The following is a 72,089-nucleotide window of genomic DNA, read 5'->3' as shown; positions in this document are numbered from 1 at the left end:
ATAATTCAATTTATTGTGGGTCAATTTAACCCCAAAACAAATTCCGCGGCCGAACCAAAACAATGCCGAATTACAAGTGCCTAAACACCTAAGAGCTTGCGCAGAAGCTCCACCAAAGCTCCCAAAGTGCATGCGCTACAAATACCAATAAAGCGCATGCGAAACTGGGAGAAAAACAGAGAAGAATACACGCTGACAACAACAGATGCAGCTAAGCATTTTATGATTATTTTAAATGCACTTTTTGGTGGCTGCTTGGTCCAACAAATTATTTATAGTCTATATAAAGTATCCAATTATTAAAAATAGACGCGACATATATTTCGCCAGAGCAATTTCCCATAATGATGGAAAATTAATTTTAAGTAATCAAGTTGCTAAATGCGAAGAAACATATTACGAAGTAGATAATTTTAAGAACGAACTATTCAATAATTATTGTATATTAAGCAAAGAAAAATCATGTTTCACTCGTCTTTTAAACGGTGAAAAACCATTATGTAATAAAATAAGAGAAAAAAATAAAAAGATAGATATAATTCAAGATGGTGCCATATTAATAAAAGGAAATAATATTGTAAATGATTCTTACTTGCAAGGATCATATCTAATTACGTTCAACAGCACCACAATAATTAATAATGTATCATATACAAATATAGAAAATAAGATATTAAATTACATTACAGCCCACAATTATAACTGTTGAATTGTATAAATATAATAATCTAGAGTTACTTATATTTAAGCTAGTGTAAATAAGATATTCCGTATAGTATATAATATTATAATAAGCTATTGTGAAGGAAAAAAAATATATATACTAAAAATAAGAACATCTGCATTAAAGTGAAGCGTGTTTGAAGGCATTTAATTAAATCGATCATCATAGTAAGCAAATACTCACATACATTACAAAGGAACACGTGGATGCGAACAGATTAAAAATTTTGAAACAAAAAACTTGACAAAGACCAAGTGAAGAACTACAACTAAAAGCGAAAGAAATATAAAAGACAATAAAAGAAAACAGAACAGCTTTAAAAGTGCTTTAGGAATTCTACACTGAATTCAAAAAACTGATTTATGCAAGGTGTTGCTATAAAAATTGAAAAAGACATAGACGAAAACAATTCAGAAATTAAAAAGGCAATAACTATGGCTGCTCAAGCAAGAATTGAAGACATCCTTATACCCGTCTTCGATGGAACAAACTTCACAAGTTGGAAACTGAGATTGATGGTTCTGCTGGAATACAAAGAATGCAAACAACAAGCAACAAGCATGAAGACCGATAAGGAAGCTGAAGCGGACTGGACTAAGAGAGACCTAAAAGCGAGGATGATGATTATGAGTACAGTCACTGACAGACAGTTGGAATACATAGGTGAATGCAAATCAGAAAATTGGTAGGGAGGTAGCTTAGAGCCAGGAGCCTTCTCCTATGTCCTTACATAGGATACTTTTTGTCCCGTTCGACAGCGTTCCTCCCTGGCCCATACTTTTTTATTTAGGCAGACAGCTAAGAAGAAAATGTCAAATGTCAAAATGTCAGTTACAAACGAAGTCAAATTCATAGTCAGGCTCTCAAATTTAACAACGAACCAAAAAGATTGTGTTGCGCTGAAATCAATATTAAAACTATTTCTATTAAATAAATAATTAACAAGTGGATTGAAGTGAAGTGAAGTTTAATTAATAATGCCGCGACCAAGACGGTCGAATCTTTCCCGACAAAGCCGTAATGCAAGAAGAATACAAAATATTGCATATGAAAGGACTGAAGAAGAACGAGAAATTGCACGTGAACAGCGCCGCAATAGTATGGCTCGACTTCGTGCTTCTCAAATAGATTTCAATTTGCGACGCAGATATTTAGCTGATTTGAATCGAGCTGCGTTTCGATACGATTGCAGCAATGATTACAGCTTGCATCCTAGCGTTTGCATTGGGCAAATGGACGTTGTTTGCGAGTATTGTGGTGCATTAAAGTTTTCCGGAGAAACGCCTGGATTATGCTGCGTTAATGGTAAAGTGAAATTGCCAGTGTTGACTCCGCCACAAGAGCCATTGTATTCATTGCTTTGCGGCGAAAATACAATAGTTGTTTCCAAATGACGTCATTTGGGGCAGACATTATCGAAGAAGGAGGTTTTAATCCGACATTTAAGGTATTTATTTTTGTACTTACATAGAATGTAGTTAAAGAATCTGGTTTTTATTTTGTAGATACAAGGACAGATTCACCATCGAATTGGATCATTACTACCTTTCGAAGATACACAGAATAAATTTTTACAAATATATTTCATGGGCAACATGGAAGAACAACTTGATCGACGCCTAGGGATCAATGCAGGAATGAAGCGAGCAATTCTTCAAGACTTGCAGTGTCTGCTTCATGAACATCATGCGTTGGTCAGGTTGTTTAAGAGTGCTTTAGAGCGCATGCCAAATGATGACTATAAAGTTGTCATCAAAGCAGAAATTATTCTTTTTTGTTTGACTTATTTTTTATGCGTGCAACAACAATATGCCACAGCGAAACGTGGCAGGGTACTGCTAGTTTTCTATATTTGTATATGATACATTATTAATTATTGTGGTGCTGTTGAACGTAATTAGATATGATCCTTGCAAGTAAGAATCATTTACAATATTATTTCCTTTTATTAATATGGCACCATCTTGAATTATATCTATCTTTTTATTTTTTTCTCTTATTCTATTACATAATGATTTTTCACCGTTTAAAAGACGAGTGAAACATGATTTTTCTTTGCTTAATATACAAGAATTATTGAATAGTTCGTTCTTAAAATTATCTACTTCGTAATATGTTTCTTCGCATTTAGCAACTTGATTACTTAAAATTAATTTTCCATCATTATGGGAAATTGCTCTGGCGAGCAATAATTGGATACTTTATATAGACTATAAATAATTTGTTGGACCAAGCAGCCACCAAAAAGTGCATTTAAAATAATCATAAAATGCTTAGCTGCATCTGTTGTTGTCAGCGTGTATTCTTCTCTGTTTTTCTCCCAGTTTCGCATGCGCTTTATTGGTATTTGTAGCGCATGCACTTTGGGAGCTTTGGTGGAGCTTCTGCGCAAGCTCTTAGGTGTTTAGGCACTTGTAATTCGGCATTGTTTTGGTTCGGCCGCGGAATTTGTTTTGATGTTAAATTGACCCACAATAAATTGAATTATAAAATTGAACCTTGTCTATTAATTCGGCTGCTATCAAAACGCTGATAGCTCAACATTTGGTGACCCCGACGTGATTTCATCCCGGATTATTATTGTGATCAGCATTAAAAGTGCCAAGAAAGTGCCCTTGTTGTTGTCGGTACAAGTTGCATTTTAATTGAAGAATGGAGTCTGGAGCTGAGACTATTGGAGCTGCTGCCGCAACCCGGGAAAGGATGCTGCGGAGAAGAGCAGAGGTGGCCTGCCAGGAAATGGAGGCGCTGCATCATAAGGTGAAGGCTGCGGCGCGGACTGAGGATTCTTCCATTATTGCGCTGGAGTCAGTGGAGAAGCGTTTGCGTGAGCGGTTCACCGCGCTTCAAGAAGAGTTGGAGGAGCTTAATTTTAGCGAGATCGGGAGCGATCTGTATTGGAGATTCTCGCAGCTGGCGACTGATGTGGAAGTGGAAATTCAGGTGGAGGTTTCCAAGCGCTCCATGAGAATCGCTGCCCACTCCACACTTCTCGACGGTGCCAGTGTATCGCCAATGCCATACAAGCCAGCCCCCTCCTTGCCGCCGTTGCCGATGCCAACATTCAGCGGCGGCTATGCCGAGTGGCCGGATTTCTGCGCCCTTTTTAAGACCACGATTGACAGCCATCCCCACCTAACGAAAACGGAAAAGCTCCGGTGGCTCATTTCATGCCTGCGCGAGTCAGCCTTGGATACGGTGAGAGCTCTGGAAATTACTGACGCGAACTACGATGTGGCCCTTGACCTATTGCGCAATCGTTTTAGTAATCGGCGTTTAATATTTCAGTCTCACATTGAGATCCTGCAGCTTCGTGTGGTCGAGCCAGGGTCTGTTGCTACTTTGCGGGAGCTATCGGATCGGTTCAATGGCCATATGCGTGCTCTTATGAGTTCCGGATCAGCTGCCGAGGTCCAAGGATGTTTGCTAATCCAGATTATCCTGCAGAAGTTGGATCCTGCCACAAAGGCCAAGTGGGAAGACACTCTCGCCGGAAGCAACGACAGCCTTCCGTCTTGGGAGTCCATGGCACGATTCTTGGAGCAAAGGTGCCGGACTCTTGAATGCGTCGACTTCTCTTTGGCGGCGTATCCACCAGCTAACCAAGTGGGCCGAGGTAGATCTTCGAATAACCGATCTTCGTGCATGGTTATTAACGCCCGTCCTGCTCTATGCGCCCTGTGTGGTATTTCGGTGCACGAGCTTCCTTCTTGTTTAAAGTTTAGTGCTTTGACAATTGAGGAACGGTACGACGAAGTGCGGCGTCTGGCTCGGTGTTTTGTTTGTCTGGAGGATGGCCATCTCGCTCGCGGATGCTCAGCTTCCCGCTGCTCAACGTGCAATCACCGTCATCATATTTTGTTGCACCCTCGCGGGCAGATTTCACCCGCACGAGTCTCCCGCCCCATCAGTGCCTTTTCTGTTGCGCACTCATCCCGCTCAATCAACCCTGTTATGAACCAGGATCGCAATGCTGAGCTAGTGCTCCTGCCAACAGCCAATGTGCTCGTTCGTGGTCGATCTGGAGCCTTCTTGCCTTGCCGAGTTTTATTGGATTCCGGTTCACGGTGGCCGGTTTCGGCGGCGCTGGGTTTGAAACGGATGAGCATCCGTTAATGTGTGCTTGAAGTCCCGCCTTAGCACGTATTCAGTGAAAATTGAGGCTGTTGTAGCTTCACATATAACGGACTATCAACCTAGCCAGGACATAGATGCTTCGCGCTGGAAGATTCCTGGCAATATGGATCTAGCTGACCCTAACTTCACCAAAACGCAGCGAGTGGACCTGTTGATTGGAGCCAGCTTATTCTTTGACCTATTGTCGGCTGGTCAAATCCAATTAGGTCACGGGCTCCCCATCGCCCAGAATACTCGATTTGGCTGGGTGATTTATCACGGGATGTGTCGTCGCGTGATAGTGTTAACTGGTCCGTACAGCCGCTGTCCAAGATCCACTTTAATTGATAAGCATTTTCGCTTGGGTCCTTGAAGTCACATCCACTTGGTCCATTAGCTGCAGGATGCTGTAACTCCTGTAACGCCCAGGTTGTGATAAAAACCTCTGTTTTGTCCAGTTTGAATAGCAATTTGGCTTGCTTGATTTCCTTGATTGAGATAGCAGTTTTTTTTTTCTGGTGTCCATATTTGCCACAACTGAAACAGACTCCTTTAGCATTTGCGTTGAATGTACTCACGCTTGATCTTTTAGACGTCTCGCTTTTGTTGAAATTTTTCTTTTTTATTTTGCATTTTACATATTCAACTGTTCTTTGTTGCTCTGGTACAATATCTATAAAATCACCAATATAGCTGTAGTTCGGCGGCAATGATTTTATAAGATATCTCATTTTTTCTGCTTCTTGAATTGCTTAATTGCTGAGTTTTATTTCTTCTATATTGACTCTTTGTATGATCTGGAGCGCCGTTGATTTCGTTGTGTAAATACTATCAAACTTTTTCATCATCTCATGGGCTGATTTGCATTCACCTATGTATTCCAACTGTCTGTCAGTGACTGTACTCATAATCATCATCCTCGCTTTTAGGTCTCTCTTAGTCCAGTCCGCTTCAGCTTCCTTATCGGTCTTCATGCTTGTTGCTTGTTGTTTGCATTCTTTGTATTCCAGCAGAACCATCAATCTCAGTTTCCAACTTGTGAAGTTTGTTCCATCGAAGACGGGTATAAGGATGTCTTCAATTCTTGCTTGAGCAGCCATAGTTATTGCCTTTTTAATTTCTGAATTGTTTTCGTCTATGTCTTTTTCAATTTTTATAGCAACACCTTGCATAAATCAGTTTTTTGAATTCAGTGTAGAATTCCTAAAGCACTTTTAAAGCTGTTCTGTTTTCTTTTATTGTCTTTTATATTTCTTTCGCTTTTAGTTGTAGTTCTTCACTTGGTCTTTGTCACGTTTTTTGTTTCAAAATTTTTAATCTGTTCGCACCCACGTGTTCCTTTGTAATGTATGTGAGTATTTGCTTACTATGATGATCGATTTAATTAAATGCCTTCAAACACGCTTCACTTTAATGCAGATGTTCTTATTTTTAGTATATATATTTTTTTTCCTTAAATTTGAATCTTTTCGTTCGTCGTACCACTTTTTCGTAGATTTGTGTGTATGAGTTCGCAAGCTCTTTACTTGGACTAAAACTTTCTTTTAACTGTTTATTTTTATTTTATACCAAAACTATTCACTTTTCCTTTACTTGTTTAATAAACCTTGTTTAATTAACCTTGTTCTGCTACCATGTTGAGATTCGAGTTTTTATTTAGGAAAAATTAATCATATGCTTACAAGCTCTTTTAATGAAGAAGAAGAAGAGCTTAATTACAATCGTTATCGATAAGGTCTAATTCACAAAAGCTTATTATAATATTGTATACTATACGGAATATCTTATTTACACTAGCTTAAATATAAGTAACTCTAGATTATTATATTTATACAATTCAACAGTTATAATTTTGGGCTGTAATGTAATTTAATATCTTATTTTCTATATTTGTATATTGTTAAGTCATAAGCATTTAATATTTAGGTCACAAGAACACGATTTACACATAACAAAGACACAAGTACAATAAATATATAATAAAGAAAATATTAACCTACATAAAACGATGAACATTAAAAAAGACCAAACACTACAGAAACAACAAACTGAAAAGCAGCAAGAACTGCTGACATTACAAGTTCATGCAACCGACAAAATATTGCAGAATTACACTTTTAAAATTGTTAATTTATCATTTTTATATTTTTGCTATATTTCCATTAATTTACCACTTAAGCAATATCTATGTATCGAATTAGCTATAAATATTGAACCTTTATATGAATAAAATCAGTCTCAGACAAATCTACTCTGAACTCAGTAATTTCTCCACGTCCAATTTGTTCAAGTGCAAGTTGCGGCAACAACCCAGCAATCGGTTTATGTACCCTTTGCTTCTATTCAAACATTTCAGATAAACATTTTGGTGACCCCGACGTGATCCTGCAAGCCCAGGATCACTTTTCGAACAAAAGTCAAAAAGGAACGAATAGTGATTTCTATCGTTCCACAATAAAGATATCAGGCAGACTCCTGCTAAGAGAGCAACAGGATCTTCACAGCAGTGTGACGCTGTCCCTTTAATCGGTAGATTAAGGGCCCCACACCTCCCTCAGTTCATAAAAAAGGGTTCAGTTTCTTCGACCACTCTCGGTTGCGAGTTGGAGCGCATCCAGCTACTAATAGCAAATAAATCACTCCCAACGGTCAGAAACGAAGAACGAAAATATGGACAGGGAAAATATTGCCCCCAAAATTATTATAGAGCCAGCCGTTGAAGAGGCGAGCGCTCAAGGCCTCCTAGATGCCCAGCAAGAAATTGGGCAGGAGATCGCAAGATGCATCCGGAATTATAAAAAGGATGGGCCGAATCGAAAACAAAAGGCATCATATTTCCAAACAAAGCTATACATTCTCGAAGAGGCTTGGGAAAGGTTCGGCGAAAATGATGAAAAAATTCAAGGAACGGCCAGGACCGAAAGCTACATCAAGTATGCTGAGGACCTCCGGACCAGTTGCATGAAATATGCGGCAACTTTCGAAAGCAGCCGTGACAAGCTGATGCAAGGCACAAGTCGAAAGGAAGAGGCTCAAGAACAAGTAGAAAATCAAGTTCAAGAGCAATCTCCACTCGTAGTTCCCATGGATAAACGATTAGCCGGATTATGTCGACGCCAAGGAGAACTTTTAGAGTCCGTAAGCGGTGCCTTACGAGAGTTTAAGGCATCCGGGGGAGGCCCAGGAGACTTACTAAAAACTTTATGGGCTCAGGTCCAAGAGATCCACTTGACAGTCTACGAGGAATTCGAAAACCCGATAGACAGTGGATATAACAAGCAGGCATACCTACAACTGCAAGCAGAGGTGCAGAATGCACTTATGGCAAAGGTTATACCTACTACAAATAGCATTGATGTGCAAATGCCCCGGATAAACATTCCAAAATTTGATGGGGATGCAATGAAATGGAAACAATTCCATGATTTATTTTCCTGTATGGTTCATGATACTAACATGCCATCAGTGAAGAAAATGTGGTACCTAAAATCCGCTCTCTCGGGAAATGCGGAGAGATTAATACGCCACATCGAGCTAAATGAGGACAACTACTTACATGCATGGCGCATAATAGTTGGGTCATATGACAATCCTCGGCTCATCGCGAATACAGTTATTCGTCGGCTACTTCATCAGAGCCCGGTCTCTGACAGTGCCAAATCAATACAGGAGCTGTACATAACAACTCTGGAAACCCTTGCGTCATTAAAGGGACTAGGCATCAATGTATCCACATGGGATGCATTTTTGGTGGTGTTGCTGACCGACAAGCTTGACATGACTAATAGAAGTCTATTTGAGCAGACAGTTGGTAATTCAGTAGAGATCCAGCCGCTACAAGTAATGCTGGAATTCTTAGAGCAAAGAATCAGAGTCTTGAGCTCAGGAAAGCCAACGGCAGCATTTAAAAGAGAGCCGAAAAATCTAGCGTGTGCGTCCAGCACGTCAGATAAACAGTCATTATGCTACTATTGCAAGGCTCCAAATCACGCGTTATATAAATGTGAGGAGTTCCGCGCAAAAACAGCATCCGAAAGATTGAATTGGGTACAAAAACAAAAAATGTGTGTCAACTGTTTCAAAACCGACCACAAATCAAAGGAATGTAAAGGAAGAAGTTGTTTCAAGTGCGACAAAAAACACCACACCCTGTTGCACCTGGAAGTCACAAACCTTCATTCCCCAACTGTCGGTGCCGCGGCTTACAAGAATTACAATCTTCTTGCAACAGCAAAGGTAGCGGTCCAGACAGAGAACGGGCAAGTAGCGAAATTTCGTGCCCTGCTAGATTCAGGATCCCAGATTAATTTGATCACTGAACGATTAGCATCAATGTTGTCACTAAAGCGCCACGATACAAAGCTCCGGATCGAAGGCATTGGAGGACAACCAAGAATGAGCAGAGCAAGAGTAACTATTCTCGTTAGCTCGCTTCACGGGGATTTCAGCCAGCGCATAGAAGCGTTTGTGCTTCCCCACATCATTGCTGACCAACCAGCTCAACCACTAACACATTGTGCGTTAAAGATACCCAATGAGTGTCCATTAGCGGATCCCCAGTTTGATAAACCTGGAAGGATAGATCTACTAATCGGCACCGAGCACTATTACTCGCTTCTCCTTCCAAATCAGCAGAAGGTCGGCAGAGATGGTGCCATGCTACAAAACACGAAACTCGGATGGATTGTAGCAGGCAGAGTTAAATCTAAAACTCAATCAGCCATAGCCTGTGGTGTCGGTGTCGGTGAAGAAACTGACGCACTGATTGAAAGGTTTTGGAAGCTAGATAATTTGGAAAACCAGACGAAACATCGATCTCCGTCAGAGGCACATTGTGAGAAACACTTTATAGAAACTCTGAAGAGAGCAGAAGACGGACGATTTATTGTTAAATTGCCGTTCGCCGAGCACCCTTCAGCCCTGGGGGAGTCGAAAGAAATTGCGATCAAAAGGTTTTTAGCACTAGAGCGACGATTAACCGGTGATGTTCGGAAAGGTTATTCTGAGTTCATGAAAGAATATGAAGCCTTGGGACATATGAAGTTTGTTCCAACAACACATGTACCCAACAATCACTACTTCATACCACATCACTGTGTTCTGAAGCCTGACAGCAGCAGCACAAAGCTACGAGTGGTGTTCGATGCTTCATGCAAAACATCAAGTGGGAAATCTTTAAACGACATATTACATACAGGACCCACTGTTCAGAGCGAGCTAATGGCCATACTACTACGCTTCAGAATACACAAGTATGTGTTCACGGCGGACATAGAAAAAATGTACCGGCAAGTATGGATCAATCCAGATAATCAGTTCCATCAGCTTATAGTCTGGAGAAATGATCCATCCGAGGATCTTAAGTACTATAGACTTAAAACCGTCACGTATGGAACCAAAACAGCTCCGTTTTTAGCCACGAAATGCCTAAATCATTTAGCAATCCGGTCACGGGACAACTACCCATTGGGGTCTGCGGCGCTTGAAAATGATTTTTACGTAGACGATTGCTTGACAGGTGCTGACTCAGTGGCAGAAGCAGTTCAAATCCAAAGTGAATTGAATAAAATATTGCTACCACACGGTTTCAAATTACGAAAGTGGTGTTCAAATAATGCAGAACTACTACAAGGAATACCAAAAGAGGATACTGTGAGCGATGTTAAGTTGGGTGAAACCTTGGACCAATACAGTGTTAAAACACTCGGTCTCATATGGATGCCCAATAAAGACAAACTTTGCGGACGAACGCAGCAAAGCGAAGCGCTGGTCATCACAAAGCGAGTGGTGTGCTCTGAGTTGTCACAAATCTTTGACCCATTAGGTTTGTTTGCGCCAGTGGTCGTAAAGGCAAAGATATTCATGCAACACCTCTGGGAATCAAAAATGGCTTGGGATGATGAATTGCCTTTAGAACTTCAGTCAGACTGGAAAACATATCGTTCTGACCTGCAAAGTCTAAATAAATTGCAAATTCCAAGACACATATTTGACGGAAAGGTTCCAGTCACGCAAGAACTACACACTTTTGTGGACGCCTCAGAAAAGGCCTATGGCGCAGCAATATACGTCCGAGCAACGTATAAAAATAAGCAAACCTCGGTGAGACTGCTATGTTCCAAGTCCAGAGTAGCACCCACAGCAAAGCAATCCTTGCCCAGACTAGAGTTGTGCGCAGCAGTCCTAGGCGCAGAACTAACGCACAGAGTCAGACAAGATTTACGCTTGTCGCTAGACACGGTTGCGGGGTTCTTTTGGACTGATTCATCCGTCGTGTTAGGGTGGATCAATGCAACAGCTTCCACTTACCACACGTTTGTGGCAAATCGGATAGCTAAAATTCAAGAAGTGACGGAGCAGTGTCAATGGCGTCACGTATCATCCGCCAACAATGCAGCCGACGTCTTGTCCAGAGGAACAACAGCTAGCAAACTCTCGAGCAACAGTATGTGGTTTTATGGACCCCTGTTCCTATATGGATCAAAGGAAAGCTGGACAAAGATGCCAGCCATTATTTCAACGAACTTAGAACAAAAAACGAAATTCGCCAGCATGGCGGCCGCTAAAGACATATTCAGAAGGGAGATATACAACTGTAGGCACAGTAACTCCTTCTACAAATTACAACGAATTGTTGCGTACATGCTGCGGTTCTGTTATAAGTCTAATAGAGCGCCAACGAAGGCGCTATGTCTGGAGGAGCTAAGCCAGGCACGCATTATTATCCTGCGCACGATTCAGCAAATCGAATTTAACGCAGAGCGTAACCAGCTCAAACGGTACAAAACAGTGGACAAAAAGAGTTCTCTTGTATCATTGGCTCCCATCGTTGGATCTGATGGGTTAATTCGAGTAGGAGGCAGACTCGAACATTCAAACCTATCCGAAGACGCAAAACATCCAGTTCTGCTCCCCTACAATGACACAATTGTAAAAATGATCTTAAGAGAACTACATGAGACCAACATGCATTGCGGTGCCCAAGCCTTGCGCGCCATTGCTAGGCAACAGTATTGGATCATCAATGACAAAACAATGGCAAGAAGCATTGTACATAACTGCGTGCGATGTACCAAAGTCAAGCCCAAATTAATGAGTCAAATCATGGGAAATCTACCGAGCGAGAGAGTCACACAGGCTCGGCCCTTCTTTAACTCTGGAGTAGATTACTGCGGCCTATATCGCAGTGTTCTGTTGCTTCGCCACGAAAGCAATTCATTTGGAGTTGGTAAGCGACCTCACAACAGACGCCTTTTTGGCCGCTCTCCGCCGGTTTCTTGGACGTCGAGGGAAGTGCCAGACGATCCATTGCGATAATGCAACAAATTTTATTGGAGCCAACAATAAATTAAAAGAGCTCGAAACCAGCATCTTCTCAACCAATGCGCAGGACTCCATAGTTCAGCATTGCAACAAAAGAGAAATAAACTTCAAATTCATTCCCCCACGAGCACCATCCTTCGGTGGCCTATGGGAAGCTGCGGTGAAATCCGCAAAACGGCTGCTAGTATCAATTACAGCCACGGCGTCTTTGACGTTTGAAGAACTCAACACTGTGGTCGTTGAAGTTGAAGCGATCCTCAACTCACGGCCGATTACTCCCATGTCATGGGAAACAATGGTCATGTGAGTACCTGCAAGAACTTCAGAATCGACACAAATGGAAGCATGCATCTCCGAATATTAAAGAGGGATTGTTAGTCCTTATAAAAGAGGACAACGTGCCTGTAATGAGCTGGCCTATGGGAAGAGTTCTCAAAACATATCCCGGACCGGACAACCTCGTTCGGGTAGTGGATATCAAAACGTCATCTGGAGTATTCAAGAGACCAGTGACTCGGCTAGCGCCACTGTTCCCAGAAGAAATCAACAACAAGCGCCCATTAGACGACACCCTCAAGGCGGACCAGTCTGATGAGCCGCCTGTACAACGCAAAAAGGAAACACTCTCATCAATGCCTGTGATTCTAGCGCTTATGTTGTTACTTCCACTAGCCATGGCAACGCCAATTAAGGTAACGGAGTTCAGTAATAAGCCAGGAATATTCTACGAACGGTTGGGAACCACGAGAATGGTAGTGTCAGAATGGACGATGATAGTATACTACGACTTGGATCCCTACTGGAATGATATGAAGGTACTTTCAGGTGGAGTAACGGAACTCGCACACAAATGCCAGGAATTGACCAACGTAGCAGCATGCAGTTCCATCCTAGAACATTTTAAACATATAATTGCAGAACTTGAGGCAGGAAATAACCTGATGCATCACTCTCGGCAACGTAGATCACCGTTTAATGTTGTTGGAACTATGGCCAATTCATTATTCGGTGTACTCGATTCCACATACGCAGAAGAGATGGTCAAAACTATCACTAAGGTGAAGGGTAATGAGAACTTCCTCCTACAGCTGCTTCAGAACCAGACGTCCATTGTTGACTCCACCATCAATTTGGTGCGAAAGGGAAGGTTGGCTACCAACAACCGCTTACGATCTTTGGAACAGCAGATGACCCTCATAAATAAGCAACGAGGACAGTACCAAGGCGCACATTTAGAGCAAGCGTTTATGATCCTCACGACACAATTGAATCTACTTGCAAATGGTTTACAGCGAATGCAGAGTGAGATAACTAATGTATTGACTGATGCTCGCCACAAAACAATCAGTCCAATTTTAATATCACCTACACAGTTACGAGACCAGCTCGACCAAATGCGGGATCATTTACCACCCGACCAGATCTTGCCAGTAGCCACAACGGATGTTGTTCAGCTATACAAAATAATGTATGCGCAAGGCAGTACGACTGATACTCACGCCATTTTTCGAATCACAATACCATTGGTGTCGTCAGAATTATTGGATGTCTTCAGCATCGTGCCCATCCCAATATGGGAATCGAAAGGTTGGACGCTGTACAATCTTCAGACACCGATCATAGCTGTCAATGCCCATAGAGATCGCTTTATTGGGTTTAGTGAAGACGAATTCAAAAGATGCACTTCTATAAAAATTGAGCAGCATATTTGTTTCAATCACTTAACGGCATACAATGTTGACAGTCGATGCGAATTCCAGTTATTTAATAACAAGACTGGAACAGAATGTCACAGAAATCCTGTGCACTCTAGCATGGTGTGGTTGAAAACTCACCAATCTAACCAATGGATCTTCGCGACCAAGGACTCCATGGAACTTCAGGCAGTATGCAGTGGAGTTTCATCAACAGTCAACATAAAGGCGACTGGTATACTGAAATTGCCCATTGGTTGCACAGCACGCAATTTCAATATAAGTTTGACCACATTCGGCACTATGACCACTGAAGTACAAACTTCGTTCAGTTGATTCGGAAATATCTCCGAGCCCCTAAAGCCCATAGAGGAACCATCAGAATTCGGGTTAAGGGCCCAATCACCAAGTATAGACGACACAGAATTAGAGATCCTACAACATCGGTTAGCTGATCTACAAAGAAAAGATGCACCGTACCAACTGGACCACCAGACAACTATGTCATACACAGCATTTGCCATTTCCGTCATCATACTGATACTGATAGGCATTCTCATCATGCGACACAGACGGTCGATTTGGACGCCAAAGCTTAGAGGGACTACAAGAAGTTCAATTCCCGAACCTACCCCAAGACAATTTACTATAGAGCTGGACGACGGTTGAACACCTGTTCAACGGCCGGGAGAATGTTAAGTCATAAGCATTTAATATTTAGGTCACAAGAACACGATTTACACATAACAAAGACACAAGTACAATAAATATATAATAAAGAAAATATTAACCTACATAAAACGATGAACATTAAAAAAGACCAAACACTACAGAAACAACAAACTGAAAAGCAGCAAGAACTGCTGACATTACAAGTTCATGCAACCGACAAAATATTGCAGAATTACACTTTTAAAATTGTTAATTTATCATTTTTATATTTTTGCTATATTTCCATTAATTTACCACTTAAGCAATATCTATGTATCGAATTAGCTATAAATATTGAACCTTTATATGAATAAAATCAGTCTCAGACAAATCTACTCTGAACTCAGTAATTTCTCCACGTCCAATTTGTTCAAGTGCAAGTTGCGGCAACAACCCAGCAATCGGTTTATGTACCCTTTGCTTCTATTCAAACATTTCAGATAAACATATATAATACATTATTAATTATTGTGGTGCTGTTGAACGTAATTAGATATGATCCTTGCAAGTAAGAATCATTTACAATATTATTTCCTTTTATTAATATGGCACCATCTTGAATTATATCTATCTTTTTATTTTTTTCTCTTATTCTATTACATAATGATTTTTCACCGTTTAAAAGACGAGTGAAACATGATTTTTCTTTGCTTAATATACAAGAATTATTGAATAGTTCGTTCTTAAAATTATCTACTTCGTAATATGTTTCTTCGCATTTAGCAACTTGATTACTTAAAATTAATTTTCCATCATTATGGGAAATTGCTCTGGCGAAATATATGTCGCATCTATTTTTAATAATTGGATACTTTATATAGACTATAAATAATTTGTTGGACCAAGCAGCCACCAAAAAGTGCATTTAAAATAATCATAAAATGCTTAGCTGCATCTGTTGTTGTCAGCGTGTATTCTTCTCTGTTTTTCTCCCAGTTTCGCATGCGCTTTATTGGTATTTGTAGCGCATGCACTTTGGGAGCTTTGGTGGAGCTTCTGCGCAAGCTCTTAGGTGTTTAGGCACTTGTAATTCGGCATTGTTTTGGTTCGGCCGCGGAATTTGTTTTGGGGTTAAATTGACCCACAATAAATTGAATTATAAAATTGAACCTTGTCTATTAATTCGGCTGCTATCAAAACGCTGATAGCTCAACATTTGGTGACCCCGACGTGATTTCATCCCGGATTATTATTGTGATCAGCATTAAAAGTGCCAAGAAAGTGCCCTTGTTGTTGTCGGTACAAGTTGCATTTTAATTGAAGAATGGAGTCTGGAGCTGAGACTATTGGAGCTGCTGCCGCAACCCGGGAAAGGATGCTGCGGAGAAGAGCAGAGGTGGCCTGCCAGGAAATGGAGGCGCTGCATCATAAGGTGAAGGCTGCGGCGCGGACTGAGGATTCTTCCATTATTGCGCTGGAGTCAGTGGAGAAGCGTTTGCGTGAGCGGTTCACCGCGCTTCAAGAAGAGTTGGAGGAGCTTAATTTTAGCGAGATCGGGAGCGATCTGTATTTGAGATTCTCGCAGCTGGCGACTGATGTGGAAGTGGAAATTCAGGTGGAGGTTTCCAAGCGCTCCATGAGAATCGCTGCCCACTCCACACTTCTCGACGGTGCCAGTGTATCGCCAATGCCATACAAGCCAGCCCCCTCCTTGCCGCCGTTGCCGATGCCAACATTCAGCGGCGGCTATGCCGAGTGGCCGGATTTCTGCGCCCTTTTTAAGACCACGATTGACAGCCATCCCCACCTAACGAAAACGGAAAAGCTCCTTTCATGCCTGCGCGAGTCAGCCTTGGATACGGTGAGAGCTCTGGAAATTACTGACGCGAACTACGATGTGGCCCTTGACCTATTGCGCAATCGTTTTAGTAATCGGCGTTTAATATTTCAGTCTCACATTGAGATCCTGCAGCTTCGTGTGGTCGAGCCAGGGTCTGTTGCTACTTTGCGGGAGCTATCGGATCGGTTCAATGGCCATATGCGTGCTCTTATGAGTTCCGGATCAGCTGCCGAGGTCCAAGGATGTTTGCTAATCCAGATTATCCTGCAGAAGTTGGATCCTGCCACAAAGGCCAAGTGGGAAGACACTCTCGCCGGAAGCAACGACAGCCTTCCGTCTTGGGAGTCCATGGCACGATTCTTGGAGCAAAGGTGCCGGACTCTTGAATGCGTCGACTTCTCTTTGGCGGCGTATCCACCAGCTAACCAAGTGGGCCGAGGTAGATCTTCGAATAACCGATCTTCGTGCATGGTTATTAACGCCCGTCCTGCTCTATGCGCCCTGTGTGGTATTTCGGTGCACGAGCTTCCTTCTTGTTTAAAGTTTAGTGCTTTGACAATTGAGGAACGGTACGACGAAGTGCGGCGTCTGGCTCGGTGTTTTGTTTGTCTGGAGGATGGCCATCTCGCTCGCGGATGCTCAGCTTCCCGCTGCTCAACGTGCAATCACCGTCATCATATTTTGTTGCACCCTCGCGGGCAGATTTCACCCGCACGAGTCTCCCGCCCCATCAGTGCCTTTTCTGTTGCGCACTCATCCCGCTCAATCAACCCTGTTATGAACCAGGATCGCAATGCTGAGCTAGTGCTCCTGCCAACAGCCAATGTGCTCGTTCGTGGTCGATCTGGAGCCTTCTTGCCTTGCCGAGTTTTATTGGATTCCGGTTCACAAGTGTACCTCATCTCGTCTCGGCTGGCGAATGAACTTCAGCTTGGCCGTTCCAAATGCTCCACAACGGTGGCCGGTTTCGGCGGCGCTGGGTTTGAAACGGATGAGCATCCGTTAATGTGTGCTTGAAGTCCCGCCTTAGCACGTATTCAGTGAAAATTGAGGCTGTTGTAGCTTCACATATAACGGACTATCAACCTAGCCAGGACATAGATGCTTCGCGCTGGAAGATTCCTGGCAATATGGATCTAGCTGACCCTAACTTCACCAAAACGCAGCGAGTGGACCTGTTGATTGGAGCCAGCTTATTCTTTGACCTATTGTCGGCTGGTCAAATCCAATTAGGTCACGGGCTCCCCATCGCCCAGAATACTCGATTTGGCTGGGTGATTTATCACGGGATGTGTCGTCGCGTGATAGTGTTAACTGGTCCGTACAGCCGCTGTCCAAGATCCACTTTAATTGATAAGCATTTTCGCTTGGGTCCTTGAAGTCACATCCACTTGGTCCATTAGCTGCAGGATGCTGTAACTCCTGTAACGCCCAGGTTGTGATAAAAACCTCTGTTTTGTCCAGTTTGAATAGCAATTTGGCTTGCTTGATTTCCTTGATTGAGATAGCAGTTTTTTTTTTCTGGTGTCCATATTTGCCACAACTGAAACAGACTCCTTTAGCATTTGCGTTGAATGTACTCACGCTTGATCTTTTAGACGTCTCGCTTTTGTTGAAATTTTTCTTTTTTATTTTGCATTTTACATATTCAACTGTTCTTTGTTGCTCTGGTACAATATCTATAAAATCACCAATATAGCTGTAGTTCGGCGGCAATGATTTTATAAGATATCTCATTTTTTCTGCTTCTTGAATTGCTTAATTGCTGAGTTTTATTTCTTCTATATTGACTCTTTGTATGATCTGGAGCGCCGTTGATTTCGTTGTGTAAATACTATCAAACTTTTTCATCATCTCATGGGCTGATTTGCATTCACCTATGTATTCCAACTGTCTGTCAGTGACTGTACTCATAATCATCATCCTCGCTTTTAGGTCTCTCTTAGTCCAGTCCGCTTCAGCTTCCTTATCGGTCTTCATGCTTGTTGCTTGTTGTTTGCATTCTTTGTATTCCAGCAGAACCATCAATCTCAGTTTCCAACTTGTGAAGTTTGTTCCATCGAAGACGGGTATAAGGATGTCTTCAATTCTTGCTTGAGCAGCCATAGTTATTGCCTTTTTAATTTCTGAATTGTTTTCGTCTATGTCTTTTTCAATTTTTATAGCAACACCTTGCATAAATCAGTTTTTTGAATTCAGTGTAGAATTCCTAAAGCACTTTTAAAGCTGTTCTGTTTTCTTTTATTGTCTTTTATATTTCTTTCGCTTTTAGTTGTAGTTCTTCACTTGGTCTTTGTCACGTTTTTTGTTTCAAAATTTTTAATCTGTTCGCACCCACGTGTTCCTTTGTAATGTATGTGAGTATTTGCTTACTATGATGATCGATTTAATTAAATGCCTTCAAACACGCTTCACTTTAATGCAGATGTTCTTATTTTTAGTATATATATTTTTTTTCCTTAAATTTGAATCTTTTCGTTCGTCGTACCACTTTTTCGTAGATTTGTGTGTATGAGTTCGCAAGCTCTTTACTTGGACTAAAACTTTCTTTTAACTGTTTATTTTTATTTTATACCAAAACTATTCACTTTTCCTTTACTTGTTTAATAAACCTTGTTTAATTAACCTTGTTCTGCTACCATGTTGAGATTCGAGTTTTTATTTAGGAAAAATTAATCATATGCTTACAAGCTCTTTTAATGAAGAAGAAGAAGAGCTTAATTACAATCGTTATCGATAAGGTCTAATTCACAATAGCTTATTATAATATTGTATACTATACGGAATATCTTATTTACACTAGCTTAAATATAAGTAACTCTAGATTATTATATTTATACAATTCAACAGTTATAATTGTGGGCTGTAATGTAATTTAATATCTTATTTTCTATATTTGTATATAATACATTATTAATTATTGTGGTGCTGTTGAACGTAATTAGATATGATCCTTGCAAGTAAGAATCATTTACAATATTATTTCCTTTTATTAATATGGCACCATCTTGAATTATATCTATCTTTTTATTTTTTTCTCTTATTCTATTACATAATGATTTTTCACCGTTTAAAAGACGAGTGAAACATGATTTTTCTTTGCTTAAAATACAAGAATTATTGAATAGTTCGTTCTTAAAATTATCTACTTCGTAATATGTTTCTTCGCATTTAGCAACTTGATTACTTAAAATTAATTTTCCATCATTATGGGAAATTGCTCTGGCGAAATATATGTCGCATCTATTTTTAATAATTGGATACTTTATATAGACTATAAATAATTTGTTGGACCAAGCAGCCACCAAAAAGTGCATTTAAAATAATCATAAAATGCTTAGCTGCATCTGTTGTTGTCAGCGTGTATTCTTCTCTGTTTTTCTCCCAGTTTCGCATGCGCTTTATTGGTATTTGTAGCGCATGCACTTTGGGAGCTTTGGTGGAGCTTCTGCGCAAGCTCTTAGGTGTTTAGGCACTTGTAATTCGGCATTGTTTTGGTTCGGCCGCGGAATTTGTTTTGGGGTTAAATTGACCCACAATAAATTGAATTATAAAATTGAACCTTGTCTATTAATTCGGCTGCTATCAAAACGCTGATAGCTCAACATTTGGTGACCCCGACGTGATTTCATCCCGGATTATTATTGTGATCAGCATTAAAAGTGCCAAGAAAGTGCCCTTGTTGTTGTCGGTACAAGTTGCATTTTAATTGAAGAATGGAGTCTGGAGCTGAGACTATTGGAGCTGCTGCCGCAACCCGGGAAAGGATGCTGCGGAGAAGAGCAGAGGTGGCCTGCCAGGAAATGGAGGCGCTGCATCATAAGGTGAAGGCTGCGGCGCGGACTGAGGATTCTTCCATTATTGCGCTGGAGTCAGTGGAGAAGCGTTTGCGTGAGCGGTTCACCGCGCTTCAAGAAGAGTTGGAGGAGCTTAATTTTAGCGAGATCGGGAGCGATCTGTATTGGAGATTCTCGCAGCTGGCGACTGATGTGGAAGTGGAAATTCAGGTGGAGGTTTCCAAGCGCTCCATGAGAATCGCTGCCCACTCCACACTTCTCGACGGTGCCAGTGTATCGCCAATGCCATACAAGCCAGCCCCCTCCTTGCCGCCGTTGCCGATGCCAACATTCAGCGGCGGCTATGCCGAGTGGCCGGATTTCTGCGCCCTTTTTAAGACCACGATTGACAGCCATCCCCACCTAACGAAAACGGAAAAGCTCCTTTCATGCCTGCGCGAGTCAGCCTTGGATACGGTGAGAGCTCTGGAAATTACTGACGCGAACTACGATGTGGCCCTTGACCTATTGCGCAATCGTTTTAGTAATCGGCGTTTAATATTTCAGTCTCACATTGAGATCCTGCAGCTTCGTGTGGTCGAGCCAGGGTCTGTTGCTACTTTGCGGGAGCTATCGGATCGGTTCAATGGCCATATGCGTGCTCTTATGAGTTCCGGATCAGCTGCCGAGGTCCAAGGATGTTTGCTAATCCAGATTATCCTGCAGAAGTTGGATCCTGCCACAAAGGCCAAGTGGGAAGACACTCTCGCCGGAAGCAACGACAGCCTTCCGTCTTGGGAGTCCATGGCACGATTCTTGGAGCAAAGGTGCCGGACTCTTGAATGCGTCGACTTCTCTTTGGCGGCGTATCCACCAGCTAACCAAGTGGGCCGAGGTAGATCTTCGAATAACCGATCTTCGTGCATGGTTATTAACGCCCGTCCTGCTCTATGCGCCCTGTGTGGTATTTCGGTGCACGAGCTTCCTTCTTGTTCAAAGTTTAGTGCTTTGACAATTGAGGAACGGTACGACGAAGTGCGGCGTCTGGCTCGGTGTTTTGTTTGTCTGGAGGATGGCCATCTCGCTCGCGGATGCTCAGCTTCCCGCTGCTCAACGTGCAATCACCGTCATCATATTTTGTTGCACCCTCGCGGGCAGATTTCACCCGCACGAGTCTCCCGCCCCATCAGTGCCGTTTCTGTTGCGCACTCATCCCGCTCAATCAACCCTTTTATGAACCAGGATCGCAATGCTGAGCTAGTGCTCCTGCCAACAGCCAATGTGCTCGTTCGTGGTCGATCTGGAGCCTTCTTGCCTTGCCGAGTTTTATTGGATTCCGGTTCACAAGTGCACCTCATCTCGTCTCGGCTGGCGAATGAACTTCAGCTTGGCCGTTCCAAATGCTCCACAACGGTGGCCGGTTCCGGCGGCGCTGGGTTTGAAACGGATGAGCATCCGTTAATGTGTGCTTGAAGTCCCGCCTTAGCACGTATTCAGTGAAAATTGAGGCTGTTGTAGCTTCACATATAACGGACTATCAACCTAGCCAGGACATAGATGCTTCGCGCTGGAAGATTCCTGGCAATATGGATCTAGCTGACCCTAACTTCACCAAAACGCAGCGAGTGGACCTGTTGATTGGAGCCAGCTTATTCTTTGACCTATTGTCGGCTGGTCAAATCCAATTAGGTCACGGGCTCCCCATCGCCCAGAATACTCGATTTGGCTGGGTGATTTATCACGGGATGTGTCGTCGCGTGATAGTGTTAACTGGTCCGTACAGCCGCTGTCCAAGATCCACTTTAATTGATAAGCATTTTCGCTTGGGTCCTTGAAGTCACATCCACTTGGTCCATTAGCTGCAGGATGCTGTAACTCCTGTAACGCCCAGGTTGTGATAAAAACCTCTGTTTTGTCCAGTTTGAATAGCAATTTGGCTTGCTTGATTTCCTTGATTGAGATAGCAGTTTTTTTTTCTGGTGTCCATATTTGCCACAACTGAAACAGACTCCTTTAGCATTTGCGTTGAATGTACTCACGCTTGATCTTTTAGACGTCTCGCTTTTGTTGAAATTTTTCTCTTTTATTTTGCATTTTACATATTCAACTGTTCTTTGTTGCTCTGGTACAATATCTATAAAATCACCAATATAGCTGTAGTTCGGCTGCAATGATTTTATAAGATATCTCATTTTTTCTGCTTCTTTAATTGCTTAATTGCTGAGTTTTATTTCTTCTATTTTGACTCTTTGTATGATCTGGAGCGCCGTTGATTTCGTTGTGTAAATACTATCAAACTTTTTCATCATCTCATGGGCTGATTTGCATTCACCTATGTATTCCAACTGTCTGTCAGTGACTGTACTCATAATCATCATCCTCGCTTTTAGGTCTCTCTTAGTCCAGTCCGCTTCAGCTTCCTTATCGGTCTTCATGCTTGTTGCTTGTTGTTTGCATTCTTTGTATTCCAGCAGAACCATCAATCTCAGTTTCCAACTTGTGAAGTTTGTTCCATCGAAGACGGGTATAAGGATGTCTTCAATTCTTGCTTGAGCAGCCATAGTTATTGCCTTTTTAATTTCTGAATTGTTTTCTTCTATGTCTTTTTCAATTTTTATAGCAACACCTTGCATAAATCAGTTTTTTGAATTCAGTGTAGAATTCCTAAAGCACTTTTAAAGCTGTTCTGTTTTCTTTTATTGTCTTTTATATTTCTTTCGCTTTTAGTTGTAGTTCTTCACTTGGTCTTTGTCACGTTTTTTGTTTCAAAATTTTTAATCTGTTCGCATCCACGTGTTCCTTTGTAATGTATGTGAGTATTTGCTTACTATGATGATCGATTTAATTAAATGCCTTCAAACACGCTTCACTTTAATGCAGATGTTCTTATTTTTAGTATATATTTTTTTTTCCTTAAATTTGAATCTTTTCGTTCGTCGTACCACTTTTTCGTAGATTTGTGTGTATGAGTTCGCAAGCTCTTTACTTGGACTAAAACTTTCTTTTAACTGTTTATTTTTATTTTATACCAAAACTATTCACTTTTCCTTTTCTTGTTTAATAAACCTTGTTTAATTAACCTTGTTCAATTAACCTTGTTCTGCTACCATGTTGAGATTCGAGTTTTTATTTAGGAAAAATTAATCATATGCTTACAAGCTCTTTTAATGAAGAAGAAGAAGAGCTTAATTACAATCGTTATCGATAAGGTCTAATTCACAATAGCTTATTATAATATTATATACTATACGGAATAGCTTATTTACACTAGCTTAAATATAAGTAACTCCAGATTATTATATTTATAAAATTCAACAGTTATAATTGTGGGCTGTAATGTAATTTAATATCTTATTTTCTATATTTGTATATGATACATTATTAATTATTGTGGTGCTGTTGAACGTAATTAGATATGATCCTTGCAAGTAAGAATCATTTACAATATTATTTCCTTTTATTAATATGGCACCATCTTGAATTATATCTATCTTTTTATTTTTTTCTCTTATTCTATTACATAATGATTTTTCACCGTTTAAAAGACGAGTGAAACATGATTTTTCTTTGCTTAATATACAATAATTATTGAATAGTTCGTTCTTAAAATTATCTACTTCGTAATATGTTTCTTCGCATTTAGCAACTTGATTACTTAAAATTAATTTTCCATCATTATGGGAAATTGCTCTGGCGAAATATATGTCGCATCTATTTTTAATAATTGGATACTTTATATAGACTATAAATAATTTGTTGGACCAAGCAGCCACCAAAAAGTGCATTTAAAATAATCATAAAATGCTTAGCTGCATCTGTTGTTGTCAGCGTGTATTCTTCTCTGTTTTGTCTCCCAGTTTCGCATGCGCTTTATTGGTATTTGGAGCGCATGCACTTTGGGAGCTTTGGTGGAGCTTCTGCGCAAGCTCTTAGGTGTTTAGGCACTTGTAATTCGGCATTGTTTTGGTTCGGCCGCGGAATTTGTTTTGGGGTTAAATTGACCCACAATAAATTGAATTATAAAATTGAACCTTGTCTATTAATTCGGCTGCTATCAAAACGCTGATAGCTCAACATTTGGTGACCCCGACGTGATTTCATCCCGGATTATTATTGTGATCAGCATTAAAAGTGCCAAGAAAGTGCCCTTGTTGTTGTCGGTACAAGTTGCATTTTAATTGAAGAATGGAGTCTGGAGCTGAGACTATTGGAGCTGCTGCCGCAACCCGGGAAAGGATGCTGCGGAGAGCTATCGGATCGGTTCAATGGCCATATGCGTGCTCTTAAGAGTTCTGGATCAGCTGCCGAGATCCAAGGATGTCTGCTAATCCAGATTATCCTGCAGAAGTTGGATCCTGCCACAAAGGCCAAGTGGGAAGACACTCTCGCCGGAAGCAACGACAGCCTTCCGTCTTGGGAGTCCATGGCACGATTCTTGGAGCAAAGGTGCCGGACTCTTGAATGCGTCGACTTCTCTTTGGCGGCGTATCCACCAGCTAACCAAGTGGGCCGAGGTAGATCTTCGAATAACCGATCTTCGTGCATGGTTATTAACGCCTGTCCTGCTCTATGCGCCCTGTGTGGTATTTCGGTGCACGAGCTTCCTTCTTGTTTAAAGTTTAGTGCTTTGACAATTGAGGAACGGTACGACGAAGTGCGGCGTCTGGCTCGGTGTTTTGTTTGTCTGGAGGATGGCCATCTCGCTCGCGGATGCTCAGCTTCCCGCTGCTCAACGTGCAATCACCGTCATCATATTTTGATGCACCCTCGCGGGCAGATTTCACCCGCACGAGTCTCCCGCCCCATCAGTGCCGTTTCTGTTGCGCACTCATCCCGCTCAATCAACCCTGTTATGAACCAGGATCGCAATGCTGAGCTAGTGCTCCTGCCAACAGCCAATGTGCTCGTTCGTGGTCGATCTGGAGCCTTCTTGCCTTGCCGAGTTTTATTGGATTCCGGTTCACAAGTGCACCTCATCTCGTCTCGGCTGGCGAATGAACTTCAGCTTGGCCGTTCCAAATGCTCCACAACAGTGGCCGGTTTCGGCGGCGCTGGGTTTGAAACGGATGGAGCATCCGTTAATGTGTGCTTGAAGTCCCGCCTTAGCACGTATTCAGTGGAAATTGAGGCTGTTGTAGCTTCACATATAACGGACTATCAACCTAGCCAGGACATAGATGCTTCGCGCTGGAAGATTCCTGGCAATATGGATCTAGCTGACCCTAACTTCACCAAAACGCAGCGAGTGGACCTGTTGATTGGAGCCAGCTTATTCTTTGACCTATTGTCGGCTGGTCAAATCCAATTAGGTCACGGGCTCCCCATCGCCCAGAAAACTCGATTTGGCTGGGTGATTTATGGACGCGGTGAACTATCACGGGATGTGTCGTCGCTCTATACTAGGAAAGACAACCCACGGAATAACCACTGGAATGATGTGACTGCTGCCCCTTCCAACAGTGTTATTGAAGGCCCACCCTTCAATGGGGGGAGGATGTTGGGCCAAGCAGCCACCAAAAAGTGCATTTAAAATAATCATAAAATGCTTAGCTGCATCTGTTGTTGTCAGCGTGTATTCTTCTCTGTTTTGTCTCCCAGTTTCGCATGCGCTTTATTGATATTTGTAGCGCATGCACTTTGGGAGCTTTGGTGGAGCTTCTGCGCAAGCTCTTAGGTGTTTAGGCACTTGTAATTCGGCATTGTTTTGGTTCGGCCGCGGAATTTGTTTTGGGGTTAAATTGACCCACAATAAATTGAATTATAAAATTGAACCTTGTCTATTAATTCGGCTGCTATCAAAACGCTGATGGCTCAACATAATTCTTTATGCAAAGCAACTTTAAATTCCGAAATGTCCATTAAGTCTGTAATAACTACAGGTCTTAATTCATGTTTATATATTTCTTCAACATCATCATTGTTTAGAATTTTTTTATTGAATACATAAATCTTTGCTAGAGTTATTGTGTCTATTAAATTTTGTAAATCATAAGTAATCAAGTGTAAGCGATGTTTTCTTAATGGTAACTCCTGACTCGTAAAAACTGATTTTAATCTAGATGAGAGTGATTTAATTTCTTCAAACAATTTGGAATTTATAATTTGCTGCTTGTTATTATTTTCAATCAGATCGTTAATTTTGTTTTCAATTGTTACAACATCATCATGGTCCGGTGTGCCTGCTAACCATTTTAACACAGTTCCCAATTCGTTAATACCTCTTTTTGTTCTTGTTGGTAGTAATTGTGATAATATTAATTTAATAGTCTTCAAATTGTATGAAATTTCCCAATATAATTTTTCATTGTTAGTACTTTTTATATGGTTATATTCTGCCTCAATAATTTCATTATAAAAACTAATGTTGGTGACATGGAATAACTCTGCATAAGAGTCATATGTTAGGACATCTTTACTTCTTTATAAAGGAAGAAGTCATGATTTGAATAGTTTATAATTTCGGACGTTGTTGTACTATGATCATAAATAGGTGTAGTGCGAGAATCATTGTCACCTGTAATTTAGAAGATGGATTTTTAAAACTTAATATTATCTTTATGAATTATTCTATTTCTGTTGTTTATTATTACTTTATTTTTTTGATCTTCCTTAACTACTTGTTTTTTGTATCTTGGATTTAACTTATTCCTTTCCCCATATTTTTTCTCGTATATTATCTCTCCTACATTATATGTTTTCTCTTTTTTGTCTTTGTTATGGGTACTCAGCATATTAGTTTGAGCCTGTTGTAGTTTTATTGGAATATTGTTATGATTTATTTTATTATACAGAATGTGGTTTTTCATTCGTCACCGAGTGAATACTATGGTTATATTTTTGAGCAGCTCTTATAATTATTTCTGAATAATCTGTAAGATTATATTCATCTCTAATACACCTAGCTATTTCTGTTAGTGTTGAATGTGCTCTTTCAATTTGCCCATTCGAAGTGCTGTGCCTTGGATCAGCGAAATGTATTATTAGACCACTTCTGCTTACGAATGATCTGAATTGTGCTGATGTAAAACTTGGTTCAATGTCTGTCATGATTATCTTTGCTAAAGGATAATGTTGTAAGAGTTCCAAAACTTTATTCTCAATATTCGATTTATTTTCTATTTCCTTTACTGTTAGAAACTTTGAGTATGCGTCGATGCAAGTAAGAAACATTTTTTTGTCTGCGTTAAATATATCAGTATGAAGGTTCTCACCTTCATTAACTGGTATGGGTGCTTCGCCTATTGGTATTTCTATAGGATGTCTATTATATTTGTTCTGGTTGCAAATTGTACAGTTTTTTATATATTCCTTTAGTTTTATAAATAATTGTGGCCAATAATACAATCTATTTATTTGTTTGTAATTTTCCTCTAAACCTCTGTGACCGCGGCAATGAGTCTCTTCAATAATTATGGCTTTATCCTCATCGTTCACCACGTCTTGTACAAAAATTGTTGTAAAAAGAAATTTGTTTACAAAGTTATCTTTTAAAGGTTTTTGTATATTATACAAATCCTCTAGTGTGCAATGGATGCCTACAGTTACATTTGGCTGAATGTACTCTCTCAAAATAGATACTAAATTTTCTGGAGTGTCATTATCAATAATATGTCTTTTGTTATTGAATATGTCTATTGACTCGTGAATTGTGAATCTTCCAGTTGTGATTAAGAGTTGAACTTTGAATTGATTCAGTGGCTTTTTTGTCTCTTCAATTACATTCTCAAAACTGCTTTCCGCGGAATGAATTGTATTATGTTCCGATCCATTATCTGATAAATCCGTTTCGGTTAGATTATTGATTTGTATCCTCGATAACGCGTCTGCCACGACATTTGTTGTCCCTGGTTGGTATTTAATTTTTGGAGCAAAGCTTTGTATAAATGAATACCACCTTTTCATTTCTATGTTTGGGTTTTTGTCGGATATAGAATATGCTAGCGGTTGATGATCAGTATGTATTTCTATCCCCACTACTCCGTATAAATAATTTCTGAGATTTTTTAATGCCCATACTATTGCTAATAATTCTTTTTTATTAGTTGCATACGCTTGTTCAGTTTTATTTAGGGTTTTTGATATAAAAGTTATTGGTTTGCCTTCTTGAGATAGTACCGCTCCCAGTGCTACGTTTGAAGCGTCTGTAGTTAGAATAAATTTTTTACTATAATCTGGTTGGATCAATTCAATTTGATTTGATAAATTTTGTTTAAGATCGTTAAACGTTTTTATGGCGGCATCATCCAACTGTATTAACATTTTTTTGGACATATATTTTGATATTTTTCCATTCTGGCCTCCTAAATACGTGGTCAATGGTTTTGCTATGAAAGCATAATTACGGACGAATTTTCTATAGTAGCCTGTTAATCCAAGGAAACTTCTGAGTTCCCTAATATTCTTTGGTATTGGGTATTTTTGAATGGCCGCAATTTTTTCTGGGTCCGTTTTAATTACATTGTGAGAGACTACGTAACCAAGGAAGCTTGTCTCCTTTAAAAAAAATTTGGATTTTTCTAAGGAAATTTTCATGTTAGCTTCTAATAAAATGGTAATTATTTTGGCCAGATTGGTATAACGATCTTCTAATGAGTTCGAAAATATTATAATATCGTCCATATAGACGTGACAAATTTTTCCTACTTGATTTCTTAGTATATCATCCATAGCTCGTTGGAAAATTCTTGGGGCATTTGTTAACCCGAAAGGCATTCTTAGGTATTTATATTTTCCGTTATTTATAGAAAAAGAAGTTTTTTTCTATATCGGATTCCCTCATAAGTAATCCGGATTCCAAATCAATTGTGGAAAAAAATTTTGCTTTTCCTAGATTGGCTAAAATAACGCTTCGGTCCTGCATTGGGTATCTATCAGGAATTGTATTTTCATTTAACTTTTTAAAGTCGATTACTAGTCTTAATTTTGGAGTGCCGTCTTCATTATACCCCTGGTACTGGTGAATTATATGGGCTCCTACTGGGTCGAATTATATTTTATTCACGAATTCTGCCACCGATTGGGCATTTGGATACTGCTTACTGTATATTGGTCTGTCGTGCTGGAGGTTTATTTCCCCTCTGATATCCGTTCTGAACGGAATTTGCATATTTATTTTTGAGTGTTCCTCTTTTATATGTTCTGTAATTATTTCTCGGAGTCTTTTCATTTGGTCCTCCGGTTCTAATTGAATATTATTTATTATATCGTTTGTGACCGAAGCTTGAGAAATTAAAGTCAAATCTTTAGTATTATTATCATGAGTTTTAATAGAAATATTATCACTCGAAGCGTCGGACTTTGTGCTGCTTATTTCAACCTTGACTGAATCTGATTTGGATTCTTTAATCCTGTTGAAATATTTGTTAATCATGAATTCATTTAGAGAATGGTTACCTTTTTCCTCGGAGTGCGAAGTTTTTTCGTTACACACTTTATTATGAAAAAGTAACTTTTCCTCTTTCCCATGATAGCAAATGACACCTCTCTTCGTGTCTATTATTGCTCCTATTTTTTTCAGTAGGTTATAGCCGACTAACAAGTCAGTTTCTAACCTTCGATTTCATAAAATATGTACTTTGTAGTAAAAATTGTTATTATTTGGTAATATTTTATTATCGAGTATCCATTTACCGTTGATACTCTTTTGTGTATAGGAAGTTCGTTTTTGTTTGAAAATATTCTGCTATTAACGTAACAAGCTATTGCGCCTGTATCGATCAACACTATGAATTCTTTGTTATATTTTTTGTTTACTCGTACTAGATAAGGTAGGTTTGTTCCTGACCTTCTTCTAAAAAACAATCTTCTTGTATGTTGTTAACCTTCATTGTTTTATTTTGCGGGTGATTTACTGTTCCCTCATGTAATCTTTTTATCTGAAAATTTGGACCATTTTGATTTTGTTGGAAGGTATTATTCGGACGACCAAAATTTTGTTGATTTTGGTGATTGAAAAACGGACGATCTTGGTTTTGGGCTGCATAATTTCCTTGACGGAAATTATTTGATTGCCATCTAGGTCTATTAAGAATCTGTATTGATGGATCTATTTCCATCGGTTCTTCCTTTTGTTGACCTTGGAAATTTTGTCTTTGGAAATTATTATTATCATGATTATTACGCTGAGGCCAATTTTGGTTTTGATGGTTTACCCATTGATAACCTGCCCGTGGTTTATTATAATTTGGTTTTTGCTTGGCTGGATTGAACCTCAAGAAATTGGCTTGTTTATTTGTCTCAGTTTGAAAGCCATAATATTAAGCCAACATATTATTTGACTCGAGCTCTTGAACTTTTGCTAAGGCATTGGGAAGATCAGTTGGGTTTAATGAGAACAGGGTTTCTGAGATTGATCCGTTCAAACCTGAGATAAAGATTCTTAATGCGTTATTTCTAATTATTTTGTTTGCTTCTTTTGTGATTTCGCTCTCTTGACCATATGTCATAATGGTTTTATTTATTAATAAGGTCATTTTTTTATTGACCTCATTATAGAATTCTGTTACTGACAATTTTCCTTGTCTTAGGATGCTTAACTCTGCTTCTAGTACGTGGATTGGTCTTCTATCATTGTAGATAAAATCCAGTCTAGACAATATGGCGTTAAAATTCAACACTGTACCATGGTTTGTGAGCGCAGTAGGAGCCGTTCCCATGATTTTATTTCTTAATATTGTTAATGCTATAAAATATTGCTCACTGTTTATTTTATATAATCCCATTGCTGTTTCTGCTGCCTCTCGCCAGCCTACATATTGGGTTTGGTCTCCGTAAAATTTGGAAAGTGCTTTTATCACCTCCAAAGTTGTTTCACAGGTAACGTTCGGGTCAATTATCTGAATCTTGTAATCTTCTACTGAATTGCTTTTACTTTCTAACTTCGAGGTACCTTTGCATTTAAATCATTCAACTGCTACTTCTACTGCTACTTCCTAGTCCACTACCTATCATGTGTGTGTTAGCTCCACCTCCGTTTGCCATGTTTAAATTTTCTAAACTTTTAATTATATCTTCCAAATTGTTTTATTTTTAGTAATTTCTTTTTTTTTTTGTAATGTATAGTATGCATTTTTTGATATTATGTCTAATATTAATTACTAATAATTATAATTATCCTCACGGCGTTGATAGTTCTTTTATGGTTTCTTGATGTCTTCTTGTTCTTCAGCGGCTTCGTAGCTATTTGATTTCGTCTCTCCTATGCGTCTTCTTTATTCTTCCTTCGATGGATATTATTTTGAGATTTTTATTTTTTGTTATATTTTTACACTTTCTTGCAATTTTTACAATTTGTTGTTTTTCAACACTTTCTTATTATTAGTGTTTTATTTTGTTTTATTTATTTTTTTATTTCTTTGTTTTTTTGTCTTTTTGTGATTTTAATTTCACTGTTTTATTTGAGTTTGTTTTTGATTGTCTTTTTGTGATTTTAACACTGTTTTTTTTGTCTTGGTTTTATTGTTTTTTTGAAATGTTATTTTGGATATTTAATTTTATTTCATTTAATTTTTTTGTTTTTTTTTTAATGTATTTTTTAAAAAAGTTTTTTTGTTTAATATAATCTTTTTGGGAGTTGTCTTTTGTGGGTTAACTTTCACCGATTTTTTAAGGGAACTTATGTGTTTTCTTAAGACCACGGTGTTTCTGTTTAAATTAATTTTTTTATTTTATTAAAATTTTATTTTTGAAACACCTTTTTTTGCATGGCCCCACGTTGGGCGCCAATTAAATTTGATCCGAAGTTTACTTTTTAAAAAAATAATTTTTATTTTATTTCTTATTTTTTACAAACTTTCACTTAAATCGACTTTTAACGTTAAGCCTACTTATTACTCCACAATATATTTTACTTAGATCTTAGAGCGATCCCGATTCTAGACTGTGTCAAAACAAGACTGCCTGTGCTGATCTTATCGGTTTACCATCAAACCTCGGCTTAAGAGAGAAACCTCAAAAAGGGCTATTTGTAAATCTAGATCAATGTCTAAGAGACATTAAGAGAACGGACAATTGGCTGACGCAATATTTCACTCATTGGTGAAAACTGATGACATCGGAAGATATATCAAATTCGGACTGTCGGCGGCGAGCCGGTTCACTTGTTTATTACTTTGGATCAGACCGTGGAAAAGTTTCGGAAATATGATTACAGCTAACGCTAGATGTTTAGTCTGGGATAATTGCTTGGTGTCAGATTTGAATGGGGGAAGATTGACAAACAGGATATGACTCATCTAGCAGTGGCTTCTATGATTTTAAAATTATGTTTATATATTGTATTAGATTAGTTAAGCTAGGGGTTGGATAACATGCACTGCTTCGGTTATTATATTCTGATTCTGATCCGGATACGGTAAAATTTTATAAATGGGGGTTTTAATGATAGTACGAGGAATATGAGAAATTATCAATATTTCGTTAGTATTAACTTGTAACCAAGTAGATGTTTTGACATTTAACAATTTTTCTGAATTAATATGTTTAAGCGGGTCATGTTTTAGGAGTTTTGAGTTGAATATGCCTAGTCTTGTAAATTGCATTCCTAATTCAATGTCTTCTATGTATTCTGTCAATTTTTGTAAATTGAAAATAAGGATTGATAACCTTTGGTTTTCGTTTTGGTTTTCATTTAAACGACTTACTGTTTCTATTCCTTTATTAATTGCATCAATTACTTTATTAATTTCGTTGATCTGTATACTATTTTCGGACAAGTTATCAATTTTTGATTCTAATTTTTCCCTATCTTGTTGATCCAATGTGCCAAATAAATATTTATAAAAGGTACCTACAAAATTTGCGAGTCCTCTTTTGATTCGTTGAGCCATTTTTATTCCGTTCATTTCTCTATTTAATTTTTCTTTTAGATATTGAATTTGATCCAAATGTTCAAATTCTCGTGTTTGTTCCATTAGATTTTTATAAGTTTTTTCAGTTTTAGTTAAATTGACTGTGAGACAATGATATTTATAATTAGTGGGCAGATCTATGTTACCTGTTTGGAAAATTAAGTATCCACTTTTTGCTTGAATTGGATTGATATTTATGTTCTGACCCATGGCGTGATATATAAGACATATTAAAGTTATTTTTTTTTTTTTGCGCGGTTCCCACTGCATACGTACAGCCCACCTCTCGTCCAACCGACCGAGGGACGCTGCCGATTGACGTACGGCTCGAATCGCGGGAATAGATCCGAGATAGATAAGCGAGGATTAGGAGGTAAAGATTTGCATCCCAATTAAGTCCTCTAAGCGCAAAAGTGAGGAAGTTTTTTTTACAGATTCAATATGATCTTGGTGTACTCCATATTGGGGACTCCAGACACACGATCCATACTCAAGAATCGGACGGACCAGTGATGTATATAACGTTTTAGTTATGTACGGGTCATTAAATTCTTTTGACCATCTTTTAATATAACCAAGCACACCCATAGCTTTATTAACCATGGTAGATATATGGTCGGTAAATTTAAGTCTCAAATCTATAGGACACCTAGATCGTTAACCTGAGTTAATCGAGTTAAGGCGTTCCCATAGAGTAGGTGAGGACTAGATCGGTAAAAAGACATGAGTTTACATTTTGATCCATTAAGCTATAGGTTATTTTCTAAACACCAATTTTGAAGTTTATCCAAATCGGATTGAAGTCTAGACTGGGCGCTAGTGAATTTATACTGAAGGCATAGCTTAACATCATCAGCGTTCATAATTACAAGTGAATTAGTTAAGGCAAGGAGCAAGTCGTTAATAAACAGTGTAAAAAGTATGGGTCCAAGAAGGCTTCCTTCGGGCACCCCAGATGTGGCTCGGACTAAATGCGAGGTAACATCTTTAAAAAAGACACGTTGGGTTCTCCCAGATAAGTAGCTCGAAATCCAGATAAGAAGATCAGTTGGGAATCCCAAAAGACTGAGTTTACTTATAAGAAGCGAGTGGTTAACAGAGTCAAATGCTTTACTGAAGTCAGTGTAAATGACGTCTGTTTGCAAGCCATTCCGGAAGCCATCCGTATAAAATTTTTGTAATGCTAAGTTTACATCATCGCATGCCAGTAAATCAGACCAATCAAATTCCGAAATTAAACATGCCCACAGGAAGGTCGTGGTGGGAGTTGAATGTGAATTTTCAACATTTGACCATATAAGTTCTGGGATATTAAAGTCACCCAGAGCTATCAGCTGGTCACCATCAGACAGACGATCGAAAACCAAACGAATAGCGGACAAAAGTTGCCAGTATGTTGGCGGTTCGGACGAAGGAGGTATGTACGAACAGGTAACATACAAAGATTGATCGGACAAAGTGATTTTGATGCAAAGAAATTCAATGTCACCAAACTCTTTTGATTTTACCTCTTCCCCTTCGCAAAGTTCTATCACATCTAAAAGTGGTGTACCTACTAGGAAAAACTTCGGAGCTTAAGATCTCCGGCTTTAACCAAGTTTCTGTAAATACAATAATATGGGATGCAAAAGAAGAACTATCAGAATACAGTTTGGGAAGTTTACTACGTAACCCTCTTTTATTCTGATAGGTAAGTGTTAATAAAGACATTAGTTTTTTGAGATTGAGGAAGATGAGGTGGAAGGTTGATCAGTGGCCTTAACATGTGGGAGTTTTACACCCACAGGTTTGGTTATTTTTTTTTCACCGTACTTGGCTGATGTTCTTGGACGAAAATATTCTCTGGCCAAAAGCTGGCGGAACAAATCGTCTTGAACATCTGCAAGGGCACACGTATTTTGAAAGATGACGTGTGCCTGGTGTATGAATATTTAAATTTTGTAATGTCCACCACCTTTATGTCGACTTTTGTTTTGGCTTTGATGTAAGCCGAGATATCAATCTCAAAAGTATCAGGGGCAAGCCGGGAAACAAAAATATGCTTCGATGGTGGGATCACCTGCAAGGGTTTTGGTGCCGCCGCAACTAGTACAGCGGCATTAGTACGTACCGGGGGTCCGGACGGTTGATTGCCCTGTTTGGTGACTGTTACAGGGGTTTGAATTATTGGTTCTGGGATCACTTGAAGCGATGCCACAGAGGACATATCGGACAATTGCTCATTAATCCCGAGATATTCGGAAGCCGAATTTTTCTTAGGTCCGGCCCTTGGGGTGGCCAGAGATATAAGCGGTTGCATAGTTGTCGGCTGAGCAGGCTGAAGATTATTCGCCACAAGCACATTACTAAAAGAGGATTTTTTACGCTTTGGAGATTCGTTTAGTAGTTGAAGACTACTAAACTGTGTATCGAGCGCACAGAGTTGGTCAATGATTTTTCGAAAAACACTAATCAACTCCTTGAAACCGCTTTTAGTCTGCCTCATGAACGATCTTATTTCGTCCTGAACAGCACGACAACCGTCACAGCAAAAGTGGAGACCAGACCAGATAAGAATCTCTATTGAGCGAGAATTAGGAGCAATAAAATAGAAGCAACACCGTAAGAGATGAAGAAGAAGAGCAGGGCTATGTTTGGAAGAAAAATTTATAAAATTATTATTTTACCTCCAAATATATCACTGCACACGCGAAGCGATATGGATCTATGAATTGCAATATTTTATTATTTTTATTTTTTTAAGTGAATAGAAATAAACATAGATTGAATAGATTGTTTCTAATTTAGTAATTATATTTTCAGGATTACGTTCACTATTTATAATTCTTAATTTTTCATTAATAGTTTTATGAAATTTTTCTATGTCAGAAACGCAATTTTTACTTGTAGTTATAGTTATTCTTACATCTTCTGATTGCAACCAAAGTTGTAATGCTGAGCACATAAATGCGGAGTCTTTGTCGGCTTTAATTTCTTTTGGTTTACCCATTTCATTAAATATCCTGAGTAATGCCCTTTTTGCTTCTAACCAATCCCTACTGTTGACATTTATTAAAGCAGCATATTTGGAATAAATATCAATGCAAGATAAGAATTGTTTATTATCGATCATGTAAAAATTTATAACATATTTTTGTCTGGGGTTAAAGGCTTCTAAGGTTAATTCAAATGTAAGTTTTGTATCTCTGTGTTCTGTTTTAGCAAGGTTACAAACTTCACACTCATTTATAATATTTTGAATTAATCTCTGATAATCGGGAAAATAATATTTTTCTTTAAAAAGGCTTGTATAATTTTCTATTCCTGGATGTAATAATTCTTCGTGAGCTTTAAGGACAATTTCCTTGAATTCGGCGAATGTTTGGACATCTGGTCATAACTTTGGTTAAGTTATTTGGGCTGATAATCTCTATATAAGCATTTTGAAATATTATGAAGTCCATCTCACACGGAAAATAAATAACACTTTTTTTGGAGCATAAATATTCTTTAATTAATTCTTTTGCATATTCATGGGTCATTTCTTTATAAATTATTTTAAGGTTGGTTTTATGAAAGTATTGGGTCAATTTAACTTCATTTGAATTTCCTCTATGAAATTCAATTTGTCTATTGTAATAGTTTAAAGGTCTTTCCGTTATTTCTATATAGTTCTGATTGTCTTCTTGTGCACTATGTACTGTTGCTATTGTGGGTAATGACTGGGTACTATCCGGTGTTTCTCCTAAAATTTTCTTCTAGCTTCACTCTTGACAGAGCATCAGCTACATGGTTTTCCTTTCCCGGCAAATATTTAATAGTGAAGTCAAACTTACTTATCGAATACTGCGCCTATGGCGACATTACTAGCATCTGTTGTTAAGGAAAATAATTTTTCAAAGTTATGGTAAATTAAAATTGGGTTTGATGTAATGAGAAGTTTTAATTTCTCAAATGCTTCTAAATATTCTTTATTGGTTGAATTTATAGTGGAACCTTTCTTTAAGTTTACAGTCATAGGTTTTGCAATTTTAGCAAACTCAGGTATGTATTTTCTATAAAATCCACAAAGACCTAAAAATGATTTTATTTCTTTTTGGGTTTTTGGTATTGGAAATTTTTGTATTGCCTCAATTTTTTGGGGGTTTGGCTTTATTCCTTCTGTTGTTATTATATGTCCAAGGAATTCGGTTTCCTTTTTCATAAACTCACATTTGTCAAGTTGAAGTTTAAGATTAGCTTCTCGAAGTTTTGAAAACACCTTTTTTATGGACAATATATGTTCTTCTAATGAAGTAGAAAATATAATTATGTCATTCATATAAACAAGGCAATGCTGGTATATTAAATCTTCTAATAAATTGTTCAAGCAACGTTGGAAAGTGGCAGGCGCATTTTTCAGACCAAATGGCATTCATGTGAATTCGTAATGTCAATTTTTAGTAGAAAAAGCTGTTTTTGAAATAGAATTTTCATCCATTTGAATTTGACGAAAACCCTTGGCAAGGTCAATTGTTGTAAAATATTGCCACTTTCCAAGTTTGTCAAGTATTTCATCCATAACTGGTATCGGATACTTATCATCAATAGTTATTTTATTTAGACTTCGATAGTCTATTACTATTCGAAATTTCTTTTTACCTGATGCGTCCTCTTTCTTTGGGACTCTCCATATTGGAGAACAATAAGGGGATTTCGATTTACGTATTATTCCCTGATTTATCATTTCTTTAATTTGGACTTCAACTTCTTGATCATAAGCTTGAGGGTATTTATAAGGTTTTTTGTAAATAGGATCTTCATGTTTGGTTTGGATTAAATGTTTTATAGCACTGGTAAAGGTCAAATTTTCACCATCCCTGTACTGGATATCACTAAATTCAAATAAAATGTTATTTAATTTAGTTTGTAGAGGCGACTTAAGAGTCATTTCCCAAAAAAATAAATAAAGATCTAAAATTATTTATGTCTATTATGAAAGTTAAAGGGAAGCTTTTACTTCGGGAGTTGCCCAATTGCTAAGACGCGGAATCAGCTGCTGCAGGGAGGCTTAGGAAAGCTGTAATATCAGCTGTTTTACATTTCCGGTAACCTAAATGGAATGTAGGTAGATCCATACTCAGCTTTTCTGTCGAAACCCTCACGAAGTGCAGTCCCCAGATAATATCACTCTCTGCGAGTTTAAATTTTATCAGCGCAAGTGCAAAGTGTTTTATTTTTATTTTTATCCCAAATACCACATTTGCAACAGTGATAAGGGCAGCCTAAGCCTGTGTTTGTGGGTTTTTTTGGTTCGTCGCGGCTTTATAGAAGCGCGACCTCGTTGGGGTCTTATTATAATTTATCAGATTCGTTGAGGTCCACATCAAAGCACCCCGGGAGTCCTCCTGGTGGAGGCTCCCAGATCAGAAGCGGCTAAAACCCATTCGGTTAGTCCGTGATCCTCGATCCCCCTCCCCATCATCATCATCATCATCATCATCTTCATCTCATAATACATTGGCGCCGGAAAATTAACTCCCAGAGGCCGGAAAACTAGCTGTAGGGATGGTGTAAGGGAATTTGCAGACCCAACGAAGTCAAGACCCGTTGAGCGAAAGGCCGTTGACCCCATCAGCAATGGAATAGGAAACAAAAGAGGAATTATCAAAACCGCTAGACCAGCCGCCCAGCTCCAAACTCGGGGCGATCATTTTTTTTTTCTTTTTCCTCATCACCATTTCATCCCCCAAATCACAAGCGTTATTAAAATGTTTTAATATTATTTTTTTTTTTATTCAATAGTTTTAATTTTATGTTTAAATTTAAATTAATTACAGGCTTTTAGTGAAGTGAAGAGAAACGGAATTGAAGATTATGAAGATAAATATTTTTTTTTTTGTAAATTTTCGCGAAACAAAATGAGCATCAGTTTATTTTAAATCGTTTAATTTTAATTCTCCTGCGGAAATAAGGTTGTTTCGAAATTGTATGGTGCACAAAACACCAACTCATTTGCAGCAACCCAAAGCAGAGATCGATCTTTCGCCGATAGACTTACAGTGAGTGGTTTATTTACCTTTTACACATACACTGAGAAAAATTTCTCGAGTCACACTGAATTTTTAATTCTATAATGTAATTCATTCATCCTTCATCATAACACACAAACAAAACTAACAAGAGCACGAAGTTCATTTAAATGATTTAATTGATCATTTGCAAATACCTTCATTTGAAAATTATTTTTTTACCTTCAAAGTGATATTTACTTATACCAAATTTTATTATATTATATATATACCCATATTTCTTTGAACATTTACATATTAACTGTTATTTTTATAAATTTTACATATAAGTTTCCGTCTCGTATAATTAGGATATTTTTATACCCTTGCAGAGGGTATTATAATTTTGGTCAAAAGTGTGCAACGCAGTGAAGGAGAAATCTCCGACCCTATAAAGTATATATATTCTTGATCAGGATCACCTCCTGAGTTGATATGAGCATGTCCGTCTGTCCGTCTGTCTGTCTGTCGGTTTCTACGCAAACTAGTCTCTCAGTTTTGGAGCTATCGAGTTGAAACTTTGCACACACCCTTTCTTCCTTTGCAGGTAGTATATAAGTCGGAACGGCCGGGATCGGTCGACTATATCCTATAGCTGCCATATAACTGATTGATCGGAAATGCCATAACTTTGGTGTTTTTTAAGTTAGAAAGATGGGATTTGGTACAGATTCTATTTTGGGAAAAATAATTCAATATGCCAAATTTCATAAGAATCGGCCGACTATATACGATCCGCTACATATCTAATAATATAAGATGCGTGGCGCCACCTAGCGGACTGCGACTGAACTGCAAGGGTATATAAACTTCGGCTCCGCCCGAAGTTAGCTGTCCTTTCTTGTTTTTTTTTGCAAGCAACCATTTAGGAATAAAGTCAAACGCTTCATTGGTCTTAGCCAAATTTTTGTTAGTTTTATTCTGAATTAAATTTTGTTTTATAATGAATTGAATATCTCCTACAACTCCACGGTTGTAGGGTGTTCAAAGGGGTCACTAAAGCATTGCTTTATCGGACTGTGGCCAAAGGTAGGGTGGGCAGTACGCGAGCCTATTTACATCTGTGGCATCGCAAACTTTCTACTTCTCTCTTCTCTCTCTCTTTCAAACTCTATCTCTTCCGCGTCGAATTAATTCTTCCGTTCTCCCGGTTTAGTATCTAGCTATTTATCTTGTCGCCAGCACGCTCAATTCTGGACTTTATTTGATATTAAAATGTGGCAGTGTTAGGATTTATATGAAGCAAGATCTCCATCCCCAAAGCCGACGAATCCTTTTCGAAAAGCGCAGAAGACCGTTACACGCTACAATTATAATTAATTAATTATTAAATAAAGAAAGGTGGCGCCCAACATGTGTGGCCTTAGTGGAACTGTTTTTTTTTTTTTATTAAGACTCCAGGATAAATTAATTCGATTTTTCAACCTTCTTGTTTTTTCTTTCTCAAAATTTCTCTTTGTGTATTAAATTTTTTTTTGGAAAAGCAGTTAAATGATTATTAGTGTTCGTCACTGACCAAGATTTAAGATACAAACGAGAAATTTTCCTAAATTTGGCAGAAAGGTCCACAATGTGTTGGAACCTGAGGAAAACATATATATGCGAGCTTAGGGTCGAGTTCTGGCCCGGGCTAAAACACAGTGTCACCAATCTATCAATCTCTATCATTCTGAAAGCGAAATGAATTTCACCGTACGGAATGTGGTGGTACTACTCCAGAGTGATGCCCCATCCAGAAATTCATTAGCGTAGAATCCTTTTTGGATTACTTGAGACTTCCGTTATGGTCTTTTGGAATACATATGAATCTGTCGGAAACAGGTCGATAGCCAAGACTAAACTGGAAGCTGAGAGAAGTCATCTCTCTAGTCCTTGAAAGGAGTAATGACTTTAATACTTCTAACTAACTATCTATGATGATTAACTTTATTTATTGAAATATCTGTCTAAAAAAGCAAAGCAAAAACTCACACGCCGAACTTGCAATCGACGCTTCTAGTCCATTCTTCTTCTCTACATATACTTATTGTGTGCCCAGTTTCCAAATCGAATTGTTAATTAATGCAGTTTCCACTTTGACAGTGACCGTTCATCAACATCCCGGCCTCCCCTGAAACACTGTTTCAGAATTTGGTAATAGGGCGATCTTGACAATTGGACGGGTGGTTTCTCCAGTTGGAGTCCTAACCATTCCATCCTTCCCTGGATACGTTTCGATGACTCTTCCGAGAGGCCATGCTGCTGGCGGGGTGTGAGAATACTTAAGGAGCACGATGTCATCGTTGGCCATGTTGACCGATTTTTTCATCCACTTTGGCCGATGCTGGAGTGATGTAAGATATTCCATGTGCCATTGTTTCCAGAAGCCTTGCAGCACAGCTTGAGTTTGTTGCCAATAATCCAAACGGTTGATTGGTACATTTGATAGATCGCCTTCTGGTACTGTCGTGTAGGGACGACCAATGAGGAAGTGTGCTGGCGACAGATAGTTGACCTCAGTGTCCGAAGTTGAGAATAGTGGACGTGAGTTGACCACAGCTTCTATTTTGGCGAGAAGTGAGTGCATTTTCTCAAGAGTGAGTACATTCTTGCCAATTACTCTATGAAGATGCAATTTGACAGAGCGCACAGCTGATTCCCATTTGCCACCCCAGTGTGGTGCATGGGGTGGAATTAAATTCCAGTTAATTCCTTCGTCTGCCAGGGCCTTCAGTACAGTGTTGTTGTGTTCGTCTGGCTTCAGAAGAGTTTGCATTTCGTTTAATACCCTTTTTGCCCCGACCAAGTTTCTCCCGTTGTCGCTATACATTTGCGAGCATTTTCCGCGGGGAGAGATGAATCGTCTGAGTGCCGCCAAGAATGTGTCGGTTGTAAGATCTGTAGCCAATTCCAAATGCAAGGCAGAAGTGGCTAGGCATACAAATAGGCAGATGTAACCCTTTTCCTTGCGTGGATTTCGCCCCTTGTGGACCTTGAGGGTGATTGGCCCGGCGTAGTCGCAGCCAGTGTTTGCAAACGAAACGGATGCCTGCCGAACCCGGACAGCCGGCAGATCTGACATGAATTGGTGTTGGCGTTGTCTAAAGCATTTTAGACAGTCATGCGTGATCTTTCGAATGAGGTTGCGTGCGCCAAACACCCAGTTGCGTTGGCGTGCGATCACGAATAACGTCGATACTCCAGGATGTAAGTGAATCCGGTGCTTGTGTTCCAGAATGAGTTTCGTTATGCGATGAGATTTGGGCATAATTATTGGATGCTGCACATCCGCTGGCAGTTCTGAATTACCTAAGCGGCCACCCACTCGCAGGAGTCATTGTTTGTCGATTTGCGGTGAGAGGGTGCGCAATTTTGATTTGTTTCCCAAATCTTGCTGGTTGAGGAGTCGCTTGTTGTATGTTCTCATTGTCGTGAAAGCGGAACCTTTTACTTCAGCCTGGACTTGTTCATCTGAAATGAATCTTGAATGAGGAGTGCTAGGTGTTTTAGCCCATTCAGCTTCGGTTGAGTATAGCCAGTGTGGGCCCTTCCACCATAGGTTGTGGTTTACTAAGTCAGCAGCTAGCATGCCCTTTGAAGCGCTGTCAGCAGGGTTGTCATCTGATTTGACATGTTGCCAGTGATCTCGTGGAATGATGCTGAGGATTTCGGCAGGGTTCAATTGGCGCATGTGGCCTAGAGAATGATACTCTTGCATGAATTGTACATACCGTGAGTGCAGATCTGTGTCTCTATGTAGACGGCGCTCCACAGAAGCAAAGCGTTGGGTTGCTCCCTGCAGAGTGTCAGTGAATTGTGGATCTGCATCCTTGAATGGAAGCTCTACGGTGTATCTTCCCTTGGAGTCGCGTGAGTGCGTGGTTTGAAAATGCTCTTAACATTTCAGGATCATGGTGAGTGGTGATTTGGGAGTCCTCGATTTCCCAAAACCTTTGTAGAGTATCGGATAGACTGTAGACAAAAATGACGTGGTGATTGATGGATTTTGATACGCAATCGATGTGATAACCCATCCAAAGATTGTTGAAATAGCTATTATGTTGCCTTGCGCATCCAGCTTCCTGTTGCCGGTTAAAATAGCCCATACAGAATCGGTGCCTAGTAGGACGTCTATAGGCGATGACGTGTTGAATTCAGTGTCTGCAAGCGGAAACCCATTGAAGATCTCAAGCGCAGATGCATCGATGTTTTCCCCTGGCCAGCGTAGATGTAATTTTTTTAGAATATGAGCTTTTACTTGTAACGAGTGATCAGAAACTCGAGACTTGATCGTGAGTGTGCTGAATCCCCTCGTGGTATCGGCCTTGATTGAAGAAATGCCGGAAATGAGAATCCGGCCAGGAACCCGACTAAGACCCAGTGCCTTAATACAGCGTTCCGATACATATGATAACTCCGAGCCCGTGTCGAGTAGCACCCGGCAGTTTGTGTATGTGCCTTGAAAGTTGCGGATGTGTACCAATGCAGTTGGCAAAGTACATGTTCGTCCTACTTGCCCATGTGACAATAGGGTTGGCGTGAGTAGTGCCTGTGACATGTGACTCGCAGTCACCGATGTCGTGTCTGGATCCTTGTGATCGCTTGAAGAAGTGGATGTGATTTGACCCTCGTTGGTCACACTGCTGACAGTTGTACTTTGAGCTACAGTTTGATGACCTGTGACCTGGTTTGAGACAGTTAAAGCAGAGAGATTTGTGCTTTACAAAAGAACGGCGTTGGTCGATAGACAAACCAATGAATTGAGGACACTTAGACAGTTGATGCCCATCCGCATTACAATTCACGCATTTTGTCAGCGCAGCAGTTACCATGGCTCTGCTTGTCTTCTTGTTGTTACCACCCTGTCTCGGTACAGGATCGATTTGACACAGCTCAAATTCTTCACATCGTGCGTCCAGGAACTTGAAGAACTCTTCGGCTTTTGGTGAATTTGAAGCACGGCTTAAATCTACAATGCACGGATGACCTCATTTGCACCATCTGATATGCTACGCAATATGGATACCTCTCCATTGTTAGTCGATGGTAGCTCCATAAAGGTGTCCAACAGGTTGTGAATAAGTTGCCGTGGTCGATCGTATCTCTCGTTGAGGCGTTCCCAAGCGTTGTCATATGCCGTCTCAGAAATCGGCAAATGGCGTACCAAACTTGCAGCCTCGTCCACGAGGAACGATTTTAGATAGTGGTACTTTTGTATCTTACCCAGATGTTGCTTGCTATGTACACTGCTTATGTACAGTGCTTTGAAGGCTGGCCACTCCTTGTAAATGCCACCAAACGGTTTTATGTGTATTTTCGGTAATTCTGTCTACCTTACTGGCGCCACGGCGTCAGCCTGGGTTGATGTTAAAGTTGCTCCGAGGCGTTCGAAAAACTCTTGTTGTTGCTGCACTAAGCGAGAAATAGCGTCGTTGTTAGCTATTGAGTCTCCTTCTGCATGTCTCGTTGTTGTTGGTGTTGTCGGCTCCTGTGAGCGCTTGAGGGAAAACAAAAGCGAACGGGCTTTTATATACTTCGCCTCATACTCGTCGTAGTCATCCGCAGGATCAACCCAGCCCTCGATGTCGTCAAGCACGCTCAGATCATCTCCGGCAAGTCCGAAATCATTCCAAACTTTGTCGAGCCTGACTAGCAGTACCTCCACGGCGTCAACGCCGATTGATGCGGAAGAGTTTTCTGCTGTGTGTAGCAGTTTGGTGAGGCTGGATTTGAGACGGCCCCTCACTCCCTTTAGCCGTTTGAGTTGTTCCATCGCAATGGTGCTTTACTTTTAGTTACTAACAATAACGAATCTGGCTCGGAAGGACCAATTTCCTTATGATGATTAACTTTATTTATTGAAATATAAGAGCTGGCTCAAACGCTTGATTTCTCAAACAAAGCAAAGCAAAAACTCACACGCCGAACTTGCAATCGACGCATCTAGTCCCAGTGCCCAGTTTCCAAATCGAATTGTTAATTAATGCAGTTTCCACTTTGACAGTGACCGTTCATCAACAATCTACTTTTATTTTCCTGAGAAGTCGAAGAAAACAAATACCTTACAATACGTGTGACATCTAGCATCAGTTCAAACACTCTTTTGATTAGATTTTATTGGTTTAGTTGCGGGAGGCAACGTATCTTTGAGCAAAATATTTGGTTTGCTAGCAACAAGCTTAGCAGCGAGATTTTGATAATTCTTTTTTTATTTCTTTTGTTTATATTTTCGTTGTGGAAAAGTTAAGATTTTTGGGAAGATGGGGATAGACCGGTCTCCAGATAAAGGAACTGCAAACAGTTCCAATTCCTATTGTCCGATTTGCAACGCCGAGGTAAACGCTGCCGAGGTCTACGTAACGGCATGCCAGCATGAGTTTCATAGGAAGTGCATAGAAGCTCACTGGAAGAAGAGCTTACAATGTCCGGTTTGCAAGGCGGTATGCAGACCCAAAGGACTTAAGGTAACGGATGATCCCGGAAGACGAACTCGAAGCAAATCCAGGAATCAGCCCATCCCCGATAACGTCGGGAGACAAACGACAGGCGACATAGCTACTACTTCCGGGTCTAATCCCATTAGCAGCAATGAAAGCATCATTTCGGCGAACGCCATAACGCTACTAGCTATGGAGCAGAGATTGCTGGAGTCACTTTCAGGAAAGATGGCCGAGTTAATCCAAAACTCAATAGCTGAGTTTTCAGGCTCAAACAAACAATTGTACTGCCACGTCGCCAATAACCAGATACGCCCGTTCGTGCCCAGATGTCTACGCCAAACCGTGGTTCAAGCCCTGCATTCGCTGAGCCATCCAGGAGTTAAGGCGACGAATAAATTGGTCGTCATACACTATGTTTGGCCGCACATGGCGAAGGATGTGGGCAAAATCGTACGCTCTTGCATACCGTGTCAATAAGCTAAAATCCAACGACACACACGCCGCCAGCGACGCCCGTTTCGAACACATCGACATCGTTGGCTCACTGCCATCATCGAACGGATATCGATGCTGGCTCACGTGTATCGATCGCTTCCCAAGATGTCCCGCAGCAATCCCCTTAGTCGACATCACACAATTATCTGTGGCCAACGCACTGATTTCGGGCTGGTTCGCTCTGTACGGAATCCCTCTCCACATCACAACAGATTTAGGCCGACAATTTGAGTCCACACTTTTTCAAGAGCACCTGCGCACGACGGCGTACCACCCACAAGCCAACGGGATGATCGAACGCTGGCACAGAACATTAAAAGCTGCCTTAAAATGCGCCGATCCTATTAACTGGAGCAGTTCCCTGCACTTAATCCTCCTAGGCCTACGTACAACAGTTGAAAGCGACATCGGGTTGAGCCCAGCTGAAATGGTTTACGGCACCTCGCCTCGGCGAACTCAGACAAATACCGAGTCAAATACCGAGTCTGAGTTCGCCGAGGCTCTTCCAAAAACCATATCTCAACTACCAACCACTAAGCCAGTGCACCATCATACACCGCAGGAATTTATGCACCCGGATTTAAACCATTGTACCCACGTCATCGTCAGAGTGGATCGAGTCAAAACCCCTCTAGAAGCAAACTACGAGGGTCCGTTCGAAGTGCTAGCAAAGCACGACAAGTACTTTACGCAAGTACTTAAAGGACATACAAAAGACAACGAATCTCCCACGACTCAAGAGAACACGACAGCGCCAACTGCCCAGCCAACCGAGCTGTTATCAAGATCAGGACGACGAGTCAGATTCCCAGCAAAGTATCTTTCCTAACAGGAACTCTAGGAGGGGGTACTGTGGAAACCCTTAGTGCTTACCATAGCACAATCGAACAACGCTTTTGTTATTTTTCATTAGTTTTAAGCAAATATATAGTGAATAAACGAACATTAAAAATCCATTTAGGAAGACAGAACAAATTAAACAAACTGACGAAAAACATAATGTAAAAAAAAATATAGGTAGAGAAATCACTAACTATAAATCGAAATTTAAAAAGAAGAAGAAAATTAATACCAGCAAATATAATAATTCCAGATTTCCACCGGAAGACAACCCAGCTTAATAAAACTATTTCTTATATAATAACTTTATTATGTCTTATATATCACGCCATGCGTCAGAACATAGATATCAATCCAATTCAAGCAAAAAATGGATACCTAATTTTCCAAACAGGTAACATAGATCTGCCCACTAATTATGAATATCATTGTCTCACAGTCAATTTAACTAAAACTGATAAAACTTATTAAGATCTAATGGAACAAAGACGAGTATTCGAACATTTGGATCAAATTCAATATCTAAAAGAAAAATTAAATAGAGAAATGAACGGAATAAAAATTGCTCAACGAAACAAAAGAGGACTCTCAAATTTTGTAGGTGATTTTAATAAATATTTATTTGACACATTAGATCAACAAGATAGGGAAGAATTAGAATCGAAAATTGATAACTTGTCCGAAAATAGTATACAGATCAACGGATAAAATAAAGTAATTGATGCAATTAATAAAGGAATAGAAACAGTCAATCGTTTAAATGACAACTAAAACGAAAACCGAAGGTTAGCAATCCTTATTTTCAGTTTACAAGAATTTTCAGAATACATAGAAGACATTGAATTAGGAATGCAATTTACAAGACTAGGCATATTCAACTCAAAACTCCTAAAACATGACCCGCTTAAACATATTAATTCAGAAAAATTGTTAAATGTCAAAACATCTACTTGGTTACAAGTTAATACTAACGAAATAATGCTAATTTCTCATATTCCTCGTACTATTATTAAAATCCCCACTTATAAAATTTTACCGTATCCGGATCACAATCAGAATATAATAACCGAAACCGAAAACTGATATATATCACAAAAAAAATCAGCAAGTCATTAAGCCTTTTCAATGACTTTTTACCTTTTTCCCAAAATAACAAAAAAGTGACTTATTTGTTTGATATCGTTATAAAGTGTTTATTTATTTGCATATAAAATGGAGTGCCAGAAAGCTCCGATTAGAATGCGTATGCACTGAGATAGAGAATACAAGTGGACCCGCCTTTTAGCATAAGACGGGCGAAAGCTCGTTAACTTAATGAGAAAGATAAAATAAAGCTGAGCGGCCGAGAAGAGTCGGCTTGTGACTAACAATGATTATATGCTAAGCTATAATTATTACATTTATATACATATGTTACATTTATATTGAACATACGACAAAATCTTGAAAGTAAAAACAAAAAAAATAGTAAATAATAAATGTATAAAAGGTCTCTTAAGACAAACAAATACAGAATGTAGATATACAAAAATGTACAAGAACTTCGAATTATATTATATTAAACCAAACATTTCCATGCTGTGCCCAATTCGTTAATGCCCCTTTTATTTCTTGATGGTATTAATTGGGACATAAGAATTTTAATAATGTTTAGATTTTGGGAAATGTCCCAGTCTGAGTCTGAGTTGCTGTTGTTAGTATTTTTATCTATGTAAATATGGGTTATTAAATGTTGTCTTTATGAATAACTCGTTTCCTATTATTAATGATTACTTTGTTTGGTAGGTTTTCATTAATGACTTGTTTTTTAAATCTTGGGCCTAGTTTATTTCGTTCTCCGTGTATTTTTCGTATACTACTTCTCCTACATGATAATTTTTATCTAATTTATTTTTATTATGATAATCTAACATTTTAGTTTGTGCTGTTTGTAGTTTTAATGGTAAGTCACTGTGATCTATTTTGTTAAATAAAATGTCGTATGGTTTTTTATTTGTTACTGAATGAATTGTCATATTGTAGCTTTTTGCTGCTCTTATAATAACTTCGGGATATTCTAGGAGACGGTACTCATCTTTAACACAACGAGCTATCTCGGTTAGGGTTGAATGAGCCCTTTCAACTTGTCCATTCGAAAGGCTATGTCTGGGGTCTGCGTAATGGATTGAAATACCAGAACGCTGTAGGAAGGATTTAAATTGTGCTGATGTAAAGCTATAATCGTTTTAACTTGGGGAAATGTTTGAAGTATTTCATAGACTTTTTTTTTTTTTTTTTTAAACTTTGCTTTTATTTATTGGATCTTCTCTTAATTTTGAGACTAACAATAAGTTTTCAAATCTTAACATTAACATTTAACTAACAGTAGACTAAGACTGCATTCTGGTTGCACGTTCCTCAAGACGGTCGCTGGGTGGGTAGGTCATTCCGACGAAGTCGTGATTGGTTACTCAACCTTGTTAGACCTCTCGCCAGGTGGTTAGGGTGCGACAATAGCTTGCTAAAGTACTTTTCCTTCTGTTCTGCGATCACATCTTTGACTGGAAGAATGTTTAAGTCGCGATGTATGTTTTCGTTGCGAACGTACCAAGGTGCCCCGGTGATTGTTCTCAAGATCTTCGACTGAGCTCGCTGGACTATGTCAATATTGCTATTGCTGGCATTCCCCCATAACTGGGAGCCGTACATCCATATAGGTTTAAGTACCGAGTTATACAGCAGGACTTTATATTCAAGGCAAAGGGGAGACCGAGCGTTGATAAGCCAATGAAGGCTGCTGGCTTTTAGCTTTAGGTGGGTTCTTTTAGCTTCTATGTGCCGACGCCATGTGAGTCTTCTATCGAGGTGTACTCCTAGATATGTTACCTCGTTTGCTTGCGGGAGTAGGGTGTTGTTTAGCGTAAGGGGCGGGCAGTTTTGCCTATTCAAGGTGAACGTAACGTGCTTGCATTTTTGTTCGTTTACTTTAATACGCCAGTCTGATAGCCATTTTTCAACATCCACCAGATGAAGAGCTAGCTGCGCAGTTGCTTGCATCGGGCATTTTGAGCGGCTAAGAATAGCTGTATCATCAGCAAACGTAGATGTTGTTAATCGTGTGCTTGTCGGGATGTCTGCTGTGTAGAGAACATATAATGTTGGTCCGAGTACGCTTCCTTGAGGAACTCCAGCTCCAACAGTGAATTCGTCAGATATATCAGTGTTGCACCTCACAGCAAATTTTCTGTCGTAGAGGTAAGACTCTAAAAGCTTGTGGGTATTACAAGGGAGCATTGTCTTGATTTTGTACATTAGACCTTCTAGCCAGACTCTATCAAATGCTTGAGAGACATCTAGAAATATTGCGGTACAGTACTCGCGTTTTTCGAATGCATTCCGAATTTCTGCTGTTATCCGGTTGACCTGCTCAATTGTACCGTGCTTTTCACGAAACCCAAACTGATGTGACGGGATTCCTTCCTGGATCCTTAGGTATGTGTTTATTCGAGTCAGAATGCATTTCTCAAAGAGTTTAGATAAGCATGAAAGTAGGCTTATAGGTCTATACGACGTGGGAATTGTGTGGTCTTTTCCCGGCTTTGCTATCATTATTATAATTGACTTTTTCCATCTCGCTGGAAAGTGGCCAAGTTTTGCGATGGCATTGAAGAGCTGGGTGATAGTGCAGACGGCGCAATATGGAAGCTCAATGATCATTTTGGGAGTTATGAGGTCGCAGCCTGGTGATTTTTTCGGATTTAGTTGGTTTTTGATGATATTAGCGATTTCGTTTGGGCGAAACTCGATTGGTTCATGTTGAAGCTGAGGCTCATATGGTAAAGTCGGCAGAGTAAAGGCACTAGTGGCCGGATTTGGTTGGAAGATATTTTTGAGGTGATTGGCAAACGTGCTGGCTCTGTCTGCATCGCTGCGCGCCCAGCCGCCTGTGGGATTTCTAATAGGCATCACTGTTTCTTTCGGTGAGCTTAGAGTTGGGTGAGCTCTCCATAATGAGTGTTTTGTGCTAGAAGTTGACAATTGCTCTATATAGCGGCGGTGGACATAAGCTTCTTCTTGCTGTAGGGCTTTAGTAAGTTGACGTGAGGCATGTCTAAAGCTTTGCTTAGTAGATGGCGATCTGTGGAATTGCCACTCGCGACGTGAACGCCGCTTTTCGAGGACGAGCTGTTCGATTTGTAGATTTGTCTTTTTATTGCTTTGTGTATTTATAGTTTGCGATGTTGAGGCTCGAGCTGCAGAGACGAGTACAGACTCAAGTGAATTAACAAAGCTGTCTACGTTGGCTTCATCGTGGAGATGAGGACTTAGCTCAATGTGTGAGCTGATATATTTTCAGTACTTAACCCAATTGGTTTTCTGTGAGGTCAATTTTAATGGTTGTTCCAATGTTCCTGGATGTCGCAGTAGAATAAACAGGACAGGCGAGTGATCAGATGAAAGATCCGATAGGCAATTGGCGCTTATCAGATTTTTAGGGATGTTTTTGGTAATCGCAAAGTCTATTAAATCTGGTAGTTTCCTTGGGTCTGCCGGCCAGTATGTTGGTGTGCCAGAAGAAACATAGTCGAGCTTGTTCTTGGCTTTGATAATTGCATTATAGAGCTGCTTCCCTTTTGGAGTCACGAGACGGGATCCCCAGTGTGTGTGCTTGGCATTGTAGTCTCCTGCTGCTATGAAGTGGTCTCCAAGTGTGTTGAAAAACTGCATAAACTCATCTTCAGCTATATTGAAGCGAGGGGGGCAGTATACGGCGGCTAGTGTAAGTTGGTTGCCAGTATTTAGTTGTATATTTATAGATGTGGCCTGTAGGTAGTTTTTAGCAAATTTGTTTTGATAATGGTGCTTTATGCGGCTTCTGATTAGAATTCCAGTCCCACCATGTGCTTTACCATCTGGATGATTTGTTCCGTAGAATGAATATCCTCGTAGTTGAAAATTGTATTTGTTTGTGAGGTGTGTTTCCGAAAGCAGCATTACATCGATGTGATTGTCGAGTAGGAATTGAGCTATCTCAAGTTTATGTTGCGAAACGCCGTTAGCGTTCCACGTAGATATCCGTAGGAAAGCCATTATTTGGATTGTTGTGAAACCAGCATTTGAATCAATAGATTTTGGTTTCGCATTAAATCTTGCATAGTTGTGCGCATAAACGACATAAATTCCGTCAGGCTTTGTTGTAGGCTGCATATCATAGCTTCAAAGTTGCTTTTTGGCTGCTCTGTTGGTTGATGTTGCTGAGCCGTGTTCGGTTCTTGATATGCTGATTGCAGAAATGAGCTTCTTGAGGCAGGTGTCGCCGGTCCTGATTTTAAGGCGCTTGCGTATGTCACATTTTTGTCAACGTTAATGGGTCCTAGTGAGGATCTGGCTGCAGTCGAGAAGAAGACTTCAGGGTTTGATCTGGTTTGATTTGAAGGTTTGATCTGGACGCCGTGAACTGTCCATTTTGGGTGCGGGCAGCTATTCCTTTCTGGTGGATGCGACTTTTCAGCTCCTTATAGACTGGGCATCCTCTATAATTAGCAGTGTGATTGCCACCGCAGTTGCAGCACTTTTTCGAGTTGCTGTCATCTTTGCTCGCTGGGCAGTGTGCGGAGTCATGAAGCTCTCCGCAAACTACACACACCGGGCGCAGTTTACAGTATGACCTTGTATGGCCATATTCCTGGCAGTTCGCACATTGTACCGGGCCATTGCGTTTGTGCGGTTCCTCAACTGTAATTCTGCGGTGCAGCAGGTACTGAAGATTGTATATTGGGTGCACTTCGTATTTCTTCAGGAGCTTGGTTTCTGGTTCAAGCTCAACCTTAAAGAGTGGCTGCGGCTTTCTATCCCTGTTAGGGATATTAAAGACTGTCTTGGCGCTAAAACCCTTCTCCTGTAGCGCCTTTTTTATCTCTGCAGGCGTTACTTCGGGCTCTATGCCCTTAAGTACGACTTGCAGGCCCTTGCTGCTTTTTAGCTGGTACGTGTAAAAGTTCTTTTTATTCTCGGTAAGATATTTTGATAATACTCTATAGTTATCTTCAGACTTCATTTGAACTTTTGTTTCTTGAATGTTGCCCTTTACAAGGGGTATTATGTGGAAGTTATCCTTACCAATAAGCTCAATAATTTTGTTGACAAGAACATTGGAACTTTTTTCGCGTATATAGATAGGCGGAGGTTTTGTACTGAGAGCCGTCTCTCGTCTAGCTGACGTTGACGTTGTGTGCGAACGTCGTTTGAAGCACAGGAGCACAATAAAAAACACGTCTGCATGCGACGACTGCAATCGAATTTTTTTTTTTTTTTTTTTTTTTTTTGCGCGTAAAAAATGTCAATATGTAAGTGTTGGCCTTCTATTTTTGGAATGGTGGCTTCTCTAATAGGTATTTGAGTCGGGTTTCTGTTATATTTGTTTGTATTACAAATTTCACAATTTGTTATATATTCTTTCAATTTTTTGTACAGATTCGGCCAATAGTATAATCTGGTTATTTGTTTATAATTCTCATCTAATCCTCGGTGCGCTCGACAGTGTGTTTCCTCTATAATTATAGCTTTATCGTCATTATTTCTTATGTCTACAACAAAACTTTTTGTATATACGAATTTATTAATGAAGTTATTTTTTAAATTTACTTGAATTTCGTACAACACTTCAGGAGTACAATGAATCCCTAAGTTCTCTGATTGATCATATTCAATAATATGACGTTTATTTTCAAATACATTTATCTGTTCATGAATTGTGAATTTTCCCTTTGCTATAAAAATTTTTTGTTTAAATTGATAAAGGGGTTTTTTTGTTTCGCCTATAATGTTACTAAAGCTACTTTCGGCTGAGTGTTGGGTGCCGTTATCCGTGGACTCTACATCTTCTTCTTCTGTAATATTATTTATTTCAATTCGGGACAGTGCGTCTGCTACTACATTGGTAGTACCAGGTTTATACAAAATTTTTGGGCTGAAGCTTTCTATGTAATTAAACCATCGTTTTAATTCCACATTTGGGTTTTTATCCGAAATTGCATATGAGAGCGGTTGATGGTCCGTATGTATTTCTATTCCTGATACTCCGTACAAATAGTTTCTTAAGTTTTTTAATGCCAAAACTTTTGCTAAAAGTTCTTTCTTGTTAGTCGCGTAATTTTTTTCAATTTTGTTAAGGGTTTTTGATATTAAAGTGATTGGGTATCCGTCCTGAGAAAGTACTGCTCCTATAGCTAAGTCAGATGCGTCAATTGTTAATATAAATTGTTTTGAATAGTCTGGTTGGACCAGTTCTATTTGGCAAATTAGGTGTTCTTTGAGTTCGTTAAATTCCTGTATTGCAGTCTCGTCAAGAGTAATTGAAACATTTTTTGACATCCTCTTGGAAATTTTTCCATTGGAGCCTTCTAACAATGAGGGGTTTGGCAATGGTTGCGTAGTTTTTTACACATTTTCTATAATATCCAGTGAGGCCCAGAAAGCTGCGCAACTCTCTGATATTTTTGGGAATTGGGTAATTCGATATGGGTCGGTCGGTTTTAATAACGTTTTGCGCTACTACATATCCTATAAAATGAAGTTTCTAATTTAAAAAATTGAGATTTTTCTAATGATATTTTCATATTGGCTTTATGTAAAATATAAATGATTGAATTTAGGTCTTTAAAATGTTGTTCGAGGGAGTGAGAGAAAATAATTATGTCATCCATGTAGACATGGCAGAATTTACCAACATGTTCTCGAAGTATATCATCCATTGTCCTCTGGAAGATTCGAGGTGCGTTTGTTAACCCAAATGGCATTCTAATGAAGTATTTAGCTTTTCCTAGATTTGATAAAATAACTGTCAGATCTTGCATGGGGTATCTATCTGGAATCGTGCTAAGGTTTAGTTTTCTGAAATCGATGCATAGTCTATGTTTAGGGGTGCCATCTTCATTAGTACCTTTTTTTGATACTACAATTACGGGTGAGTTGTAAGGACTTTTGCTGGGTCTAATGATTTCATCATTAATCATTCGTTGTATTTCTTGATTAACAAATTCGTTTACTGCTTAAGAGTATGGGTACTGTCTTGAGTAGATCGGTTTATCGTTAATTGTGTCTATTTCACAGCGAACGTCCGTCCGGAATGGTAAATTTGTATTTATTTCTGAATGTATTTTTTTATTGTGCTTATTATTAGTTCAATGTAGTTTTCTGTATCGGTTTCGTCTATAAATTTTTCTAAATTGTTTATGCCGAAAATATTTTCGGCCGTGTTATCCATATTCTTATATGCTGCAGTGTTTATATCGTTTGAATCAGATTTTACATCGGCATCGTGTTCAGTGTCTGAGTTCCCTGAACCACTTGAGGGATAGTTGTCGGAAATCTGACTTTCGGTGCATTTGGAACTTGAGTATCACAAATTTTTTTTGTCGGAATGAACATCGACGGCGTGTTTGGGTTTTATATAACCCAAACTGTTAGATTTGAAATTGTCAGTGTCGAATTGTGTGTGTCGGATTGAGCATCGACGGCGTGTTCGGGTTTTATGTACCCCAAACTGTTACATTTATAATTTTCAGAAATATCGCTGACAGAGTTTTGGACCCTGAGTGCTCTAAACTGTACATGTCGGAATGAACATCGACGGCGTGTTTGGGGCTTATATATCCGAAACTTTTTATGCTAAGTGAATTCTTGCTTGACAAATTTTCGTGGCTAAAATATTTGTCTAATATATATTTTTTTAGTGGAAGTATGGTTGTTTCTTTGTTTAGTTCTAATAAATTTATTTTTTCGTCATAGTGCAATTTTTCGATTTTTCTCATACATTTTAGTGTAATTGTTCGTGTCAATGACTGCTCCTATCTTTTTCAGTAAATTGTATCCTATTAATAAATCTGCCTTTAAGCCCTCTATTTCGTAAAAAATTTGTTTTGTTTGAAAAATTGTTATGTAGTGGCATATTTTTATTGTTGAGTATCCATTAACTGTGGATACTCTTTTATAAATGGGCAATTCTATACGGTTTTTGCTGTACCTTTTTTTATGTAACAGGCTGTGGCTCCTGTATCTATCAGAATGTGTGGCAGACCTATTCTTCTCCTAAAAAATGTTCCTCTTTGATATTATTTATGCGCATTTGTTTGTTTCTAGGTTGAGCAGATGACTCAATTTGTGCGAGTTTAACTAGCTACGAGAAGTTGGGTCGGGTGAAATGATATTTGAAAAAACTTTTAGTTTTTAAAATATTTAATTTTTTAGTTTTGGTCGTTTTTTGGCCAGGTTAAAAAAAAATTTCAAAAAAAACTACTGAATTCGTTTTCCACTAGTGTGATAAACAATGACCATCTTTTAAAATTTTAAAATAACATTTACTTTTCGAGATACTTGACTCTCATAGTCTTAAAAATAAAAAAAATTAAAAATCCATAAGATGACCATCTTGGCCCATAGCCTAAAACATATAAATTAAAAAAAAAAAATTGATTTCCATCACTGCCCATCCCTTAAAACTTAAAAAATTAACAAAAAACTATATGCCCATCATGGCCCACATCTTAAAACTTACATATTTTACAAAAAAAACTATGCACTTCATTGCCAATCCCTTAAAAGTTAAAAATTTAACAAAAAAAATCATGCCCACCATTGCCCATCCCTTAAAACTTAAAAATTTTACAAATAAATCTATTCTCAGCATGGCCAACAGCTAAAAACTTAAAAATTTTACAAATAAATCAATGTCCATCGACCCAACTTCTCGTAGCTGATGTCTCCTTCACTTCGTTGCACACCTTTGACCAAAATTATAATACCCTCTGCAAGGGTATAAAAATGTGAACTTTAAAAACACTTAACATAGTTTTAAAACTTTTCGTCCTAGTGTGAAAAGTTTGCCGAAAACTTTTCGGCAAACTTTTAACTGCAAGAAATCATTGAAATCAATCAGCTAAAATCATTTTCGGATTGAAATTTTATTAAAACATTTTTCTAAAAAAGTTATTTTAATTTTTAATAATTTTTTTTTTTTTCCAATTAAAATGTATTAATAATGTTTTTAGTAATACGATTCGCAATGGAAAAAAAATCTCGCACAGATGTATTTGTGATTTTGAACATTGGTGTTGGAGTTTGCTCTGTCATAAGCTGTGATTGGTCTCCCACGATTCAGACAATTGAACTTAAAGAAAGTGAAAAAGATATTGCAAAACATTTCTAACGAAATAATGAAAAAGATATTTACAAAACCTTTCGAAGTTAACTTCGTTGGTTGTAAAGTTAAATTTTTGTTTAAATTTAAAATTATTTTTAACAAAATAATTTAACAAACTTTTTTCTTTTTGGAAATTGATTTTTTATTGAATAAATTTGTAAAGAAATCGGTATGGATGGGATCGGGATGGTTGAGAAATAGAATAGAAGGTTGGCAGAAATAGAATCTGTACCAAATCCCATCTTTCTAACTTAAAAAACACCAAAGTTATGCCAATTTCGATTGTTCTATGACAGCTATAGGATATAGTCGGCCGATCCTTATGAAATGTTGTACATAAGATATTTTGGTCAAACAAGGCATGTATGGAAAGTCCCAACCCTCTAACTTAAAAAACACCAAAGTTATGTGTGCACAGTTTCAACTCGATAGCTTTAAAACTGCGAGACTAGTTTGCGTAGAAATGCTCATATCGACTCAGGAGGTGATCCTGATCAAGAATATATATACTTTATAGGGTCGGAGATGTCTCCTTTACTGCGTTGCACACTTTTGACCAAAATTATAATACACTCTGCAAGGGTATAAAAATATATATATGGTGACACCATGTTCCCACTATTTCCAATTCGGTGAATCACAAGCGTTTTATATTCACACAAATTTCTTCCAAACGGTTTGGCTTCTGGCAAATGTATGCATAAAATTGATCTAATGAAAGCAATTCCTTTCATTTGGACGAACTCACTAACAAAATAATCACTAATTGTTCTTCGCCTATTTAAAGTGTCTTCACGCATGCCCTGTGTCGCCACCCATTTCGGACATGGTGTATCCCTTTCTTGCTTTGCTTTGGTAACTCTTTAAATTTTACGCTGTAAAATATACAAAAAAAGGGTAACCATCCTTTTTTTTTTGTTGTGATATTAATAGTTTTTAATAGCAGCCGAATAAATACACGCGTTTCAAATCAGTGTTTCAATATATTTATTTTGGGTTCAATTTAACCCTAATCTATGCGGCTCCAATCAACTCCAAATCACAACAATCGCAAAAACCAAGAGCTTGCGCAGAAGCTCAACCAAAGCTCCCCAAAGCGCATACGCTACAAATAACAATAAAGCTCAAGCGAAACTGGGAGACAAAACAGAGACGAAAACATGCTGATAAGAACAGCTGCAGCTTAGCATATTATAATTGTTTTATATGCATTCTTTGGTGGCTACTTGGCCCAACATCCTCCCCCCATTGAAGGGTGGGCCTTCAATAACAATGCTGGAAGGGGCAGAAGTCACTTTATTGCAGAGGTTATTCCATGGGTCCACTCGCTGCGTTTTGTGGAAGTTGGGGTCAGCTAGATCCATATTGCGAGGAATCTTCTAGCCCGAAGCATCTATGTCCTGGCTAGGTTGATAGTACGTTATATGTGAAGCTGCAACAGCCTCCATTTCCACTGAATATGTGCTAAGGCGGGACTTCAAGCACACATTAACGGATGCTCCATCTGTTTCAAATCCAGCGCCGCCGAAACCGGCCACCGTTGTGGAGCATTTGGAGCGGCCAAGCTGAAGTTCATTCGCCAGCCGCGACGAGATGAGATGCACTTGTGAACCGGAATCCAATAAAACTCGGCAAGGAAGGAAGTCTCCAGATCGACCACGAACGAGTACATTGGCTGTTGGCAGGAGCACTAGCTCAGCATTGCGGTCCTGGGTCACAACAGTGTTAATTGAGAGGGATGGGTTCGCACCAGCAACTGCACCGATGGGACGTGAGACTCGTGCGGGTGAAACCTGCCCGCGAGGGTGCAAGAGAATATGATGACGGTGATTGCACGTCGAGCCGCGGGAAGCTGAGCATCCGCGAGCGAGATAGCCATCCTCCAGACAAACAAAACAGCGAGTCAGACGCCGCACTTCGTCGTACCGTTCCTCAATTGGCAAAGCACTGAACCTTGGACAAGCAGGAAGCTCGTGCGCCGAAACACCACACAGGGCGCATAGAAGAGGACTGGCGTTAATAACCATGCACGAGGATCGGTTATTGGACGATCTACCTCGGCCTACTTGGTTAACTGGTGAATACGCCGCCAAAGAAAAGTCAACGCTTTCGAGAGTCCGGCACCTTTGCTCTAAGAATCGTGCCATAGACTCCCAAGATGGAAGGCTGTCATCAGTGCTTCCTGCCAGAAAGTCTTCCCATTTGGCCTTTGTAGCAGGGTCCAGCCTTTGAAAGATGATCTGGATGAGGAGGCACCCTTGAATTTCGGACGATGTCCCGGAACTCATGATGGCCCGCATATGTCCATTGTATCGGTCGGATAACTCCCGAAGAGTAGCAACAGACCCTGGCTCGACCACACGAAGCTGCAGGATCTCATTAATGTGAGACTGAAATATTAAACGCCGATTACTAAAACGATTGCGCAATAGGTCAAGGGCCACATCGTAGTTCGCGTCAGTAATTTCCAGAGCTCTCACCGTATCCAAGGCTGACTCGTGCAGGCATGAAATGAGCCACCGGAGCTTTTCCGTTTTCGTTAGGTGGGGATGGCTGTCAATCGTGGTCTTAAAAAGGGCGCAGAAATCCGGCCACTCGGCATAGCCGCCGCCGAATGTTGGCATCGGCAACAGTAACAAGGAGGGGGCTGGCTTGTATGGCATTGGCGATACACTGGCACCGTCGAGAAGTGTGGAGTGGGCAGCAATTCTTATGGAGCGCTTGGCAACCTCCACCTGAATTTCCATTTGAACATCAGTCGCCAGCTGCGAGAATCTGCAATACACTTCCGATCTCGCTAAAATTAAGCTCCTCCAACTCTTCTTGAAGCGCGGTGAACCGCTCACGCAAACGCTTCTCCACTGACTCCAGCGCAATTATGATGCAGCGCCTCCATCTCCTGGCAGGCCACCTCTGCTCTTCTCCGCAGCATCCTTTCCCGGTTTGCGGCAGCAGTTCCAATAGTCTCAGCTCCAGACTTCATTCTTCAATTAAAATGCAACTTGTAGCAACAACAACAAGGGCGTTTTCTTGGCGCTTTTAATGTTGATCACAATAATCAACCGGGATAAAATCACGTCGGGGTCACCAATGTTGTGCTATTAATAGTTTTTAATAGCAGCCGAATAAATACACGCGTTTTAAATCAGTGTTTCAATATATTTATTTTGGGTTCACTTTAACCCTAATCTATGCGGCTCCAATCAACTCCAAATCACAACAAACGCAAAAACCAAGAGCTTGCGCAGAAGCTCAACCAAAGCTCCCAAAGTGCATACGCTACAAATAACAATAAAGCGCATGCGAAACTGGGAGACAAAACAGAGACAAAAACATGCTGATAACAACAGCTGCAGCTTAGCATGTTATAATTATTTTATATGCATTCTTTGGTGGCTGCGTGGCCCAAGACTTTTATTTCGTTAGTAGTAATATTACTCAAACATAATGGTTGTTTTTCAAAGCATTCACTGATTAATATTTGGTGACGTTAAATATATTCTTCTGCAACCAGTTCTTCTCTTATATCATGTGGCAATGAGGACATTGCTTCAGTCATCATTTCAATAAATGAATTTATCTCCAAAATCTTCGATCGATGGCGTTCAATTTCCCTACTAAAAAGAAAAATGGAACTATAATTAATACTATATAAAAATAGTCTGAAAAAATAATTAAAAAAAACAAGAAAGGAAAGCTAATTTCGGTTGGAGCCGAATCTGATATATCCTTGCAGTTAGGTAGTAGCTTATATTTTATATATACATCTGATCGGGCGGAGTTGGTCTGATCGGAAAATTTCACCATTAAATAAATTTTCTAATAAAAAATTTTTGAAACAGCCCCAAGCATCTTTAAAAATAGCAATCCTCTGTCATTTCCGATCGTTTAATTAGTTGCCAATCGTTGCCATTCCGATATGCATAATATACAGTAGACCGATTCTTATGAAATTTGTCAAATTACGGTATTGTGCCGTAAAAAAAAACAAAAAAAATTTTTGCCAATTCCGATGGTTCTATAACAGCTATAGGCATATAGACAACAGACCCTTATAAAATTTTTTTGTAGATATTTTGGCTACAAATGTGTGGAAAGTCTTAACCTTCTATCTTAAAAACACAAAAGTTATGGCATCCGATCAATCAATTATATGGCAGCTATAGGATATAGTCGACCGATCCCGGCCGTTTCGACTTATATAAAGAAATATAAGGAAAATAAGGATGTGTGCAAAGTTTTAACGCGATAGCTTTGAGCTTAAGAGACAAGATTGCGTAGAAACCGGCAGACAGAAGGACATGCTAATATCGACTTAGAAGGTGATCTTGACTAAGAATATATAAACTTTATAGGGTCGGAGATATCTTCTTCACTGCATTGCAAACTTGCTTCTCCTCTTCCAACGAAATTACTGACAAATGCTTCAGCATTTGTTCTAAGCTTCTATTACTAAGCTTCACTTTTAACTGTATTTTTGGCATCGATTTGAGCAGCTGCTATTTTAGAGTTAAATCAAACCACTAATAAAGCCTTTGACTTGAGCGTGAGCTGATATACCCTATAATATACGTCGTTCATCAAGGAATACTTGAATCTGGTTCAAATATCTGCGGTAAGTGCCAGTATTTCCTTACCCATCACTGCGTTCTGAAGGAAGGCAGCTCCACTACTAAACTGAGAGTTTGTGAATGAACTCATATCTGGTGCAACAACGAAGACTGATGCTATTGAAATAGCAGCCCAGACATCAAGCTTCTGTGATGACAGAAGCTGGGCAGAGAAAATTTGTCATGGGGTGAAATGCTCTCTCAATCCCTTCTCTCCGAGTGGTTGTAATTCTGTTCCAGTTTTGATCAAACTCAGCGAATTAAGTTTCCTCGTTAAGTCATTCCCAGCCAAGAAAGGTTGGAGGTTTACGGATTCTGCGATGCTAGCTTGAATGCCTATGGAGCTTGCATATACGGCACCCATAAGACTCAGACAAAACCAAGACTGATGGCGGAAGTTGCTCACCTTGGAACATATCACGGAAATTTTATTGTTTATTGAAAACGAACTTGCTCGATTTAACGTTTTTGATTCAAATTGCGCCTCTTCCATGTGATCCTACTGTCTTTAACCCAGCCGATCTACTGTCTAGAGGTCCTCTTCTATTTCTTCGGGGTTTCAAAGATGATTGGCCCATCACTATTTTATCCGAAAGTGCAATCATCGAACTTTGCGCCAGGACCTTATTGGCTACGGCTCCACCCAGTGACCTCGCCTCATTGTCAAAGTTTGCCACTTCGTTTCCCAGATAGTGTTCGCCTTTAAAAATTTTACAGCTTACCGAGTTTAAGGAAGAGATAAGCTTGGTAAAATCACGCAGGTTGGTTCCACCTTCAAGCCCGCTTGCTTCTTTTGTAGATGATGCTGGTTTGCTTCGTGTTGATGGGCGACTGCGGACGTCATCCAATCAATCTTCCAAGAGGCCATCCCGTAACTTCGGCTATAGTGAAACACTTTCATGAGAAGAACCTGCACTCTGGCCCTCGGGCGCTAATTGCAAAAATCCGTTCCCAATAATGGCTCAATGGGCGGCAGAAGACGGGGTAAGGGTTTTAAACGAATTCATTCGCTGTTTGGAGTTAGTCAAGGCCCATTCTACAGCTTCGTTTCTAAGCGCGCTCTAACGGTTTATTTGTTCGCGACCTAAACTCAGACAGATATGGTCGGATAGTGCTACCCATTTTGTGGGTGCCAAGAATGAGCTGATCGAGTTGAAGCAAGGATTCCTCAGCTAGGATCACCAGACTTCTCTGAACGAGTTTTACCTGTCGGAATCTATCGAATGGCGGTTTATTCTTCCACGCTCTCCCCATTTTGGAGGTCTGTGGGAAGCAGCAGTAAAATAAAGTAAATGTTTTTTACTATCATATGAGCAACTATTGTTCTACAACTTTTTTAAATACCTTGGGCTTACATTAAAAAATTAAAAAACCTTTGTTAATTAAAAACTTTATTACTTTATAATCAAGAAAGATATTAAAACGTTCTTTACACCGTTGAAAAGGTTTTCTAAATATCCATTTTACTTTCTTTAAGATTAAACACCTTAATAGAAGATAAAAAAAAACACTTTATTTTTCAATATGGGCTCATTGGCACCTTTTGATGTATCGCTTATATCTTGCAAAATTCGTCAACTCAACTCTACCAATTTTGAAGCTTGCTATTACGTGGATATGTATTACATGGATATGTATATTTGATGGGGACTTTCTTTTTTAAGCTTGTGCATGTATGTGTGCAATAAACTTTACTTTATTTGAATAAATAAAACGGAAAGTTTGGTGGAGGAATTTTTAGAGGATTATTTATTTTTATTCTGATTCCCATATTGACTTTCAGTATTTTTGAACACTATGATTTTTTTGAGATAGAGTCTATCAGTCTGTCTGCCTATTGTTTCTGCCCTAACTAGTCTTTCAGTTTTAAAGCTATCGAATTTAAACTTTGCACACATCCTTTATTTGGGGCTTTACCAACATACCAAACGTTCAAAATTACAAAACTTTTGTAAATTAAAAATACGTATATCAGAAACACTGAAGCTATCGAAACATACTTTAGATCTTTTTAAAAATTCCGGACGGAAGTCCACGAGGTGACGACACGCATGCCTTGGCGTGCTCCAGAAAACTCTATATATAGCCGAAAAGTAAAGTATCGCTAACTGTATGAATCGCCTGTCCAGAGGACAGAAGAGGAATATTCTACATATTATTTGTCCTTTTTTAAATAATTGAAGATATATACAGAAATCCACTGATATCATTTAAAAAAAAACCTCTTGACGAGGTAAAATTCCGGTGACAAAACTGCATGCGAAACCCAAAATATCTGATATCAATTTTGGTGACGAAAATATGATATAAAGGTGTCCAAAAAATATTCTTGTTCGGCTCGGGAAGATTAAATGTTATAGTAAAAAGCATTCGCAGGTTAATGGAATATGGAACCGAGTTGGACGAATACGCAATAACGACCAAGACAAGGTTTATGTATCATACCCTTTTTCAATGCCTATCACCCTGCAGCTGAAGAAATTGTAATAAAATTCCCATCCATCTACTGCAATTTTTCCAGCCCCAACTCGAACTTTACTTCCTAGTTTGGATTTAAAAAAATTCATTGGAAATTAAATATAAAATGGAGCTTAAAAATTTGTAAATCGTTTTGGGACCTTATTAGACAAAGATGTGAACATTCCTGTTAGTGAGAAATTAAAATTATATCATCTTATTTCTTGCCTCTCTGGTGAAGCCTTTGGAATTATCAAGGAATTCCAAGTCACCGAGAGTAATTATGACAAAGCAATCGCTAGTCTAAAAAGAGCCTATAACAACTAATGTCTCATCTAATTTTTAGCCTCCCTAAAATTTCCCAGCCTCCTGCGTCGTCGTTGAGGCGTTTCATCGATACTGCGTCATCGATTGATGGATCATTGGTAACATAAACAGGAGAAAACTGGGTTTAGCAAGTAACTTAATAAAAGTTCGTTGGCTTGCTTCACTGCCAACACCAAACCAGCTTGCAGTTATTGTAACGCCAAAGACCATTTTTTGGCCCAGTGCTTGAGTTTGAGTTTGTTAAGTCAGCCTCCCTCTGTTTGAATTTCCTGCGAAAAGGTCACATGGTAGCGAAGTGCAAATCGGCTAGATGTCAAATCTGTGCAAGATCGCAACATAAACTTCTGCACCGACTGCAGTGACTGAAAACTTTTCAACTTTTTACATTTTATTCAAATAAAGTAAAAGTTGAAAGGGCTTACTCCATTTTCAAGTTTATTGCACACATACATGCACAAGCTTAAAAAAGAAAGTCCCCATCAAATACACATATCCATGTAATACATATCCACGTAATAGCAAGCTTCAAAATTGGTAGATCCACTTATAGGACTATACCTTGAGTTAACGAATTTTGCAAGATATAAGCGATACATCAAAAGTTGCTAATGAGCCCGTAAACATTGACCTTACCAGCTAACCATAGTTAAGCAACCACTTATGTAATTATCTGATCTTCTAAAAGATTACATGGTCAAAAATAAAGACAGTTGCGAATACAGAGTAAATCGTTTCGTTACTCCGGGTAGAGTTACGACACTTAAAACCAACCTATTTCTAGTGTTGCTCCCGTGAATCGGACCACAATTAGGGCCTTCTTAACCAACCTACTTCGAGTGTTGCTCCTGTGAAAACGGACCATAAGTAGGACGTGACGTAGGACGTACAAGTAGGAAGTACAACCACCACCAACTGTACTAAAGGACAACCAACCAGGACAACCAAGGCTCTACGGACGAACATCTGGTGATCCCGACGTGATCCTTTTCTATAGGATTACAACCTGAACACAAGCCGCAAGGCCATTCAACCCATCCAAAAAAAAAAAAAAAAAAAAAAAAACAAGACCATGGGATCTGAATCAGACCCCGTAATACAGATGCTCATTGATGAGCAGATTGAAGGCAATACAGCTATCCCAATTCAGCAGAGCGACGATCAAAGAAGGGTACTTCGATGACCTAAGGCAGCTCACCCATGTGTCTACCAAATTTCAAAAAAACCCTACCAAGCTCCAGTAGTTAGCACTAATAATATGAATTTTGAATGTAATACCCTCAGGTTCAGGCCCGGCCAACGGCCCCGAAAAACTGGATCAAACATCGAGCCTCCAACCAAACCTATGTAATCGCACTGAAGGAAAGGAAGTATCGTTTTACACCCGGCAAAATATGAAAGAGTTATGGAAAGAGATTGTGGGCGGCCATCAACACCTTATTGATTTGGATCCTAAAATTACTACAGATGGATATACTAGCGATCGATTGCAGGTCATACGAGCGGAATATTTTACTTTTCTAAGCGAGGAACACCAAGAAGGACAGGGAACCACAAACAGACCGTCTTCCGCCTCGGCGTTCGTGTTTCCGATTCTACGAAATTTTTACGGAATTCACCCACAATAAAGATTATAGCGATGCAGTTAATTTATGGAATTTGGGTAATTATGTAACAGGTGAAGCAAACAACTTAATCTCAACATAAATTGGCGGATAGATAAGTATCCAGGATGCCTGGCAACGACTAAAGAATCGATAACAAAATAAAGGGCTGTTGATTAAGTCCGCTATCCTTAAGCTTTTTGTACATCCAGAGTAAATGGATCAGCGGACCAGCTGCGCAGCTTACATGATATCGTGCTCCGAACGGTCGCCACTCTCAACACACTCAAAGGCTCCGCACGCGTTTTCATATCAAAATGACATCATCGTGAACGGACGCACATAGCGAACTTGAAGAAAGTATTCCGTAGACTAAAGGCGGCGAATTTAAGGACAAACACGGACAAGTGTCATAGAAACGTTAGGAAGTGTCACAGCAAGCGAAGCCGTTGAATGGATATGGATAAGCGCACTGAAGAAGAAAATTCGAGAAAACCCACAGAAATGTCCAGAGTAGATAGAAGAAGCCGACATGGTCCACATAGAGCCGGAAGCGAAGATGTAGCATCATGTAAGCTGTGTGCACCGATTGATATGAGACAGCAGGTGCTGAAGGAGAACCACGACGCACCGACAGTTTGACATCTATGTGGAAGAAAAACAATTGCAAGAATAGTAGGAATAGTATGTCAGACAGTACAAGCCAAGTCAGATGCAGGCCGCAGGGAATGATTGATTGATTTACAAAGTGGACGGAGATTGTTCCAATGCGAAAAGCAACAACTGAGACTTTGCAGTAGGTAATCCGCGAAAGGATCGTCGCTAGATACGGGGTGCCAAAGGTGATGGTATCAGATAATGGCGTCCAGTTCACCAGTAGGAGTTTAAAAAAATTCCTCGAGGAGCTCGGGGTTTGGCATCAATTTACCGCATCCTACACATCGCAGGAAAATACTACGGAAAGGGCAATCAGGACATTCAAGATAATAATTGTCCAGTTCGCAAGAGAAAATGAGAGGACATGGGACGAGCACTGGCCAGAGTTAATGCTGGCAGTGAACTCAAGGGTGTCCGACTCCACGGGGTACTCGCCTTGCTTCGTTACCCTAAGCAGAGAGCGTTATATGACAAAGAGGCATTGGGGACGGAAGCATCAAAAGTCAACTTCAGAATTGGAGGGACATCCGAATTTATTTTAGAGGTATGGTTTCGCGCGGTTGGTTTCTTCCGTCCAACCGACCGAGGGACGCTGATGTCGCGTAGTAGACTTCCACATACTTCCACATAGACGTCTCGCGGGAATAGATCTGAGATAGTTAAGAGAAGAGTGTTGCACAGATAAGTCGTTTAATATAAGCGATTTAAGATTATTTGCGGAGCAAGGTGAAAAGATGTGGTAGAGACCATTGTAGCCGAACATAATACCCTGAACGGATTGTATTGGGCATATGTCGAACTACAATGGCTGAGGAGTAGAGGACGAAAGTTTCTAGTCCTTCTACTAGGAACTTTAAAATTTATGCGTTTTAGTAAATGCTGGCTGTCTACATTTCCATAAATAGAAAGAAATTGTAATAAAATTCCCATCCATCTACTGCAATTTTTCCAGCCCCAACTCGAACTTTACTTCCTAGTTTGGCATTAAAAAAATTCATTGGAAATTAAATATAAAATGGAGCTTAAAAATTTGTAAATCGTTTTGGGACCTTATTAGACAAAGATGTGAACATTCCTGTTAGTGAGAAATTAAAATTATATCATCTTATTTCTTGCCTCTCTGGTGAAGCCTTTGGAATTATCAAGGAATTCCAAGTCACCGAGAGTAATTATGACAAAGCAATCGCTAGTCTAAAAAGAGCCTATAACAACTAATGTCTCATCTAATTTTTAGCCTCCCTAAAATTTCCCAGCCTCCTGCGTCGTCCTTGAGGCGTTTCATCGATACTGCGTCATCGATTGATGGATCATTGGTAACATAAACAGGAGAAAACTGGGTTTAGCAAGTAACTTAATAAAAGTTCGTTGGCTTGCTTCACTGCCAACACCAAACCAGCTTGCAGTTATTGTAACGCCAAAGACCATTTTTTGGCCCAGTGCTTGAGTTTGAGTTTGTTAAGTCAGCCTCCCTCTGTTTGAATTTCCTGCGAAAAGGTCACATGGTAGCGAAGTGCAAATCGGCTAGATGTCAAATCTGTGCAAGATCGCAACATAAACTTCTGCACCGATTTGCAGGGACTGAAACTTTTTTCCTTTTTACATTTTATTCAAATAAAGTAAAAGTTGAAAGGGCTTACTCCATTTTCAAGTTTATTGCACACATACATGCACAAGCTTAAAAAAGAAAGTCCCCATCAAATATACATATCCATGTAATACATATCCACGTAATAGCAAGCTTCAAAATTGGTAGATCCACTTATAGGACTATACCTTGAGCTAACGAATTTTGCAAGATATAAGCGATACATCAAAAGTTGCCAATGAGCCCGTAAACATTGACCTTACCAGCTAACCATAGTTAAGCAAACACTTATGTAATTATCTGATCTTCTAAAAGATTACATGGTCAAAAATAAAGACAGTTGCGAATACAGAGTAAATCGTTTCGTTACTCCGGGTAGAGTTACGACACTTAAAACCAACCTATTTCTAGTGTTGCTCCCGTGAATCGGACCACAATTAGGGCCTTCTTAACCAACCTACTTCGAGTGTTGCTCCTGTGAAAACGGACCATAAGTAGGACGTGACGTAGGACGTACAAGTAGGAAGTACAACCACCACCAACTGTACTTAAGGACATCTGGTGACCCCGACGTGATCCTTTTCTATAGGATTACAACCTGAACACAAGCCGCAAGGCCATTCAACCCATCCAAAAAAAAAAAAAAAAAAAAAAAACAAGACCATGGGATCTGAATCAGACCCCGTAATACAGATGCTCATTGATGAGCAGATTGAAGGCAATACAGCTATCCCAATTCAGCAGAGCGACGACTCAAAGAAGGGTACTTCGATGACCTAAGGCAGCTCACCCATGTGTCTACCAAATTTCAAAAAAACCGTACCAAGCTCCAGTAGTTAGCACTAATTCCAGACAATGAATATTTTTCAAAAGGCGAAAACACTCACAGGACTTGTCAAAAAATATGAATTCTGAATGTAATACCCTCAGGTTCAGGCCCGGCCAACGGCCCCGAAAAACTGGATCAAACCAAACCTATGTAATCGCACTGAAGGAAAGGAAGTATCGTTTTACACCCGGCAAAATATGAAAGAGTTATGGAAAGAGATTGTGGCCGGCCATCAACACCTTATTGATTTGGATCCTAAAATTACTACAGATGGATATACTAGCGATCGATTGCAGGTCATACGAGCGGAATATTTTACTTTTCTAAGCGGAGAACACCAAGAAGGACAGGGAACCACAAACAGACCGTCTTCCGCCTCGGCGTTCGTGTTTCCGATTCTACGAAATTTTTACGGAATTCACCCACAATAAAGATTATAGCGATGCAGTTAATTTATGGAATTTGGGTAATTATGTAACAGGTGAAGCAAACAACTTAATCTCAACATAAATTGGCGGATAGATAAGTATCCAGGATGCCTGGCAACGACTAAAGAATCGATAACAAAATAAAGGGCTGTTGATTAAGTCCGCTATCCTTAAGCTTTTTGTACATCCAGAGTAAATGGATCAGCGGACCAGCTGCGCAGCTTACATGATATCGTGCTCCGAACGGTCGCCACTCTCAACACACTCAAAGGCTCCGCACGCGTTTTCATATCAAAATGACATCATCGTGAACGGACGCACATAGCGAACTTGAAGAAAGTATTCCGTAGACTAAAGGCGGCGAATTTAAGGACAAACACGGACAAGTGTCATAGAAACGTTAGGAAGTGTCACAGCAAGATCGTCGCTAGATACGGGGTGCCAAAGGTGATGGTATCAGATAATGGCGTCCAGTTCACCAGTAGGAGTTTAAAAAAATTCCTCGAGGGGCTCGGGGTTTGGCATCAATTTACCGCATCCTACACATCGCAGGAAAATACTACGGAAAGGGCAATCAGGACATTCAAGATAATAATTGTCCAGTTCGCAAGAGAAAATGAGAGGACATGGGACGAGCACTGGCCAGAGTTAATGCTGGCAGTGAACTCAAGGGTGTCCGACTCCACGGGGTACTCGCCGTGCTTCGTTACCCTAAGCAGAGAGCGTTATATGACAAAGAGGCATTGGGGACGGAAGCATCAAAAGTCAACTTCAGAATTGGAGGGACATCCGAATTTATTTTAGAGGTATGGTTTCGCGTGGTTGGTTTCTCCCGTCCAACCGACCGAGGGACGCTGATGTCGCGTAGTAGACTTCCACATAGATGTCTCGCGGGAATAGATCTGAGATAGTTAAGAGAAGAGTGTTGCACAGATAAGTCGCTTAATATAAGCGATTTAAGATTATTTGCGGAGCAAGGTGAAAAGATGTGGTAGAGACCATTGTAGCCGAACATAATACCCTGAACGGATTGTATTGGGCATATGTCGAACTACAATGGCTGAGGAGTAGAGGACGAAAGTTTCTAGTCCTTCTACTAGGAACTTTAAAATTTATGCGTGTTAGTAAATGCTGGCTGTCTACATTTCCATAAATAGAAAGAAATTGTAATAAAATTCCCATCCATCTACTGCAATTTTTCTAGCCCCAACTCGAACTTTACTTCCTAGTTTGGCATTAAAAAAATTCATTGGAAATTAAAAATAAAATGGAGCTTAAAAATTTGTAAATCGTTTTGGGACCTTATTAGACAAAGATGTGAACATTCCTGTTAGTGAGAAATTAAAATTATGTCATCTTATTTCTTGCCTCTCTGGTGAAGCCTTTGGAATTATCAAGGAATTCCAAGTCACCGAGAGTAATTATGACAAAGCAATCGCTAGTCTAAAAAGAGCCTATAACAACTAATGTCTCATCTAATTTTTAGCCTCCCTAAAATTTCCCAGCCTCCTGCGTCGTCGTTGAGGCGTTTCATCGATACTGCGTCATCGATTGATGGATCATTGGTAACATAAACAGGAGAAAACTGGGTTTAGCAAGTAACTTAATAAAAGTTCGTTGGCTTGCTTCACTGCCAACACCAAACCAGCTTGCAGTTATTGTAACGCCAAAGACCATTTTTTGGCCCAGTGCTTGAGTTTGAGTTTGTTAAGTCAGCCTCCCTCTGTTTGAATTTTCTGCGAAAAGGTCACATGGTAGCGAAGTGCAAATCGGCTAGATGTCAAATCTGTGCAAGATCGCAACATAAACTTCTGCACCGATTTGCAGTGACTGAAAACTTTTTTCCTTTTTACATTTTATTCAAATAAAGTAAAAGTTGAAAGGGCTTACTCCATTTTCAAGTTTATTGCACACATACATGCACAAGCTTAAAAAAGAAAGTCCCCATCAAATATACATATCCATATAATACATATCCACGTAATAGCAAGCTTCAAAATTGGTAGATCCACTTATAGGACTATACCTTGAGCTAACGAATTTTGCAAGATATAAGCGATACATCAAAAGTTGCCAATGAGCCCGTAAACATTGACCTTACCAGCTAACCATAGTTAAGCAACCACTTAACTATAATTATCTGTAATTATCTGATCTTCTAAAAGATTACATGGTCAAAAATAAAGACAGTTGCGAATACAGAGTAAATCGTTTCTTAACCAACCTACTTCGAGTGTTGCTCCTGTGAAAACGGACCATAAGTAGGACGTGACGTAGGACGTACAAGTAGGAAGTACAACCACCACCAACTGTACTTAAGGACAACCAACCAGGACAACCAAGGCTCTACGGACGAACATCTGGTGACCCCGACGTGATCCTTTTCTATAGGATTACAACCTGAACACAAGCCGCAAGGCCATTCAACCCATCCAAAAAAAAAAAAATTGCACTCAACCATGGGATCTGAATCAGAGCCCGTAATACAGATGCTCATTGATGAGCAGATTGAAGGCAATGCAGCTATCCCAATTCAGCAGAGCGACGACTCAAAGAAGGGTACTTCGATGACCTAAGGCAGCTCACCCATGTGTCTACCAAATTTCAAAAAAACCCTACCAAGCTCCAGTAGTTAGCACTAATTCCAGACAATGAATATT

The 72,089-nt window shown here is 39.5% G+C and overlaps 1 protein-coding gene across 1 annotated transcript; it reads right to left on the bottom strand.

Moving 5' to 3' along the window:
• Positions 1–41,093: 41,093 nt before the first annotated feature.
• LOC123258159 lies at positions 41,094–42,248 on the bottom strand. The gene has a single exon (XM_044718036.1). It carries the CDS (start codon positions 42,246–42,248, stop codon positions 41,094–41,096), a length of 1,155 nt encoding a protein of 384 aa, XP_044573971.1.
• Between the last annotated feature and the right edge of the window lie 29,841 nt (positions 42,249–72,089).

The sequence above is a fragment of the Drosophila ananassae genome, assembly GCF_017639315.1.
Source record: "Drosophila ananassae strain 14024-0371.13 chromosome Y unlocalized genomic scaffold, ASM1763931v2 tig00000089, whole genome shotgun sequence".
NCBI lineage: Eukaryota > Metazoa > Arthropoda > Insecta > Diptera > Drosophilidae > Drosophila > Drosophila ananassae.
This window is presented reverse-complemented; position numbering and strand designations above follow the sequence as displayed.

Bases quoted from the DNA above. Each gene is read 5' to 3' on its own strand.
- LOC123258159 (XM_044718036.1), bottom strand. From the start codon at position 42,248: ATGCCCAAATCTCATCGCATAACGAAACTCATTCTGGAACACAAGCAC.